The 72,089-nt window shown below is 33.9% G+C and overlaps 1 protein-coding gene across 2 annotated transcripts; it reads left to right on the top strand.

The window, feature by feature from the left end:
- The first annotated feature begins 31,184 nt into the window (after window positions 1-31,184).
- On the top strand, window positions 31,185-63,431 carry LOC139877097 (nucleotide pyrophosphatase/phosphodiesterase-like). 2 transcript variants are annotated; one of them, XM_071864510.1, is made up of 12 exons: window positions 31,185-31,541; window positions 31,816-31,903; window positions 60,419-60,688; window positions 60,828-60,933; window positions 61,151-61,265; window positions 61,417-61,549; window positions 61,652-61,839; window positions 61,989-62,175; window positions 62,257-62,324; window positions 62,820-62,901; window positions 63,019-63,207; window positions 63,276-63,431. In XM_071864510.1, exons 1-12 carry the CDS (start codon window positions 31,234-31,236, stop codon window positions 63,378-63,380), a joined length of 1,839 nt encoding a protein of 612 aa, XP_071720611.1. In that variant the 5' UTR covers window positions 31,185-31,233; the 3' UTR covers window positions 63,381-63,431. The 2 variants fall into 2 exon arrangements, with proteins under 2 accessions (XP_071720611.1, XP_071720612.1); XM_071864511.1 differs by lacking the exon at window positions 60,419-60,688 and having other exon boundaries at window positions 63,276-63,430.
- The last annotated feature ends 8,658 nt before the right edge of the window (window positions 63,432-72,089 follow it).

Raw genomic sequence — 72,089 nt, 5'->3', positions numbered from 1 at the left:
TTATTTTTATCTCTATGTATGGGATGTGTATTGAAATATGAAATCTTGTGGTCTATTATTATGATTTGATAATATATAGGTTAAACCTATAACTCACCAACATTTTTGTTGATGTTTTAAGCATGTTTATTCTCAGGTGATTATTAAGAGCTTTCGCTGTCGCATACTTAAATAAGTACGAGATTTGGAGTCCATGCTTGTATGATATTGTGTAAAAACTGCATTCAAGAAACTTATTTCGTTGTAACATATTTGTATTGTAAACCATTATGTAATGGTCGCGTGTAAACAGGATATTTTAGATTATCATTATTTGATAATCTACGTAAAGCTTTTTAAACCTTTATTGATGAAATAAAGGTTATGGTTTGTTTTAAAATGAATGCAGTCTTTGAAAAACGTCTCATATAGAGGTCAAAACCTCGCAACGAAATCGATTAATATGGAACGTTTTTAATCAATAAGAACGGGACATTTCAGTTGGTATCCGAGCGTTGGTCTTAGAGAACCAGAATTTTGCATTAGTGTGTCTTATCGAGTTTGTTAGGATGCATTAGTGAGTCTGGACTTCGACCGCGTTTACTTGAAAAATGATTGCTTAACAAATTTTGTTGGAAACTATATATTTTTAACATGTGAATATTATGTGATATATTAATCTCTTAACGTGTTTGATATTATATGATAGATGTCTACCTCTAGAACAAGTCCCATTGACTCACCTAATAATAATGAAGAGTCAAATGTAAATTGGAATGATTCGTGGACTGATTCACAAGTTCCTGAAGAGGAACCGGAAGAAGAGTCCGAACCGGAAGAAGAATCGGAACCGGAAGAAGAAATAGAACCATTGGGGGAAATAATAAAACGGTTAAGTAGAAGAAAATCCTCAACCAACCGACCAAAGTTAATTATGGTCAATGGTGTTTCCACCAAGGAAGCAAAGTAATGGGAGGATTACCAATTCTCTGATGAATCAGATCCCGACAAGGATTCCGATGATGTTATAGAAATTACCCCAACACAATTTAATAAGGCAAAAGAGAACAATAAGAGAAAGAGCATAAAAATAGAGAAATTTGATTCCAAACCCGATGAACTTTATATGTATCGTCAACACCTGTATTTCTTAAGTTGTGACAATAACCCGGGAACCTCTAAACCACCAGGTTTTTCTAAACCAATGTGGAAAACGACGGCTCGTATTAGGGGAACATCATATATCCCTAGAAACTTGGCAAAACGAACTAAAACCGAAGAAGAAGAAACGAGCGAGTCGGAATAAGATAGTTGTATTCGTGTGGTGTAATATATGTAACATAGTGTGCTTATGCTTTATGATATATGTAAAAATTGCTTGTATTAATAAGTATTTTTTTTTTATGAATCTAACTCTTGTCTATTTTACAGTATAAAAACACAAAATGGATAGACTACCCAATATTTTAAGAGACCTACCCAGAGACATGATTGATGAAATCTTGTCTAGAGTCGGTCAGAATTCCTCGGCACAACTATTTAAGGCGAGATCAGTTTGTAAGACATTCGAAGAACGTTCCAAGAAGGCCTTGGTTTATAAAAGGTTTTCGTTCGAAAGATGGGGGATATCACATTGGGAAATCCATAAGTTACGATGTGTTTACTTTGACTCATATATTGCGGGGAACCCAAATGCTATTTTACGCAACGGGTTAAGAAATTATTTTGACTCAATATATCCAAATATAGGACTTCGTGATTTAGAAAAAGCGGCTAACATGCAACATAAAGAAGCATGTTATGCTTACGGGTTAGTAATGTTCGCTTCTCACCAAAGTGAGAACAAGAACATCAGGCTACAACTATTAAAAAAACGTTCCCACAAGTGACGGAGTCGGTAATTAGGGTAAGAAATGAGGTTTTTAGATTGTTACAGGACTATTGGACATTACGTAACCCTCGTCCCTTTGACGACGTTACAACACACTGTTTTATCAACGGCCATAACGGTTATGTTCCACAAGACCAAGGATGGGAAGTAGTCCTAGTAAAACCAGAATGCATGACTTGTTTCTAGATGTATGAATAACGTGTCTTTATTGCCTTTGCTGAACGACTTGTGTACTAGCTAGAATTATTTTCACAACCATCTTGTATCAAATTTATTGTGTGCTATATTTCATGATATATGTAAAATAAGCGGTATTGTAAGTTTGTAAAATATTGTGTAAAAGTTTGAACGCGAAATATTATTATAATCAGTTTTTCATATAGAATTGTAGTAGTTGAATTGTATATTAGCTACTAAGTATGAACTTAACGGGTAGGTACTACCCGAATTTAAACTTATAAAATGCTAATATGAAGAAAAAGCTTTTATAAATGAGTTCATATTATGCTACGAGATACTATTGACTACTCTTAATATTCTGTATGATTAACTTGTTTCATTTGACTATATTGAAGGAAATGGCACCAACTACTCGACACACCTTGAATATGAGCGAAGAGGAATTTTGTGCCTTTCTTGCTTCAAACATAGCCGCAGTACAGGCTGCGCTACATACCAACAATAACCTTGGATCTAGCAGTACAGGAAATCGTGTAGGATGCACCTACAAAGAATTCACTGCCTGCAAACCTTTGGAATTTGATGAAACTGAAGGATCGATAGGATTGAAACAGTGGACCGAGAAGGTCGAATCGGTGTTTGCCATAAGTAAGTGTACTGAAGAGGACAAAGTGAAGTACGCTACGCATACCTTCACAGGTACTGCGTTAACATGGTGGAATACCTATCTAGCGCAAGTGGGACAAGATGATGCTTACGCACTACCGTGGTCAGCATTCAAGCACTTGATGAATGAGAAGTACCGTCCCAGAACCGAGGTCAATAAGCTCAAGACAGAACTTAGAGGGTTACGAACCCAAGGATTTGATATTACCACATATGAAAGACGATTCACAGAATTGTGCCTATTGTGTCCGGGAGCGTTCGAAGATGAGGAAGGGAAGATCGACGCGTTTGTGAAAGGATTACCGGAAAGAATCCAAGAAGGTATAAGTTCACACGAGCCCGCCTCCATACAACAGGCATGTAGAATGGCTCACAAACTAGTGAACCAGATTGAGGAAAGAATTAAAGAACAGGCGGCTGAAGAGGCCAATGTGAAGCAAGTCAAAAGAAAGTGGGAGGAAAACGGTGATAAGAATCACCAATACAACAACAACAGCAATTACAACAATAATCGCAACAACTATCCCAACAATCGCAACATCAATCGCAACTACAATAAAAGGCCCAACAACAACAACAACAACAACAACAACAACAACAACAACAACAACAACAACAACAACAACAACAACAACAACAACAACAACAACAACAACAACAACAACAACAACAACAACAACAACTACAACAATCATCCCAACAACAATAACAACCGCAACAACAACAATAATTAGAAGCAGCTATGCCAAAGGTGTGAAAAGTATCACTCGGGGTTCTGCACCAAATTTTGCAACAAGTGTAAAAGAAATGGTCATAGCGCGGCCAAGTGTGAGGTCTACGGACCAGGGGTTAACAGAACGAAAGGAACAAATGGTGTCGGAACGAGTAATGGTGGAGCAAGCAGTGTCGGAGCAAGTTATGCCAATGTAGTTTGTTATAAATGTGGAAAACCAGGCCACATTATTAGAAATTGCCCGAACCAGGAGAACACGAATGGACAAGGCCGCGAAAGAGTTTTCAATATTAATGCGGCAGAGGCACAGGAAGACCCGGAGCTTGTTACGGGTACATTTCTTATTGACAATAAATCTGCTTACGTTTTATTTGATTCGGGTGCGGATAGAAGCTATATGAGTAGAGATTTTGTGCTAAATTAAGTTGTTCATTGACGCCGTTGGATAGTAAATTTTTACTCGAATTAGCAAACGGTAAATTAATTTCAGCAGATTATATATGCCGGAATCGAGAAATTAAACTGGGTAGCGAAATCTTTAAGATTGATTTGATACCAGTAGAGTTAGGGAGTTTTGATGTAATAGTTGGCATGGAGTGGCTGAAGAAGGTGAAAGCAGAGATCGTATGTTATAAAAATGCAATTCGCATTGTACGAGAAGAAGGAGAACCCTTAATGGTGTACGGAGAAAAGGGCAACACGAAGCTACATCTTATTAGTAATTTGAAGGCACAAAAACTAATAAGAAAAGGTTGCTATGCTGTTCTAGCACATGTCGAGAAAGTACAAACTGAAGAAAAGAGCATCAATGATGTTTTTATCGCAAAAGAATTTCCCGATGTATTTCCGAAAGAATTACCGGGACTACCTCCACATCGATCTGTTGAATTTCAAATAGATCTTGTACCAGGAGCAGCACCAATAGCTCATGCTCCTTACAGACTCGCACCCAGCGAGATGAAAGAACTGCAAAGCCAACTGCAAGAACTATTAGAACGTGGTTTCATTCGACCAAGCACATCACCATAGGGAGCTCCTGTTTTGTTTGTCAAGAAGAAAGATGGTACATTTAGGTTGTGTATTGACTACAGAGAGTTGAACAAACTTACCATCAAAAACCATTATCCACTGCCAAGAATTGACGACTTATTTGATCAACTACAAGGCTCGTCGGTTTATTCGAAGATCGATTTACGTTCTGGATATCATCAAATGCGAGTAAAGGAGGATGATATTCCAAAAACTTGTTTTAGGACGCGTTATGGTCATTACGAGTTTATGGTTATGCCGTTTGGATTGACTAACGCACCAGCTGTGTTCATGGACCTTATGAACCGAGTGTGTGGGCCATATCTTGACAAGTTTGTCATTGTTTTCATCGATGACATACATATTTACTCAAAGAATGATCAAGAGCACGAAGAACATTTGAGAAAAGTGCTAGAAGTATTGAGGAAAGAAAAACTGTACGCTAAGTTTTCAAAGTGTGCATTTTGGTTAGAAGAAGTTCAATTCCTCGGTCACATAGTGAACAAAGAAGGTATCCAGGTGGACCCGGCAAAGATCGAAACCGTTGAAAAGTGGGAAACCCCAAAAACTCCGAAGCATATACGTCAATTTTTAGGATTGGCTGGTTACTACAGAAGATTCATCCAAGACTTTTCCAGAATAGCAAAACCCTTGACTGCATTAACGCATAAAGGGAAAAAATTTGAATGGAAGGATGAACAAGAGAAAGCGTTTCAGTTATTGAAGAAAAAGCTAACTACGGCACCTATATTGTCATTGCCTGAAGGGAACGATGATTTTGTGATTTATTGTGACGCATCAAAGCAAGGTCTCGGTTGTGTATTAATGCAACGAACGAAGGTGATTGCTTATGCGTATAGACAATTGAAGATTCACGAACAAAATTATACGACGCATGATTTGGAATTAGGTGCGGTTGTTTTTGCATTAAAGACTTGGAGGCACTACTTATATGGGGTCAAAAGTATTATATATACCGACCACAAAAGTCTTCAACACATATTTAATCAGAAACAACTGAACATGAGGCAGCGTAGGTGGATTGAATTATTGAATGATTACGACTTTGAGATTCGTTACCACCCGGGGAAGGCAAATGTGGTAGCCGACGCCTTGAGTAGAAAGGACAGAGAACCCATTCGAGTAAAATCTATGAATATAATGATTCACAATAACCTTACTACTCAAATAAAAGAGGCGCAACAAGGAGTTTTAAAAGAGGGAAATTTAAAGAATGAAATACCCAAAGGATCGGAGAAGCATCTTAATATTTGGGAAGAAGGAACCCGGTATAGGGCTGAAAGGATTTGGGTACCAAAATTTGGAGATATGAGAGAAATGGTACTTAGAGAAGCTCATAAAACCAGATACTCAATACATCCTGGAACGGGGAAGATGTACAAGGATCTCAAGAAACATTTTTGGTGGCCAGGTATGAAAGCCGATGTTGCTAAATACGTAGGGGAATGTTTGACGTGTTCTAAGGTCAAAGCGGAGCATCAGAAACCATCAGGTCTACTTCAACAACCCGAAATCCCGGAATGGAAATGGGAAAACATTACCATGGATTTCATCACTAAATTGCCAAGGACTGCAAGTGGTTTTGATACTATTTGGGTAATAGTTGATCGTCTTACCAAATCTACACACTTGCTGCCAATAAGAGAAGATGACAAGATGGAGAAGTTAGCACGACTGTATTTGAAGGAAGTCGTCTCCAGACATGGAATACCAATCTCTATTATCTCTTATAGGGATGGCAGATTTATTTCAAGATTCTGGCAGACATTACAGCAAGCATTAGGAACTCGTCTAGACATGAGTACTTCCTATCATCCACAAACTGATGGGCAGAGTGAAAGGACGATACAAATGCTTGAAGACATGCTACAAGCATGTGCTATTGATTTCGGAAACAGTTGGGATCGACATCTACCGTTAGCAGAATTTTCCTACAACAATAGCTACCATTCAAGCATTAAGATGGCTCCGTTTGAAGCACTTTATGGTAGAAAGTACAGGTCTCCGATTTGTTGGAGTGAAGTGGGGGATAGACAGATTACGGGTCCGGAGATAATACAAGAAACTACTGAGAAGATCATCCAAAAGAGCTACGCCGACATTAAAAGAAAAGATATATAATTTGGAATTGGAGAGATGGTCATGCTTAAGGTTACACCTTGGAAAGGTGTTGTTCGATTTGGTAAACGAGGGAAATTAAATCCAAGGTATATTGGACCATTCAAGATTATTGATCGTGTCGGACCAGTAGCTTACCGACTTGAGTTACCTCAACAACTCGCAGCTGTACATAACACTTTCCACGTCTCGAATTTGAAGAAATATTTTGCTAAAGAAGATCTCACTATTCCATTGGACGAAATCCAAATCAATGAAAAACTTCAATTCATTGAAGAACCCGGTGAAATAATGGATCGTGAGGCTAAGAGACTTAAACAAAACAAGATACCGATTGTTAAGGTTCGATGGAATGCTCGTAGAGGACCTGAGTTCACCTGGGAACGAGAAGATCAGATGAAGAAGAAGTACCCGCACTTATTTCCAGAAGATGAGCCAACACCTCCAATCGCTTAAAATTTCGGGACGAAATTTATTTAACGGGTAGGTACTGTAGTGACCCGAACTTTTCTGAACCTTTCTATGATTATATGTTTAATGCAAACTATATTTACATGATTAAATGTTTCCAACATATTAAGCAATCAAACTTGTTAAGACTTGATTAATTGAAACGGAAATTTTGTAAACGTCTGATTACCCAGTTTGACCAATGATTCACGAACGCTATAAGTTATATATGACATGATGATACATAAATGAATAAATATATATGTTTAACATGATATAATGATAATCAAGTATCTCATTAAAAATAGTAACAATAAGTTATATACTTAAAAAGGAGACTATTGACGTATGAAACTCGAAACGATACATATAACGATTATCGTTATAACCACGTCTTACTAAATATATATGAAGCATATTAATACATTGTTATATTATATATAACATGATAATATGATAATTAAATATATCATTAAGTGTATTAACAATGAACTACATAAGTAAAAACAAGACTACTAACTTAAGGATTTCAAAACGAGACATATATGTAACGATTATCGTTGTAACGACATTTAAATGTATATATCATATTAAGATATATTAATATATCATAATATCATGATAATATAATAATTTAAAATCTCATTTGATATTATAAACTTTGGGTTAACAACATTTAACAAGATCGTTAACCTAAAGGTCTCAAAACAACACTTACATGTAACGACTAACGATGACTTAACGACTCAGTTAAAATGTATATACATGTAGTGTTTTAATATGTATTCATACACTTTTGAAAGACTTCAAGACACTTATCAAAATACTTCTACTTAACAAAAATGCTTACAATTACATCGTTCAGTTTCATCAACAATTCTACTCGTATGCACCCGTATTCGTACTCGTACAATACATAGCTTTTAGATGTATGTACTATTGGTATATACACTCCAATGATCAGCTCTTAGCAGTCCATGTGAGTCACCTAACACATGTGGGAACCATCATTTGGCAACTAGCATGAAATATCTCATAAAATTACAAAAATATGAGTAATCATTCATGACTTATTTACATGAAAACAAAATTACATATCCTTTATATCTAATCCATACACCAATGACCAAAAACACCTACAAACACTTTCATTCTTCAATTTTCTTCATCTAATTGATCTCTCTCAAGTTCTAACTTCAAGTTCTAAGTGTTCTTCATAAATTCTACAAGTTCTAGTTACATAAAATCAAGAATACTTTCAAGTTTGCTAGCTCACTTCCAATCTTGTAAGGTGATCATCCAAACTCAAGAAATCTTTGTTTCTTACAGTATGTTATCATTCTAATACAAGGTAATAATCATATTCAAACTTTGGTTCAATTTCTATAACTATAACAATCTTATTTCAAGTGATGATCTTACTTAAACTTGTTTTCGTGTCATGATTCTTCTTCAAGAACTTCGAGCCATCCAAGGATCCGTTGAAGCTAGATCCATTTTTTTTCTTTTCCAGTAGGTTTATCCAAGGAAATTAAGGTAGTAATGATGTTCATAACATCATTCGATTCATACATAAAAAGCTATCATATTCGAAGTGGTAAACTAGTAATCACTAGAACATAGTTTAGTTAATTCTAAACTTGTTCGAAAATAAAGTTAATCCTTCTAACTACACTTTTAAAATCAACTATACACATGATCTATATCTATATGATATGCTAATTTAATGATTTAAAACCCAGAAACACGATAAACACCATAAAACCGGATTTACGCCATCGTAGTTACAACCGGGGGCTGTTTTGGTTTGGATAATTAAAAACTATGAAAAACTTTGATTTAAAAGCTATACTTCTGGGAAAATGATTTTTCTTATGAACATGAAACCATATCCAAAAATCATGGTTAAACTCAAAGTGAAAGTATGTTTTTCAAAACAGTCATCAAGATGTCGTTCTTTCGACGGAAATGACTACCTCTTTCAAAAACGAATTGTAACTTGTATTTCTGACTATAAACCTATACCTTTTCTGTTTATTTTCATAAATTCAAGTTCAATATGAAACCGTGGCTGCTTAAATCACTCAAAACGGATTAGAAACGAAGAAATGGCGAGCAAAACAAAATTGGTAAAAACTACTCATTTTAGCTACGTGAAAATTGGTAACAAATCTATTCCAACCGTAACTTAATCAACTTGTATTGTATATTATGTAATCTTGAGATACCATACACACGTATACAATGTTTCGACCTATCATGTCGACACATCTATATATATTTCGGAACAACCATAGACACTCTATATGTGAATGTTGGAGTTAGCTATACAGGGTTGAGGTTGATTCCAAAATATATATAGTTTGAGTTGTGATCAATACTGAGATATGTATACACTGGGTTGTGGATTGATTCAAGATAATATATATCGATTTATTTCTGTACATCTAACTGTGGACAACTAGTTGTAGGTTACTAACGAGGACAGCTGACTTAATAAACTTAAAACATCAAAATGTATTAAAAGTGTTGTAAATATATTTTGAACATACTTTGATATATATGTACATATTTGTTATAGGTTCGTGAATCGACCAGTGGCCAAGTCTTACTTCCCGACGAAGTAAAAAAATCTGTGAAAGTGAGTTATAGTCCCACTTTTAAAATCTAATATTATTGGGATGAGAATACATGCAGGTTTTATAAATGATTTACAAAATAGACACAAGTACGTGAAACTACATTCTATGGTTGAATTATCGAAATCGAATATGCCCCTTTTTATTAAGTCTGGTAATCTAAGAATTAGGGAACAGACACCCTAATTGATGCGAATCCTAAAGATAGATCTATTGGGCCTAACAAACCCCATCCAAAGTACCGGATGCTTTAGTACTTCGAAATTTATATCATGTCCGAAGGAGGATCCCGGAATGATGGGGATATTCTTAAATATGCATCTTGTTAATGTCAGTTTCCAGGTGTTCACCATATGAATGATTTTTATCTCTATGTATGGGATGTGTATTGAAATATGAAATCTTGTGGTCTATTATTATGATTTGATAATATATAGGTTAAACCTATAACTCACCAACATTTTTGTTGACGTTTTAAGCATGTTTATTCTCAGGTGATTATTAAGAGCTTCCGCTGTCGCATACTTAAATAAGGACGAGATTTGGAGTCCATGCTTGTATGATATTGTGTAAAAACTGCATTCAAGAAACTTATTTCGTTGTAACATATTTGTATTGTAAACCATTATGTAATGGTCGCGTGTAAACAGGATATTTTAGATTATCATTATTTGATAATCTACGTAAAGCTTTTTAAACCTTTATTAATGAAATAAAGGTTATGGTTTGTTTTAAAATGAATGCAGTCTTTGAAAAACGTCTCATATAGAGGTCAAAACCTCGCAACGAAATCAATTAATATGGAACGTTTTTAATCAATAAGAACGGGACATTTCACATATCAGTATACACATAAATGTTCGTGAATCGTCGAGCATAGTCAAAGGGTAATTGATTACATTAATATAGATTTTCAAAACTTTCGAGACTCAACATTACAGATTTTGCTTATTGTGTCAGGAACATATAAAGATTAAAGTTTAAATTTGATCGGAAATTTCTGGGTCATCACAATAACCACCTCCATCAACAACACCATCCTATCATCACCACCACAATTATCATCTTTATTTCCTCCCTTTCTTTTCTTCCTGAACGAGAAGCACCACCACCATAATCAGGTATATCATGTTTTTCCAGCAGTTAGACCATTACTTTGTGTTAATATCTCCTGTTTCATAGTGAACCCACAAACCCTACACCAACCCAACACCACCTATTACCACCATTTAATCACCACCACCCTATGCCACCTTAACACCACCATCTCACCATGAAAATCACCATCAACAAACTACCATCTCTCTCTTCTATTTTGCTCACCATAAACCGCCACCAATTCTTGTTTCTATCTTAATACGAACACCAATAAGTTGCAATTATGGCTGCTACTCGTTATTACTGCTACGCTGTTATCCTTCTGTTACTATACAGCTCGATCACCCCACCAACCCATCCTTGTTTCACTGCTATTGCTAACAGCAATATTTTCGTTTCTGTTTACTCAGGTTCAGTCGACACAAACACAAGAATATAATGTTGTTACTGCAGCTGCTAATTTTTCCTTTCGGTTTATTCAAACCCATTAGAACGTCAATAAATACCGACTGTTTTGTTTTCTGTCGAACCTGCTGGATTGTTTGTCTGTTTCTCTTTTTATTCCATTATCAAACCCCATTATTTAATTTGTCTGCTACTGTTGCCCTTTTCCTTTGTTTTTTGCTCAAACAAACGTCCAATATAGACTTTAGATCGAGCTATTCTTGGACCATTGATTGATACTTGGGCTTACGAAGTAGATTGTGCCACTGGTTGCGAATCGCCTTTTTCTGTTTCTAAATTCTTGTTCGATGACAACACAACACACACACACACACATTATTTAAGGAATAACGAAAATGATGTTTTTACATTGGTGACGATTAGGTCATGATGATTATGATCGTAATTGGTGATGAGGTTGTATGATTTCGATGATGATTCACGATTATGATTATGGTGATGTTAAGATGATGATGGATTCGATGACATGATGATAATATTATGATTTTATGTTAAATTATCGATTAATGATGATAATGATCAAGATGAAGCTGTGATCGAATTCATATAGGAAGATAAACAATTTAAGAGGATAGTGACATGGTTAGTGAAATGTCCCGTTCTTATTGATTAAAAACGTTCCATATTAATTGATTTCGTTGCGAGGTTTTGACCTCTATATGAGACGTTTTTCAAAGACTGCATTCATTTTAAAACAAACCATAACCTTTATTTCATCAATAAAGGTTTAAAAAGCTTTACGTAGATTATCAAATAATGATAATCTAAAATATCCTGTTTACATACGACCATTACATAATGGTTTACAATACAAATATGTTACAACAAAATAAGTTTCTTGAATGCAGTTTTTACACAATATCATACAAGCATGGACTCCAAATCTCGTCCTTATTTAAGTATGCGACAGCGGAAGCTCTTAATAATCACCTGAGAATAAACATGCTTAAAACGTCAACAAAAATGTTGGTGAGTTATAGGTTTAACCTATATATATCAAATCATAATAATAGACCACAAGATTTCATATTTCAATACACATCCCATACATAGAGATAAAAATCATTCATATGGTGAACACCTGGTAACCGACATTAACAAGATGCATATATAAGAATATCCCCATCATTCCGAGACACCCTTCGGATATGATATAAATTTCGAAGTACTAAAGCATCCGGTACTTTGGATAGGGCTTGTTGGGCCCGATAGATCTATCTTTAGGATTCGCGTCAATTAGGGTGTCTGTTCCCTAATTCTTAGATTACCAGACTTAATAAAAAGGGGCATATTCGATTTCGATAATTCAACCATAGAATGTAGTTTCACGTACTTGTGTCTATTTTGTAAATCATTTATAAAACCTGCATGTATTCTCATCCCAAAAATATTAGATTTTGAAAGTGGGACTATAACTCACTTTTACAGATTTTTACTTCGTCGGGAAGTAAGACTTGGCCACTGGTTGATTCATGAACCTATAACAATATATACATATATATCAAAGTATGTTCAAAATATATTTACAACACTTTTAATATATTTTGATGTTTTAAGTTTATTAAGTCAGCTGTCCTCGTTAGTAACCTACAACTAGTTGTCCACAGTTAGATGTACAGAAATAAATCGATAAATATTATCTTGAATCAATCCACGACCCAGTGTATACGTATCTCAGTATTGATCACAACTCAAACTATATATATTTTGGAATCAACCTCAACCCTGTATAGCTAACTCCAACATTCACATATAGAGTGTCTATGGTTGTTCCGAAATATATATAGATGTGTCGACATGATAGGTCGAAATATTGTATACGTGTCTATGGTATCTCAAGATTACATAATATACAATACAAGTTGATTAAGTTATGGTTGGAATAGATTTGTTACCAATTTTCACGTAGCTAAAATGAGAAAAATTATCCAATCTTGTTTTACCCATAACTTCTTCATTTTAAATCCGTTTTGAGTGAATCAAATTGCTATGGTTTCATATTGAACTCTATTTTATGAATCTAAACAGAAAAAGTATAGGTTTATAGTCAGAAAAATAAGTTACAAGTCGTTTTTGTAAAGGTAGTCATTTCAGTCGAAAGAACGACGTCTAGATGACCATTTTAGAAAACATACTTCCACTTTGAGTTTAACCATAATTTTTGGATATAGTTTCATGTTCATAATAAAAATCATTTTTTCAGAATAACAACTTTTAAATCAAAGTTTATCATAGTTTTTAATTAACTAACCCAAAACAGCCCGCGGTGTTACTACGACGGCGTAAATCCGGTTTTACGGTGTTTTTCGTGTTTTCAGGTTTTAAATCATTAAGTTAGCATATCATACAGATATAGAACATGTGTTTAGTTGATTTTAAAAGTCAAGTTAGAAGGATTAACTTTTGTTTGCGAACAAGTTTAGAATTAACTAAACTATGTTCTAGTGATTACAAGTTTAAACCTTCGAATAAGATAGCTTTATATGTATGAATCGAATGATGTTATGAACATCATTACTACCTTAAGTTCCTTGGATAAACCTACTGGAAAATAGAAAAATGGATCTAGCTTCAATGGATCCTTGGATGGCTCGAAGTTCTTGAAGCAGAATCATGACACGAAAACAAGTTCAAGTAAGATCATCACTTGAAATAAGATTGTTATAGTTATAGAAATTGAACCAAAGTTTGAATATGATTATTACCTTGTATTAGAATGATAACCTACTGTAAGAAACAAAGATTTCTTGAGGTTGGATGATCACCTTACAAGATTGGAAGTGAGCTAGCAAACTTGAAAGTATTCTTGATTTTATGAAACTAGAACTTTTGGAATTTATGAAGAACACTTAGAACTTGAAGATAGAACTTGAGAGAGATCAATTAGATGAAGATAATTGAAGAATGAAAGTTTTTGTAGGTGTTTTTGGTCATTGGTGTATGGATTAGATATAAAGGATATGTAATTTTGTTTTCATGTAAATAAGTCATAAATGATTACTCATATTTTTGTAATTTTATGAGATATTTCATGCTAGTTGCCAAATGATGGTTCCCACATGTGTTAGGTGACTCACATGGGCTACTAAGAGCTGATCATTGGAGTGTATATTCTAATAGTACATACATCTAAAGTCTGTGTATTGTACGAGTACGAATACGGGTGCATACGAGTAGAATTGTTGATGAAACTGAACGAGGATGTAATTGTAAGCATTTTTGTTAAGTAGAAGTATTTTGATAAGTGTCTTGAAGTCTTTCAAAAGTGTATGAATACATATTAAAACACTACATGTATATACATTTTAACTGAGTCGTTAAGTCATCGTTAGTCGTTACATGTAAATGTTGTTTTGAAACCTTTAGGTTAACGATCTTGTTAAATGTTGTTAACCCAATGTTTATAATATCAAAAGAGATTTTAAATTATTATATTATCATGATATTATGATGTACGAATATCTCTTAATATGATATATATACATTAAATGTCGTTACAACGATAATCGTTACATATATGTCTCGTTTCAAAATCATTAAGTTAGTAGTCTTGTTTTTACATATGTAGTTCATTGTTAATATGCTTAACGATATGTTTACTTATCATAATATCATGTTAACTATATATATAACCATATATATGTCATCATATAGTTTTTACAAGTTTTAACATTCGTGAATCACCGGTCAACTTGGGTAGTCAATTGTCTATATGAAACCTATTTCAATTAATCAAGTCTTAACAAGTTTGATTGCTTAACATGTTGGAAACATTTAATCATGTAAATATCAATCTCAATTAATATATATAAACATGGAAAAGTTCGGGTCACTACAGTACCTACCCGTTAAATAAATTTCGTCCCGAAATTTTAAGCTGTTGAAGGTGTTGACGAATCTTCTGGAAATAGATGCGGGTATTTCTTCTTCATCTGATCTTCATGCTCCCAGGTGAACTCGGGCCCTCTACGAGCATTCCATCGAACCTTAACAATTGGTATCTTGTTTTGCTTAAGTCTTTTAACCTCACGATCCATTATTTCAACGGGTTCTTCGATGAATTGAAGTTTTTCGTTGATTTGGATTTCATCTAACGGAATAGTGAGATCTTCTTTAGCAAAACATTTCTTCAAATTCGAGACGTGGAAAGTGTTATGTACAGCCGCGAGTTGTTGAGGTAACTCAAGTCGGTAAGCTACTGGTCCGACACGATCAATAATCTTGAATGGTCCAATATACCTTGGATTTAATTTCCCTCGTTTACCAAATCAAACAACGCCTTTCCAAGGTGAAACTTTAAGCATGACCATCTCTCCAATTTCAAATTCTATATCTTTTCTTTTAATGTCAGCGTAGCTCTTTTGTCGACTTTGGGCGGTTTTCAACCGTTGTTGAATTTGGATGATCTTCTCGGTAGTTTCTTGTATAATCTCCGGACCCGTAATCTGTCTATCCCCCACTTCACTCCAAAAAATCGGAGACCTTCACTTTCTACCATAAAGTGCTTCAAACGGCGCCATCTCAATGCTTGAATGGTAGCTGTTGTTGTAAGAAAATTCTGCTAACGGTAGATGTCGATCCCAACTGTTTCCGAAATCAATAACACATGCTTGTAGCATGTCTTCAAGCGTTTGTATCGTCCTTTCGCTCTGCCCATCAGTTTGTGGATGATAGGCAGTACTCATGTCTAGACGAGTTCCTAATGCTTGCTGTAATGTCTGCCAGAATCTTGAAATAAATCTGCCATCCCTATCAGAGATAATAGAGATTGGTATTCCATGTCTGGAGATGACTTCCTTCAAATACAGTCGTGCTAACTTCTCCATCTTGTCATCTTCTCTTATTGGCAGGAAGTGTGCTGATTTGGTGAGACGATCAACTATTACCCAAATAGTATCAAAACCACTTGCAGTCCTTGGCAATTTAGTGATGAAATCCATGGTAATGTTTTCCCATTTCCATTCCGGGATTTCGGGTTGTTGAAGTAGACCTGATGGTTTCTGATGCTCAGCTTTGACCTTAGAACACGTCAAACATTCTCCTACGTATTTAGCAACATCGGCTTTCATACCCGGCCACCAAAAATGTTTCTTGAGATCCTTGTACATCTTCCCCGTTCCAGGATGTATTGAGTATCTGGTTTTATGAGCTTCTCTAAGTACCATTTCTCTCATATCTCCAAATTTTGGTACCCAAATCCTTTCAGCCCTATACCGGGTTCCGTCTTCCCGAATATTAAGATGCTTCTCCGATCCTTTGGGTATTTCATCCTTTAAATTTCCCTCTTTTAAAACTCCTTGTTGCGCCTCCTTTATTTGAGTAGTAAGGTTATTATGAATCATTATATTCATAGATTTTACTCGAATGGGTTCTCTGTCCTTCCTGCTCAAGGCATCGGCTACCACATTTGCCTTCCCCGGGTGGTAACGAATCTCAAAGTCGTAATCATTCAATAATTCAATCCACCTACGCTGCCTCATATTCAGTTGTTTCTGATTAAATATGTGTTGAATACTTTTGTGGTCGGTATATATAATACTTTTGACCCCATATAAGTAGTGCCTCCAAGTCTTTAATGCAAAAACAACCGCGCCTAATTCCAAATCATGCGTCGTATAATTTTGTTCGTGAATCTTCAATTGTCTAGACCCATAAGCAATCACCTTCGTTCGTTGCATTAATACACAACCGAGACCTTGCTTTGATGCGTCACAATAAATCACAAAATCATCATTCCCTTCAGGCAATGACAATATAGGTGCCGTAGTTAGATTTTTCTTCAATAACTGAAACGCTTTCTCTTGTTCATCATTCCATTCAAATTTCTTCCCTTTTTGCGTTAATGCAGTCAAGGGTTTTGCTATTCTGGAAAAGTCTTGGATGAACCTTCTGTAGTAACCAGCTAGTCCTAAAAACTGGCGTATGTGTTTCGGAGTTTTCGGGGTTTCCCACTTTTCAACAGTTTCTATCTTTGCCGGATCCACCTTAATACCTTCTTTGTTCACTATGTGACCGAGGAATTGAACTTCTTCCAACCAAAATGCACACTTTGAAAACTTAGCGTACAATTCTTCCTTCCTCAATACTTCTAACACCTTTCTCAAATGTTCACCGTGTTCTTGGTCATTCTTTGAGTAAATAAGTATGTCATCAATGAAAACAATGACAAACTTGTCAAGGTATGGTCCACACACTCGGTTCATAAGGTCCATGAACACAGCTGGTGCATTAGTTAAACCAAACGGCATGACCATAAACTCGTAATGACCGTAACGTGTTCTGAAAGCAGTCTTTGGAATATCATCTTCTTTCACCCACATTTGATGATACCCGGAACGTAAGTCAATCTTTGAATAAACAGACGAGCCTTGTAGTTGATCAAATAAGTCTTCGATTCTCGGTAGTGGGTAGCGGTTCTTGATGGTAAGTTTGTTCAACTCTCGGTAGTCGATACACAACCTAAATGTACCATCTTTCTTCTTGACAAACAAAACAGGAGCTCCCCACGGTGATGTACTTGGTCGAATGAAACTACGCTCTAAAAGTTCTTGTAATTAGCTTTGCAGTTCTTTCATCTCGCTGGGTACGAGTCTGTAAGGAGCACGAGCTATTGGTGCAGCTCCTGGTACAAGATCTATTTGAAATTCAACGGATCGATGTGGGGGTAATCCCGGTAATTCTTTCAGAAATACATCGGGAAATTCTTTTGCGACGGGAACATCATTGATGCTCTTTTCTTCAGTTTGTACTTTCTCGACGTGTGCTAGAACAGCATAGCAACCTTTTCTTATTAGTTTTTGTGCCTTCAAATTACTAATAAGATGTAGCTTCGTGTTTCCCTTTTCTCCGTACACCATTAAGGGTTTTCCTTTTTCTCGTATAATGCGAATTGCATTTTTGTAACAGACGATCTCTGCTTTCACTTCTTTCAACCAGTCCATACCGATTATCACATCAAAACTCCCTAACTCTACTGGTATCAAATCAATCTTAAATGTTTCGCTAACCAGTTTAATTTCTCGATTCCGACATATATTATCTGCTGAAATTAATTTACCATTTGCTAATTCGAGTAAAAATTTACTATCCAAAGGCATCAATGGACAACTTAATTTAGCACAAAAATCTCTACTCATATAGCTTCTATCCGCACCCGAATCAAATAAAACGTAAGCAGATTTATTGTCAATAAGAAACGTACCCGTAACAAGCTCCGGGTCTTCCTGTGCCTCTGCCGCATTAATATTGAAAACTCTTCCGCGGCCTTGTCCATTCGTGTTCTCCTGGTTTGGGCAATTTCTAATAATGTGGCCCGGTTTTCCACATTTATAACAAACTACATTGGCATAACTTGCTCCGACACTACTTGCTCCGCCATTACTCGTTCCGACACCATTTGTTCCTTTCGTTCTATTAACCCCTGGTCCGTAGACCTCACACTTCGCCGCGCTATGACCATTTCTTTTACACTTGTTGCAAAATTTGGTGCAGAACCCCGATTGATACTTTTCACACCTTTGGCATAGCTGCTTCTGATTGTTGTTGTTGTTGCGGTTATTATTGTTGTTGGGATGATTGTTGTAGTTGCTGTTGTTGTTGTTGTTGTTGTTGTTGTTGTTGTTGTTGTTGTTGTTGTTGTTGTTGTTGTTGTTGTTGGGCCGTTTGTTGTAGTTGCGATTGATGTTGCGATTGTTGGGATAATTGTTGCGATTATTGTTGTAATTGCTGTTGTTGTTGTATTGGTGATTCTTATCACCGTTTTCCTCCCACTTTCTTTTGACTTGCTTCACATTGGCCTCTTCAGCAGTCTGTTCTTTAATTCTTTCTTCAATCTGGTTCACTAGTTTGTGAGCCATTCTACATGCCTGTTGTATAGAGGCGGGCTCGTGTGAACTTATATCTTCTTGGATTCTTTCCAGTAATCCTTTCACAAACGCGTCAATCTTCTCTTCCTCATCTTCGAATGCTCCCGGACACAATAGGCACAATTCTGTGAATCGTCTTTCGTACGTGGTAATATCAAATCCTTGGGTTCGTAACCCTCTAAGTTCTGTCTTGAGCTTATTGACCTCGGTTCTGGGATGGTACTTCTCGTTCATCAAGTGCTTGAATGCTGACCACGGTAGTGCGTACACATCGTCTTGTCCCACTTGCTCTAGATAGGTATTCCACCATGTTAACGCAGAACCTGTGAAGGTATGCGTAGCGTACTTCACTTTGTCCTCTTCAGTACACTTACTTATGGCAAACACCGATTCGATCTTCTCGGTCCACCGTTTCAATCCGATCGGTCCTTCGGTTCCATCAAATTCCAAAGGTTTGCAGGCAGTGAATTCTATGTAGGTGCATCCTACACGATTTCCTGTACTGCTAGATCCAAGGTTATTGTTGGTATGTAGCGCAGCCTGTACTGCGGCTATGTTTGAAGCTAGAAAAGTACGGAATTCCTCTTCATTCATATTCACGGTGTGTCGAGTAGTCGGTGACATTTCCTTCAAAATAGTCAAATGGAACAAGTTAATCATACAGAATATTAAGAGTAGTTAATAGTATTTCGTAGCATAATATGAACTCATTTATAAAAGCTTTTTCTTCATATTAACGTTTTATAAGTTTAAATTCGGGTTGTACCTACCCGTTAAGTTCATACTTAGTAGCTAATATACAATTCAACTACTACAATTCTATATGAAAAACTGATTATAATAATATTTCGCGTTCAAACTTTTATACAATATTTTACAAACTTACAATACCGCTTATTTTACATAAAGCATGAAATATAGCACACAATAACTTTGATACAAGATAGTTGTGAAGATAATTCTAGCTAGTACACAAGTCGTTCAGCAAAGGCAATAAAGACACGTAATTCATACGTCCAGAAACAAGTCATGCATTCTGGTTTTACTAGGACTACTTCCCATCCTTGGTCTTGTGGAACATAACCGTTATGGCCGTTGATAAGACAGCGTGTTGTAACGTCGTCAAAGGGACGAGGGTTACGTAATGTCTAACAGTCCCGTAACAATCTAAAAACCTCATTTCTTACCCCAATTACCGACTCCGTCACTTATGGAAACGTTTTGTTTAATAGTTGTAGCCCGATGTTCTTGTTCTCACTTTGGTGAGAAGCGAACATTACTAATCCGTAAGCATAACATGCTTCTTTATGTTGCATGTTAGCCGCTTTTTCTAAATCACGAAGTCCAATATTCGGATATATTGAGTCAAAATAATTTCTTAACCCGTTGCGTAAAATAGCATTTGGGTTCCCCGCAATATATGCGTCAAAGTAAACACATCGTAACTTATGGGTTTCCCAATGTGATATCCCCCATCTTTCAAACGAAAGTCTCTTATAAACCAAGACATTCTTGGAACGTTCTTCGAATGTCTTACAAACTGATCTCGCCTTAAATAGTTGTGCCGAGGAATTCTGACCGACTCTAGACAAGATTTCATCAATCATGTCTCCGGGTAGGTCTCTTAAAATATTGGGTTGTCTATCCATTTTGTGTTTTTATACTGTAAAATAGACAATAGTTAGATTCATAAAAAAAATACTTATTAATACAAGCAATTTTTACATATATCATAAAGCATAAGCAGACTATATTACATATATTACACCACACGAATACAACTATCTTATTCCGACTCGCTCGTTTCTTCTTGTTCGGTTTTGGTTCGTTTTGCCAAGTTTCTAGGGATATATGATGTTCCCCTAATACAAGCCGTCGTTGTCCACATTGGTTTAGAAAAACCTGGTGGTTTAGAGGTTCCCGGGTCATTGTTACAACTTAAGGACTTCGGGGGTTGACGATACATATAAAGTTCATCGGGGTTGAAATTAGATTTCTCTATTTTTATGCCCTTTCCCTTATTATTTTCTTCTGCCTTTTTAAATTCAGTTGGGGTAATTTCTATAACATCATCGGAATTCTCGTCGGAATCCGATTCATCGGAGAATTGGTAATCCTCCCAATATTTTGCTTCCTTGGCGGAAACACCATTGACCATAATTAACCTTGGTCGGTTGGTTGAGGATTCTCTTTTACTTAACCGTTTTATTATTTCCCCCACCGGTTCTATTTCTTCTTCCGGTTCCGATTCTTCTTCCGGTTCCGACTCCTCTTCCGGTTCCTCTTCGGGAACTTGTGAATCAGTCCACGAATCATTCCAATTTACATTTGACTCTTCATTATTATTAGGTGAGTCAATGGGACTTGTTCTAGAGGTAGACATCTATCACATAATATCAAACACGTTAAGAGATTAATATATCACATAATATTCATATGTTAAAAATATATAGTTTCCAACAAAAATGTTAAGCAATCATTTTTAAAGAAAACACGGTCGAAGTCCAGACTCACTAATGCATCCTAACAAACTCGATAAGACACACTAATGCAAATTTTCTGGTTCACTAAGACCAACGCTCGGAGACCAACTGAAATGTCCCGTTCTTATTGATTAAAAACGTTCCATATTAATTGATTTCGTTGCGAGGTTTTGACCTCTATATGAGACGTTTTTCAAAGACTGCATTCATTTTAAAACAAACCATAACCTTTATTTCATCAATAAAGGTTTAAAAAGCTTTACGTAGATTATCAAATAATGATAATCTAAAATATCCTGTTTACACACGACCATTACATAATGGTTTACAATACAAATATGTTACAGCAAAATAAGTTTCTTGAATGCAGTTTTTACACAATATCATACAAGCATGGACTCCAAATCTCGTCCTTATTTAAGTATGCAACAGCGGAAGCTCTTAATAATCACCTGAGAATAAACATGCTTAAAACGTCAACAAAAATGTTGGTGAGTTATAGGTTTAACCTATATATATTGTGACGATCGCTCCAAATCCATATGGACGAACACGTCATTCATTGATTTCATTGCGAGGTATTTGACCTCTATGTGATACGTTTTGTAACATTGCATTCGTTTGAAAAGGTATTTCATAAATGAATATATAAATTCCAGGTTTTTAACATCTGATGATTCCTAGGTATAGACAATCACCATTTAAATGGTTTACAATAATACATCTGTTGACAATACAGTCAAAATAAGATACATGGTAATGGTTTGGTGAATGCAAGTTTCTTGTATATAGCATGTATGACTCCAAGCACATAACTTGTATCACGTATGAGCAAACAGCGGAAGACTTCTAGAAACCTGAGAATAAACATGCTTCAAGTGTCAACACAAAGGTTGGTGAGTTCATAGTTTTAATATTACACATAATCCGTATATCAATGTGGATTACAAAAGTTCAGTTGTTTCATTCAAAATGTTTATCATTATGTTTTAAATAAAAGGTGGACCACAAGATTTCAGTTGTTTCATTCGAAACGTTTATCAATCGGTTCTACAAAATTGAGCACCCTGGTAACTAAACTTTAACGTTTATATAATTTGTACCCTCTGTATAATCATCTTAATAATACACGCAAACCAACGTGTACGCTTCTCAAATAGCATACGTCCGTTAAAAGGCTAGCGCTCTAGCTCGAACGGGGATGTCAAGCCCTATGGATCCATATACTACTACTCGCGCCCACCAGTTCTTATAACTGGCAGTTAACAGTTACCAAAGCTAAGGGATTTTTGGTTCAAACTCAGTGTAGAATTTAGTATGTACTTGTATCCATTGCGTTTAAAATAAATTGCATGTATTCTCAGCCCAAAAATATATATTGCAAAAGCAATTAAAAAGGGATCAATGAAACTCACTGTTTAATATTGATATACAATATTGCAGGAAAGCACGTAGACGCATCGGAGATGATAAACACGAGGTTTGATTCACAAAAATACTCCCGAACATTACCCATAACCTCCTTGGCAATAACCCATAATTTCCTTAGCTCTAGCTTGCTCGAAAACTCATTTTGAAAATTACTTGGACAGCACTCCGTCGTAATATTTGATGTACATTATTATTTTTGTATCGCAAAAATAATAACACTAATAATAAAAAATAATAAAATTAATAATAATCTTATTAATAATAATAATAATAATAATAATAATAATAATAATAATAATAATATAAATAATAAATAAAATAAATACGGAGTAATATGTATGTGTGTGATTATCTCGAGCCAAAAACTGCAATTTATAGCAATCATACCTGAAAAAGCACTCCATGCGATCGCATGGGATTTGTACTTCAAGGCCATGCGATCGCATGGCACCCTGGGACAGCTCACAAATTTTTAACATTTTGCTTGTCGACATATTAAATAAATATAAATATAATATATATAATTTATATAATTAATTATATATTATATTAAATTCACGTGCATAGTTGACTTGTAATTTTTGTTCCGATAAGTCGTACGTCATCACTCGACTTATGTCCCGGTTCCGATTTCTCGAACGCATTTTCGTACGCTTAGAAAACTTGCATTTTACATTTCGTGACACGTACCTTTGTCAAAATATAGCCTTAAATTATCCCTTAATTATATCACTCAAAGTGTATCTTAAACTTTCGAGTGTTTTGGTCATTTACTTCTATAAATCATCGTCTCGCTATTTGTTAAAATACATTTTTATAATAGTGTTTTACTGTAGCAAAGTTACTGTAGCAATTCACTGTAGCAAAGTCAATTTCACTGTAGCAAATAGTGATTTTCGAAAACACTGTAGCATTTTGAGTAATGTGGCAATTTGAAAACACTGTAACAAATTAGTGTTTAACTGGTTCATCTTAAACGCTTTAGTTAACTTATCTAAATATCAATTGAATCAATAAACGAATGTTACTATCGTTTATTATATATATGTATATATCTTTTTAATATACATAAATCAGTTTTTAAATACACATTGGAAGTTATTTATAAATAAATTTTAATAATAAATATTTCAACTTATCATATACATTCAAATAGATATTTAAACCAATAAGTTTAATGTACGGTATCAAACAATTAATACATTGTTACATTTTCATGTTATAGTATATATGTATCTATTTACATATAATTGTTCGCGAATCGTCGAAAACAACCGAAGGGTATTTAAATATATAAAAGTAATTCAAAAATTTTGAGATTCAGTTTTACAGACTTTGCTTATCGTGTCGGAAATGTTAATCATACAAAGATTAAGTTTAAATTTAGTCGAAATTTCTGGGTCATCACACAAATCATAATAATAGACCACAAGATTTCATATTTCAATACACATCCCATACATAGAGATAAAAATCATTCATATGGTGAACACCTGGTAACCGACATTAACAAGATGCATATATAAGAATATCCCCATCATTCCGGGACACCCTTCGGATATGATATAAATTTCGAAGTACTAAAGCATCCGGTACTTTGGATGGGGCTTGTTGGGCCCGATAGATCTATCTTTAGGATTCGCGTCAATTAGGGTGTCTGTTCCCTAATTCTTAGATTACCAGACTTAATAAAAAGGGGCATATTCGATTTCGATAATTCAACCATAGAATGTAGTTTCACGTACTTGTGTCTATTTTGTAAATCATTTATAAAACCTGCATGTATTCTCATCCCAAAAATATTAGATTTTAAAAGTGGGACTATAACTCACTTTCACAGATTTTTACTTCGTCGGGAAGTAAGACTTGGCCACTGGTTGATTCACGAACCTATAACAATATATACATATATATCAAAGTATGTTCAAAATATATTTACAACACTTTTAATATATTTTGATGTTTTAAGTTTATTAAGTCAGCTGTCCTCGTTAGTAACCTACAACTAGTTGTCCACAGTTAGATGTACAGAAATAAATCGATAAATATTATCTTGAATCAATCCACGACCCAGTGTATACGTATCTCAGTATTGATCACAACTCAAACTATATATATTTTGGAATCAACCTCAACCCTGTATAGCTAACTCCAACATTCACATATAGAGTGTCTATAGTTGTTCCGAAATATATATAGATGTGTCGACATGATAGGTCAAAATATTGTATACGTGTCTATGGTATCTCAAGATTACATAATATACAATACAAGTTGATTAAGTTATGGTTGGAATAGATTTGTTACCAATTTTCACGTAGCTAAAATGAGAAAAATTATCCAATCTTGTTTTACCCATAACTTCTTCATTTTAAATCCGTTTTGAGTGAATCAAATTGCTATGGTTTCATATTGAACTCTATTTTATGAATCTAAACAGAAAAAGTATAGGTTTATAGTCGGAAAAATAAGTTACAAGTCGTTTTTGTAAAGGTAGTCATTTCAGTCGAAAGAACGACGTCTAGATGACCATTTTAGAAAACATACTTCCACTTTGAGTTTAACCATAATTTTTGGATATAGTTTCATGTTCATAATAAAAATCATTTTCTCAGAATAACAACTTTTAAATCAAAGTTTATCATAGTTTTTAATTAACTAACCCAAAACAGCCCGCGGTGTTACTACGACGGCGTAAATCCGGTTTTACGGTGTTTTCCGTGTTTCCAGGTTTTAAATCATTAAGTTAGCATATCATACAGATATAGAACATGTGTTTAGTTGATTTTAAAAGTCAAGTTAGAAGGATTAACTTTTGTTTGCGAACAAGTTTAGAATTAACTAAACTATGTTCTAGTGATTACAAGTTTAAACCTTCGAATAAGATAGCTTTATATGTATGAATCGAATGATGTTATGAACATCATTACTACCTTAAGTTCCTTGGATAAACCTACTGGAAAAGAGAAAAATGGATCTATCTTCAATGGATCCTTGGATGGCTCGAAGTTCTTGAAGCAGAATCATGACACGAAAACAAGTTCAAGTAAGATCATCACTTGAAATAAGATTGTTATAGTTATAGAAATTGAACCAAAGTTTGAATATGATTATTATCTTGTATTAGAATGATAACCTACTGTAAGAAACAAAGATTTCTTGAGGTTGGATGATCACCTTACAAGATTGGAAGTGAGCTAGCAAACTTGAAAGTATTCTTGATTTTATGAAACTAGAACTTTTGGAATTTATGAAGAACACTTAGAACTTGAAGATAGAACTTGAGAGAGATCAATTAGATGAAGATAATTGAAGAATGAAAGTGTTTGTAGGTGTTTTTGGTCGTTGGTGTATGGATTAGATATAAAGGATATGTAATTTTGTTTTCATGTAAATAAGTCATGAATGATTACTCATATTTTTGTAATTTTATGAGATATTTCATGCTAGTTGCCAAAAGATGGTTCCCACATGTGTTAGGTGACTCACATGGGCTGCTAAGAGCTGATCATTGGAGTGTATATACCAATAGTACATACATCTAAAGTCTGTGTATTGTACGAGTACGAATACGGGTGCATACGAGTAGAATTGTTGATGAAACTGAACGAGGATGTAATTGTAAGCATTTTTGTTAAGTAGAAGTATTTTGATAAGTGTCTTGAAGTCTTTCAAAAGTATATGAATACATATTAAAACACTACATGTATATACATTTTAACTTAGTCGTTAAGTCATCGTTAGTCGTTACATGTAAATGTTGTTTTGAAACCTTTAGGTTAACGATCTTGTTAAATATTGTTAACCCAATGTTTATAATATCAAAAGAGATTTTAAATTATTATATTATCATGATATTATGATGTACGAATAATTCTTAATATGATATATATACATTAAATGTCGTTACAACGATAATCGTTACATATATGTCTCGTTTCAAAATCATTAAGTTAGTAGTCTTGTTTTTACATATGTAGTTCATTGTTAATATACTTAATGATATGTTTACTTATCATAATATCATGTTAACTATATATATAACCATATATATGTCATCATATAGTTTTTACAAGTTTTAACGTTCGTGAATCACCGGTCAACTTGGGTAGTCAATTGTCTATATGAAACCTATTTCAATTAATCAAGTCTTAACAAGTTTGATTGCTTAACATGTGGAAACATTTAATCATGTAAATATCAATCTCAATTAATATATATAAACATGGAAAAGTTCGGGTCACTAGAGTTAGGATTAAATTAAAGATGATTAGCTTAGAGAAGATGATTAAACAGACGTATATGTTACTGTATATAGTTATTAACGCGAGTTAATACAGAAAAACATTATGGTTCAATGGTTGGAAGTGTGGTTGTTGAGCGAGAGGTCTCGGGTTCGAGCCCGGCCGGTGACATATTTGTTATCTTTTTAAGGTAGTATTCCTATTATTAATTATTATTATTATTATTATTATTATTATTATTATTATTATTATTATTATAATTATTATTATTATTATTATTAATTATTAATATAAGTATTATTAATATTATTATTATCAAAATAAGTATCCTTATTAGAATTATTATTATTATTATTATTATCATTTTTATTATTAGTATTATCAAAAGTATCATTAAAATTATTATTATTATTAAACATTTACATTATTATTATAGTTATTATTATTAAAAATTTTATTATTATTATTATTATTTAACATTAATATTATTATTTTTAACATTATTATTATTATTATTATTATTATCATTTTTACTACTAGTATCATCATCATCATCATCATCATCATCATCATCATCATTATTATTATTATTATTATTATTATTATTATTATTATTATTATTATTATTATTATTATTATTATTATTATTATAATTATCAATATTACTATTAATATTATTATTGTTATTGCAATAAAAATTACTTATATAAAAATATATTTAACAAAAACTATATTAATATTCTTATAATAAATATTAATTATTTATTTAAAAGCATATAAAATAAATATATTAATTAAGTTATTAACAAAACATATAATTTATTAAGATAACATTAATATCACTAATAATATATAAATTTGTTCGATTACAATTATATGTGTTAATATATACATATAAATGATATAGGTTCGTGAATTCGAGGCCAACCATGCACTTGCTCAGTGTCGTCGTATGCATATTTTTACTACAAAATATCGTATCGTGAGTTTGTTTGCTCCCTTTTTACTAAATGCTATTGCAATAAATATTTTGGGACTGAGAATACATGCGCTTTTATAAATGTTTTACAAAATAGACACAAGTACTCAAAACTACTTTCTATGGTTGGATTATTAGACCGAATATCGCCCCTTTAGTCTGGTAACCTAAGAATTAGGGAACAGACCCCCTAATTGACGCGAATCCTAAAGATAGATCTATGGGCATTGACACGCCCCAGTCAGAGAATTTGAATTGCTTTAATACTTCGATTTAAATGGTGATTACGATTGCCTATAAATATATACTGATTGCGATTGCTGGTATATAGTATCCTGATTGCGAAGTGCCGGTATGCGGGGGATATTCTATATGCATTATGTTAATGTCGGTTTCCAAGTGTTCATCATATGAATGGATTTTATAGCATTGACCAAACCTGCACTTTGAAACGAAAATGAAATCTTGTGGTCTATTGAAATTATTGAAATATTGTTTATGATAAACCTATGAACTCACCAACCTTTTGGTTGATATTTTTAAGCATGTTTATTCTCATGTATGAATGAAATCTTTCGCTGTGCATTTGCTCATTTTAAAGATATTACTTGGAATCACTCATGGCATATTTCAAAAGACGTTGCATTCGAGTCGTTGAGTTCAAAAATACTATTATTAAGTAAATGACAGATTAAGTCATTTATAGTTTGGATATATTATGAAATGATATGCATACCTGTCAACTTTCGTTGTAATGAAAGTTTGTCTTTTAAAAACGAATGCAATGTTTGTAAAATGTATCATATAGAGGTCAGTACCTCGCAATGGGACCAAATGTTGAGGACTTCGTCCAGGTGGATTTGGACGGGCCTTGACATTTGGCATCTCATTTATAGGTTGTTGATTCTCCATCATTTGCTCTAGCCTTTGTAATTTTCACTTGTGACTTTGCCCAAAGAGTTTTTACATTGTGTTAAGGTGAATTATACTAATCAATAATCAAGACCGGGTCGGGGTGATTGATCACTTAATTTTTAAAGTGAAAGACGATCATTAGGGCCCAAAACAATCATCAACATCCCCGTCCACCCCTTTAATCTCATTGCACTCAATCCTAAATTAAGTAATATTAATATAGGATTGATCATGGACGATCTCTGAATTTACCAAATTCCTATACTACTATACGATTAGGTACACTTGCCTAGTTGTATATTAGTCTTTTAACCGATATTTTTCATTAAGAAATTATACACTCGATTTTTACACATCAATCACCAAAATCAAGTTTATTAACAAATATTATAGCATGATCACCATAATCACTCGATTTTCAAAGCACAACAAAATATGACAAAAGTTAAACATACAAAGCACTGAAAACCAAATACACAACCCTGCAATATAAAAAGTAAAGAAGAGGAAGATTATACCAAACTCCAGCAAAGCAATACAAGCGCTGCAAGGTTAGAATAAGAAATAAAATTTTTTATAAGAATCGCAGAACAGATTTATAGTATCTAAAAGGAATCCCTTCCGAACAAACTCTAATGGCTACAAGAAACAAGTCTTCAAAGCACTTAGAGCCATGTTTTCACACCAACGGAGTTGACAGATCAAAGATTAACGTGCTTCACTTGAATCGCACGCGTTGACTCATAGAGAAGAAAAAAATGAACGAAAGAAGAGTTACGAGGGAGATATCTAAACAATAATCTCAAAAACAGCAAAGTAGAACCACAGAAGAACGAACCAAAACGAAACCCTAACTTTTTAGAACAATTAAAGTTTGTAATCTAAAGGATGAATCACCACAAATCCACCAACAAAAAAAAATAATTAAAGAACCCTTTAGAACAACAAAACACCGTTCAAGAACCCAAAAAGATGATGAAACCCTAAATCACGAAAACTCTAGAACAAATTTCGAACCACGATATCCACAAAGAGCGAACTATAGCTCTGATACCATGTTGAAATGGAGTAATATATATATATATATATATATATATATATATATATATGAATTATTTTATGGTTCTTTATAAATGTAGACCCTTACAAATTTTAGACCATGTCAAGTTGCACCTTTAATATATGCTAGGAGACGCTCATGTTGTATATGTATACATAATGTTTTTTTATGTTTTTTATGTTGTATATGCATACATAATGTGTTCAAGTAAAAAAAAACTATATATAAATAATCTCTAGTTAGTGAACTCCAAGGGTAGCCTAGTAGTAGGGATGGCAGAGACTCAAGTCAAATCCTCACATACTACAATTATTTTGAGGTCTTGCCTTTCAAAAAATAAAAATAAAAATCTCTATTTTTCGTAATACTTCCTTTATCGCATTTGAAATACCCCTTAAAAAATTTTATTTGATTTAAGATAGGTTTTAAAAATGTCAATTTTGTGTTTATATTTAATGTAAGTTTAACTGAACTTATTTAAAAAATGAATAACTGAGAGTACTAGATGAAGATAAAATGGAGAATATAATGATATTTAATAGTTATTTTTTTTGTAAGTAAGTAATTATTTTAATATATATATATATATATAAAATAAATAATGAGGTGAACATTTATTTATTTGATTATCAGTGAAAATAACTATGTCTTTAAAATGTACGCCTACGGCCTATAAATGTGGATCACCCGAGGACCAAACATTAAGATTATCGGACAGGTTAAATTACGTTTCCATCATTGAATAAGTACAATTAACCAAGTTATTAACTAATCTTTACATATTAACTTATTAATTGCATTTTACTTTAATTCTAAGTTGGGTTTTTCGTGAAGCACCCAAACACACAAGTAGACTTGTAGACGCATCTAATAAACAGTTTGCCATTATATAACTTCTTGCAGCCATACCTTTATGATCACATACATATTGCAGTACCCATAACTATTTCCCTTTTTACCAACCACCCACAATAATAATAACCAACAATGTGGTTCATAATTTTCTTATCTTTTTTTGTTTCTTTTTTGCATCATACATCAACTTCTCCAGTTTCTCCAAATTTATTGCCCATCAATCTGTTGGATGGGTTTCAAAACTATACTGCAATATCCGAATTTCGACTACTAAATAGAAGAAAACTCGGAGCTTGTTTAGACCCAAACCCGTACGTTAAGATACACGTAAACGCAAATTCTAAGCTTGGAAATGACCAGATGATCAAGGTTACGGTTAGTGGTGTATTGTTTCCTTCTGAGAATGATTGGGTCGGTATCATTTCACCTTCACATGCCAAGTGAGTATACGTATTTATAGTATATATGTAAAAAAAAATTTACATATCATCCCAAAAGATCTGAAACCTCACTAGAATCATATCATAAGGTGACCAAGGAAAAAGGGTCGGAAATAGTCACAAGCTACCCGGATAGACTGCGTACATCTGAGTACAAAATACTGCTCTTCCCTAGACAGTCTGAGCAAGAAAAACTTTATATCTTTACCGGTTTTATATAATATGTATGTATAGTTGCAACACAATTGGGTTACTAAAATTGGAATAATTGCAGTGTTGATGCTTGCCCTCAAAATTTCATCTTGTATGAGCAGACTGGTGATTTTAGTGAACTACCACTCCTCTGCCATTATCCTGTTAAGGTAAGTCTTGACAACTTATATCTATAATCTTTATAAAATTTCACACACATGGTTAATGATCCATATAGCTTGGTGTACGCAAGATGTGTATTGTTACACATTAGATCACACTCGGTTTTTGATCTCACGATTGTAGTTTTAAAATCTGTGTGGTCAAATATCTAAAACTCATCTTGCTATTAATAGAAGTGACCAAATCCCTTCAATTCGGTTATTAGCACTTCGCCGTTTTGATATAATAAAATACGGAATAAGAACCCATTAAATTAAATTAAATCGTATATTATTATATAAGATTTAGAATTTAGATAGGAATTCAGATTATAAAATGTTCATTAACAGTATTTTATTGTTAAAGTAATAATCTAAGTGGATGGATTACTATAATTTGGGGTTAATTGCCTACTGTTAACAATTATTTTGTTTTGACTTTTGAATCAGTCCATGAAAATTGAATTAAGCAAGGAGATTTTTTAGCCATTAATTTATTTGTATCTTTTCAAGAATATGCTTAGGCCCGCTTTGTTTTTTTTTTTTTTTCTTAAGAAGCTCTGTTGTATTGAATTTAAATAAGAAGTATGTGAGGATTAAGTGACAAATAAGTAATTATTGTTTGTTTTATGTGTTAAATAACCGTTTAAATAATTGAATTTATCAAATTAACCATGTATATAGGTAGTTCTAGAGTAGTTATTAAAAGTCGAAATCTAAATAGAAATTCACACTTTTTGAATTTTTTATCATTTAAATGCGACTTATCTAGTAGGTCAAAAACAAACTGTTGTCAAAGACTTCCCATATTAAGTTTTATATTATTATTAAGTCATAATCAAACATGGTCTTAGTTTGTTGAGCTTTAATCAAGTATGTCCTACAATATTGGATATTGGATATGTATTATTGAACGGTTCAAATTCATACAACCTAGAGGCTCAAAACTTTGAGTTCCAAACTTTAGTCTTGCACTTAAATAAATAATCAAATCAAAACTAAGTAAAAATGGAGGTTGAAACAAGAAAAGTCGAAGAAAAAACCAGACCTCTTTGTGTCTTATGGATTTAGCAGTTTTCGAAAAAAAAAATCTGCTAAAAAGCATATCACAAAATGTTTATTCACTTACCACTTTAAAAAACGTGCTTTTTATCTATTTCATAAACAATCAATAACTTTAACTTGTTTTATGAATAAATGTGTGAGCAAATATTATCCACGTATTGGTGATGTGTATACTTTTTACTTTATCAATTCATCCACAATAGTGCTTACGACAATGCAAGTATAATATCGTTATTTCATATACACTTGTAAAATCCTATATAATGTTTGCGGATGAGTACATGTGCAACGCACGAGCTCATAAATCTAGTAAGATATATATCCTGGATGTATGCATACTTATGTGTATGATCATTTGCTTTTTAGAACTCGAAAAACTTATTTCTAGAAGAAAAAAATTTTGCTAAATATTTTAGAGAACTTTGAAATAACTATTTGTTAGTTGTGTCAAATTCCAAAAATTCAATTAGCGCAATTGAAGAAGCAACTAATTCAACAAACAAAAGTACAACTTTAATTACCACCATAAGAACCATCAGAATTATAGTCCAACACCAACTTGTTGGGATTAAATGAAACGAATAATATGCTTAAAACTTAATATGAGGAATATTTATATAAATCCAACTTTTAAATTTAGATCCAAGGGATCAATCAGAGTGTGACATGTGGCGCGACAATCACATGTGATTTAAAAAAAAATTCTAAAAAGTTTTTTTTCAAAAAAAAAAAATTTTAAATTTTTTTTTTCAATCATATGTGATTGGATTTAACATGCAATAAATCACATGTGATTGTACATGCCAATTACATGTGATTGAAAAAAAAATTAAAAATTTTTTCTTTTTGAAAAACAAGAAAAAAATTATATTTTTTTTTCAATCACATGTGATTAGATTTGACATGCAGAATCACATTTGATTGGGTTTTACAATCGCATGTGATTGGATTTAACATGCTAAATAAAAAAAAATTGAAAAAAAATTAAAACAATTTTTGAAAACAAAATATTAAAAAAGAAAAATTTGAAAACAAAAATATGAATAATTTTTTTTTTTCAATCAATCACATGTGATTGTCACGCCACATATCGAACTCTGATTAATCCGTTGAATTTCAAGCAAATACGCAAGGTCGCAAGGTACCTTGCGCCTTACGAGGGCATTTTGTCAGTTTTTTTTTTTTTTTTTTTTTGGCTCAGGTGCAAGCGGACCAAAATATTTGGACATTTTGGTGATAATCCCGATTACAATTCAACTTAATATGAACAAACTAAATGAGAAAAAGATTGAATGTTGTTTTCTTTCTTTTAGTTAATTAATACAAACTAATGTAAGCATCTTTTATACACAAATACTGAGTAATAGCTTCCTATTGACCCCTTAATATAATTTCATTTTATGTGATTTTGAACTAAAAAAAGTTACATTTTGAAATATGTGAATCCTCCTAATCAATGATGGCCAACTAAAGATTGACATCCTCTAGTTGATCATAACAAACAGAACATGAGATAGAGGTTGCCATCTTTATATCATTACTAGAGATTTTATGCTCAATTATCATTATCATCACATTATATAGTGGCCTGATAAAGAGTTCAAAACAGCCATGTGATACTCTTGTTAGTCTGCGTACATTAAAATAAAAATACTTGGTTTTCTACCGCCCTTCGTCGTAAAGTAGTCCCCGCGAAGTAGGCAGTGGCGGTACAAGGATTTTTTTCACCGAGGGCAAAAAAAAATTTCAAACGGTAGCAAATTTTTTGGAAAAATATGGGAGTTTTGGGGGAAAAAATGGAGGTTTTTAGCTAAATTATGGAGGTTTGGGTCAAAAATATGTAGGTTCTGGGCAAAAAGAAATCCACCGAAGGCAAAATCGAATAATCCAAAACTTTTACACTGAAAATTGCAAATCCACTGGAGCGGCCGCCCCCACTTGTCCCTTCATAAAATCGCCCCTGGAAGTAGGTAAGATGAATAGGAAAAATCTCCCCCGTTTATCCTATAGTTGATGAAGTTGATCAACGAGATCACATTTGTAACGACCTGTCAAAATCGCTATTGACGCGGCACGTTAATCATTGATTCCACGGTGAGGTTTTGACCTCTATATGATACGTTTTGATAAAATATTGCATTCATTAAAATAAGTGACTTTCTAAACATAGAAAGTTATAAACATGTGGGTGAGTGCTTAGGTATAAGCAAATTCCCAAAATACATAAGTTTTTATCATACAGTTTGACATCACAGTCAAATTATTTATTACACAACGCAGTTTTATTTCGAATGCAATAAACTTTATACAAAGCATGAGAGACTCCATGCAGGCAACAAGCACATCACAGCGGAAACAGTCTAAGGACCTGAGAATAAAACATGCTAAAAAGTCAACACGAATGTTGGTGAGTTATAGGTTTAATTGCTTGAGTCATAAATATATAAAGATAGACCACAAGATTTCATCAAAAGTTTATCAATAGATTCTACGTAACAGAGCACTCTGATAACTAAACTTTAACGTTATAATGATAATTACCCCATTCGTTTTAATACACGCAAACCAACGTGTCATAAACTCAAATAACATACATCCGTTAAAAGGCTAGCGCTCTAGCTCGGACGGGGATGTCAAGCCCTATGGATCCATATACAATTATTCGCGCCCACTAGTCCATATCCTATGTACTGGCAGCTACTAGTTACCAAAGCTAAGGGATTTTCGGTTTAACTCAGTGTAGAATTTAGTATGTACTTGTGTCTTATTGCGTTTAAAATAAATTGCATGTATTCTCAGCCAAAAAATATTTAAAGTATTTAAAAAGGGAGATTATAAACTCACGGTTCAATATTGAGATTCAATATTGTAGGCAAATTGCGTAGACGTAATGATGGTAGACGACTGTATGGTTGGCCTTGGATTCAAGAACAATACCCCGAACAATACCCAATATTTCCTTAGTTTAAAACGGTTTGAAACCCGAATTAAAAACACCCTCGTATATACCTTATTATTATTAAACTTAAATTTAAAATTATAATTATAATATAAATATAAATATAAATATTGAGAGAAAGAACGATATTTGTGTGATTTTTTGTGTCGAGCAAACTGGCGTATTTATAGTACTTTTCCTGATTTTGAGGCCCATGCGATCGCATGGGTTTTCAGTGCTTTTGCCATGTGATCGCATGGCTAGGCTGAACAGCTCATTTCTGCTTTGTTTTCTAGTTCGTCGACATCAAATAGTGTTACTGTAGCAATAGTGCTACTGTAGCAATAGGGTTACTGTAGCAAATAGTGTTTTACTGTAGCAAAGTCGTTTTCACTGTAGCACTGTAGCAAAGTCGTTTTCACTGTAGCAAATAGTGTTTTACTGTAGCAAAGTCGGTTTCACTGTAGTAAATAGTATTTTACTGTAGCAAAGTCGTTTTTACTGTAGGAAAGTCGTTTTTACTTGTACATCTTATAATATATACATATATATATATATATACATACATACATATATACATATAATTGTTCATGAATCGTCGAGAGTAGTCAAAGGTAATTGAATATATGAAACAGTTCTAAAATTTTGAGACTCAATCTTACAAACTTTGTTTAACATGTCAAACTAATAAATCGTATAGAGAATTGGTTTAAATAAGTCGAAATTTTTTGGGTTATTACAGTACCTCCCCGTTAAAGAAAATTTCGTCCCGAAATTTTGAGTAGTACCTGTTTTATGAGCGATATCAGTGAACAAATATGGATATTTTTGCCTCATTTGATCCTCACGTTCTCATGTAAACTCGGGTCCTCGTCTAGCGTTCCAACGAACCCTAACTATCGGTATTTTGCTTTGTTTTAATTGTTTGACCTCACGGTCCATGATTTCAACAAGTTCTTCGATAAAATGGAGTTTATCATTGATTCGTATTTCGTCAAGAGGAATTACGACATCCTCTTCAGTTAAACATTTCTTTAAATTTGACACGTGAAATGTGTCATGAACACTACTAACTTCTTGCGGTAGCTTTAATCGATAAGCAATTGCTCCAATTCTTTCGGTGATTTCAAAGGGTCCTACGTACCTAGGACTTAGCTTTCCTCGTTTATCGAATCGTACAACGCATTTCCAGGGTGACACTTTCAACATGACTTTGTCGCCCACTTGAAATTCTAGCGGTTTTCTTCTTACATCAGCATAACTCTTTTGGCGACTCATGACCGTTTTCAATCGCTGTTATATTTGAAGGATCTTTTCGGTGGTTTCATGAATAATTTCTGGTCCAGTAAGTTGTCTTTCTCCTACTTCACTCCAACAGATAGGAGATCTACACTTTCTACCGTAAAGTGCTTCAAATGGTGCTGCGTTGATGCTCGTATGATAGCTGTTATTGTATGACAATTCTGCCAACGGTAAGTGTCGATCACAACTGGTTCCAAAGTTAATCACGCATGCCCGTAACATGTCTTCCAATGTTTGTATTGTTCTTTCACTTTGACCATCTGTCTGTGGGTGATAAGCGGTGCTCATATCTAATCGAGTTCTCAATGCTTTTTGTAATGACTGCCAAAAACGTGATGTGAATCGGGTGTCGCGATCAGATATGATGGAGATGGGTACACCATGCCTGGAAACTACTTCCTTCAAATATAGGCGTGCTAATTTCTCCATACTGTCTGTCTCCTTTATTGGTAGAAAGTGAGCTGATTTAGTTAGACGATCAACTATCACCCAAATAGTATCATGACTACTTGCAGTCCTTGGCAATTTCGTAATGAAATCCATGGTTATTCTTTCCCATTTCCACTGCGTGGTTGTTGCAGTAATCCTGACGGCTTTTGGTGCTCAGCTTTGACCTTTGCACACGTCAAACATTTGCTTACATAAGTAGCAATTTCTGTCTTCATATTAGGCCACCAATAGAACTTCTTGAGATCGTGGTACATTTTCCCATTTCCTGGGTGAATTGAGTACCTCATTTTGTGTGCTTCATCCAGTACTAGTTGTCTTAGATTACCATGTTTTGGTACCCATATCCTATCAGCAAAATACAGGGTTCCATCGGCTTTTACTTCAAGCTGTTTTTCTAATCCTTTGCTCATTTCGCCTTTTTCATTTTCTTCTTTTAAAGCTTCTAACTGTGCTGCTTGAATTTGCTTTGTGAGATCGGTACGAATTGTAATGTTCAAAGCTCGGACCCTAAGAGGTTTTACTCTTTCTTTCCGACTTAGGGCATCAGCTACAACATTAGCCTTTCCGGGGTGGTAACGGATTTCACAATCGTAATCATTTAACAACTCTACCGAGCGACGTTGTCTCATATTGAGTTGTTTTTGATCAAAAATATGCTGACGGCTCTTATGGTCGGTGTACACTGTACACTTGGTGCCATATAGATAGTGTATCCATATTTTGAGTGCAAAAACTACTGCTCCAAGTTCCAAATTGTGCGTCGTATAGTTCTTTTCATGAATTTTTAGTTGTCATGAGGCATATGCGATAACTTTTGTGCGTTGCATTAATACACATCCTAAACCTTGGTGCGAAGCGTCACAATAGATCACGAAATCATCATTTCCTTCTGGTAATGAAAAAATGGGTGCATACGTTAACTTCTTCTTTAATAACTGGAATGAGGATTCCTGTTCCGTGGACCAATCATACTTCTTTCCCTTTTGAGTCAATGCAGTTAAGGGTTTGGAGATTCTAGAGAAATCTTGAATGAATCTTCGGTAGTAACCAGCAAGACCTAAGAATTGGCGGATTTGTGTTGGAGTCTTCGGTGTTTCCCATTTACTAATGGCTTCGATCTTAGCAGGGTCAACTTTAATTCTATGTTTACTGACAACATGGCCCAAAAATTGTACTTCTTGTAACCAGAAATCACACTTCGAAAATTTTGCGTACAGTTCTTCTTTCTTGAGTACCTCCAGTACCAGTCTTAAGTGTTGCTCATGTTCTTCCTTGTTCTTCGAGTAAATCAATATATCGTCGATAAAAACAATGACAAATTTGTCTAAATGCGGTCTACAGATGCGATTCATTAGATCCATGAATACTGCTGGAGCATTAGTCAATCCAAAAGGCATGACTAAAAATTCATAGTGACCGTAACGGGTTCTGAACGCGGTTTTAGGAACATCTTCTTCCTTCACTCTCAGCTGATGATATCCGGAGCGTAGATCAATCTTAGAATAAACACTTGATCCTTGCAATTGATCAAACAAATCATCAATCCTCGATAATGGGTACCGATTCTTGATCGTTAATTTGTTTAATTCTTGGTAATCTATGCACATTCTCATAGATCCATCCTTCTTCTTGACGAACAGAATAGGAGCACCCCAAGGTTAAAAGCTGGGACGAATAAATCCACGGTCCGATAATTCTTGCAACTGATTTTGTAATTCTTGCATTTCTGAAGGTGCAAGTCTATATGGGGATTGGGCTACAGGTGCGGCTCCTGGTACGAGATCAATCTGGAATTCTACACATCTGTGTGGAGGTAGGCCCGGTAATTCTTCTGGAAATACTTCGGGATATTCTCTTACAACCGGCATGTCATCAATGCTTCTTTCTTTAGTATCGATCTTCTTTACGTGTGCCAGAATAGCATAACAACCTTTTCTTATAAGTTTCTGGGCCTTCATACAGCTGATAAGGTTCAGCTTCGAGTTGCTCTTCTCCCCATAAATCATTAATGACGTTTCATTCTTACGAGGGATGCGGATTGCTTTCTCAGCGCAAACAACTTCCGCTCTTGTTTTGGACATCCAGTCCATGCCAACGATTACGTCAAAACTTCCTAATTCTACGGTTATCAAATCGATTTTGAAGGTTTCACCAGCGAGATTTATTTCGCAACCATAGCAAATTTTATCGGCTTTTATCAGTTTACCATTAGCTAATTCAATAGTATATTTATCGTCTAGAGGCAATGATGCACATTTTAGTTTTGAACTAAAGTCTTTACACATATAACTTCTATCAGCACCCGTATCAAACATAATAGAAACTAGTTGATTATTAGCGGTAAACGTACCCGTGACAAGATTAGAATCCTCACGTGCTTCACTGGCACTAACATTAAATGCCCTCCCACGTGCGGGTTCTTTGTTCTTCTCCTTATCAGGGCATTGATTTATAAAGTGACCAGACTTCCCGCATCCAAAACATTTCTTGACATCGGTCGGTTTTGTCTTTACTTCAGAAACGGTGGCATAACAATCTTTCGCCACATGTCCTTTCTTGTTGCACTTATCACAGACCACTTGGCAATAACCTGCATGATGTGTGTAACATCTTTTGCAGAACGGATTTGGTCCCTTATAGTTTGGACTTGCAGTTGCCCCATCTTATTTACCTTTAAAAGTTTCTTGTTTCTTCAGGTGAGTACTTCTGCCCTTATAGTCTTCCCATTTCCTCTTTTCTTCAGTTGTCTTGACTTCGGTAATTGGTGCCTTAATCGAACTCTCTGTGATCTGGTCCATGAGTTGGTGTGCCATTGTCATGGCTTCTTGCATCGTATTCGGTTTGGACGATGTAACATTTCCTTTGATATTGATCGATAAACCGTCAATATACATTTCTATCTTTCGTTTCTCGTTTGGCACCAATTCGGGACACAACAAGGCTAGTTCCATGAAACGCTTTTCATAGTTATTGAGATTCGTGCCGAAAACCTTCAGATTACGTAACTCAGATTCCATTTTTCTGATCTCGTTTCGAGGACAGTACTCCTCGATTAGCATCTTTTTCAGTTCTTCCTAAGAGATATCATATGCCGTATCTACTCCTTATGCTTTAGCATAATTGTTCCACCAAGTAAGTGCACCGTCTTGCAACGTGCACGAAGTATACTTTGACTTGTCTCCATTCGTACAATTACTGATTTTGAAAGCGGACTCCATCTTTTCAAACCATCGAGTTAGACCGACTGGTCCCTCGGTCCCACTAAACGTCTGTGGTTTGCATCCTTGAAAAGTTTTGTATGAGCATCCGTTTTGTGAATTTGTGTTCATGGTTGCTGCTTTGGCTGCTGCTTCAGTTGCTGCTTTTACTGCCTCGGCTGTAGAAATTCTTTCATTCACATGTTTCTCGACTAGTTCCTCGAACTCAGCATCCGACATTTGAGACATGTTTCTTCAATAAATACAACAGAGATAATTTAATCATATAGAATATTATAGGTAAAATGAGTTGTCAATAGTTAATCGTAGCATATTAATAATATGAACCAATTATTATTAAAGCCTTTTCTTCTTATTAGCATTTTATAATTATTTCTAGGGTATTACCTACCCATTAAGTTCATACATAATAGCTAGTACAAGGAATTAACTACTAAAATCCTAATAATATTCCACTATGAAAAATTATAGCGAGTTACTACGTTATTATGTAATAATAATAATAAGAAGTAGTAATAATACAAATAATCATTCCATGCATTTATTATTAATAAACCAAAATAATACAATACCATACAATACCGATATTTTACATATGCTTATTCTACATAACAAGATAGAGTAGCACACATAAGCAATAGAATAGCGCATGAAAGATTTATGGTTGCGAGGTCGTTTATTCAGAACTATCAGAAACTTCTTCCCATTTGGTTCTCTCTGCCAATTGTTTGTGTGTGCATGGTCCGACAGACATTCTAGCAGTGTATTTAATTTTTGGTTGGAGTTTTGAGTTACCCGTTGCCTCAGTGGGTTTAATACAATAAGGGTGGTTACGGATCGAATGGTCCTGTTCCTTTTTAATAATTAAGGACTTTTTATTTTTGTGGTTCTTTATAGCAAGTTTGACTTCCTTTCCTTTGTTAACTTCTTTTTCAGTAATATCCTTTACTTCATCCTCCTCCTCCTCACTGATCTCACCTAATGAACTGTCTGAGTCATGTGTAGGAGAATATGTACGGGTGGTCATGAACCGATATCTGCCAGGCGTAATAGGCACAACCCGCCAGTCGGCTGTGTATCTGGCCCAATGTCCATGTTCGTTTAGAAATGGACGATCCTCGTTTATTCCAGGGATCATGGGTCCATGCCAACGATACTGTGGCTCCAGAAAACTAGAGCTGGGTGGAGCTGGGACCTCCTCTGAGTTAACCTGGAGTTGAGATTCCCCAGCTAACACAATTTCTTCTTTAATAGGTATTGGAACGTCCTTTTTAGTTGTGGAGAGAATAGATTCAGTGTCCGATTCTGAGTCGTACAAAATAATAGGATTAGAAGAAGTCATCTATCACATAATTGAAATAACAATTACGTTAGCATATAAATATATCATATATAGTGTTTTGACAAGATGATAAGCAAAAATCGGTAAAAACAGATATGGTCATAGTCCAGACTAACTAATGCATCCTAACAATTACCAGTTAAACACATTAATGCAAATTCTGGTTCCCTATAACCTCAAGCTCGGATACCAACTGTAACGACCCGTCGAAATCGCTATTGACGCGGCACATTAATCATTGATTCCACAATGAGGTTTTGACCTCTATATGATACGTTTTGATAAAATATTGCATTCATTAAAATAAGTGACTTTCTAAACCTAGAAAGTTATAAACATGTGGGTGAGTGCTTAGGTATAAGCAAATTCCCAAAATACATAAGTTTTTATCATACAGTTTGACATCACAGTCAAATTATTTATTACACAGCGCAGTTTTATTTTGAATGCAATAAACTTTATACAAAGCATGAGAGACTCCATGCAGGCAACAAGCACATCACAGCGGAAGCAGTCTAAGGACCTGAGAATAAAAAATGCTAAAAAGTCAACACGAATGTTGGTGAGTTATAGGTTTAATTGCTTGAGTCATAAATATATATAAAGATAGACCACAAGATTTCATCAAAAATTTATCAATAGATTCTACGTAACAGGGCACTCTGGTAACTAAACTTTAATGTTATAATGATAATTACCCCATTCGTTTTAATACACGCAAACCAACTTGTCATAAACTCAAATAACATACGTCCGTTAAAAGGCTAGCGCTCTAGCTCGGACGGGGATGTCAAGCCCTATGGATCCATATACAATTATTCGCTCCCACTAGTCCATATCCTATGTACTGGCAGCTACTAGTTACCAAAGCTAAGTGATTTTCAATTTAACTCAGTGTAGAATTTAGTATGTACTTGTGTCTTATTGCGTTTAAAATAAATTGCATGTATTCTCAGCCCAAAAATATTTAAAGTCTTTAAAAAGGGAGACTATAAACTCACGGTTCAATATTGAGATTCAATATTGTAGGCAAATTGCGTAGACGTAATGATGGTAGACGACTGTATGGTTGGCCTTGGATTCAAGAACAATACCCCGAACAATACTCAATATTTCCTTAGTTTAAAACGGTTTGAAACCCGAATTAAAAACACCCTCGTATATACCTTATTATTATTAAACTTAAATTTAAAATTATAATTATAATATAAATATAAATATAAATATTGAGAGAAAGAACGATATTTGTGTGATTTTTTGTGTCGAGCAAACTGGCGTATTTATAGTACTTTTCCTGATTTTGAGGCCCATGCGATCGCATGGGTTTTCAGTGCTTTTGCCATGCGATCGCATGGCTAGGCTGGACAGCTCATTTCTACTTTGTTTTCTAGTTCGTCGACATCAAATAGGGGGTACTGTAGCAAATAGTGTTTACTGTAGCAAATAGTATTTACTGTAGCAAATAGTGTTTTACTGTAGCAATGTAGCAAAGTCGTTTTCACTGTAGCAAATAGTGTTTTACTGTAGCAAAGTCGGTTTCACTGTAGCAAATAGTATTTTACTGTAGCAAAGTCGGTTTTACTTATACATCTTATAATATATATATACATACATATAATTGTTCATGAATCGTCGAGAGTAGTCAAAGGTAATTGAATATATGAAACAGTTCTAAAATTTTGAGACTCAATCTTACAGACTGTGTTTAACGTGTCAAACTAATAAATCGTATAGAGAATTGGTTTAAATAAGTCAAAATTTTTTGGGTCATTACAACATTAAACAATGGCAAGCTACTAATTAGCTATAAATAAGAGACCCACACTGTTTTTTTATTCTTTTTGTTAGGAATTGTGAACCCAAACAAGACCGGTGATTTAAACCAATCACCAAACCCACGAACGATAAACGATAAAATAAAGCATAACGATAAATGTAAACGACACGAGATTTAACGTGGTTATATCCAAACTCCAAAACACGAAGAAGAGTTTACTCTACAGACGCAAACCCGAGATTCTTCACTATAATTTTTGTGCACACTGTACAGGTTACATAGGGATTATATTTATAGTGCAAAATAAATTAGACAATACGTATTTCTTGACTTGCTGGAGAAGTTGAACCTCACATTTGGTGAGGCCCAAGTCACCAAACGTGACATCTATTTCCAATCAGACTCCAAGCTTCGATAAACATTATCACATCTTGACTCATCACCTCACGTTTGAACCAACCTCACTTTTGGTGATAATATGTCACCATATGTGACCTTTATGTTGACAGCCTCTTTTTGTCTTGTTTAAATTTACTTCACACTTCAACAATCTCCCACTTGAAGGAGACTTTAAACAAACTCACTATCGTTAACCCGTTAACCATCTTTAAACAACCCACAATAACTATAGACTAGCTGATTACCAACTCATTTTGATACTGTCGGATAAAATACCCGAATCACGCCACATTTCACTCGTTAACCCACGAGCATATTGTAGTGACCCGAACTTTTTCATGTTTATATATATATATATATATATATATATATATATATATATATATATATATATATATATATATATATATATATATATATATATAAAATGAAATTGTTATTTACATGATTAAGTGTTTCCAACATGTTAAGCAATCAAACTTGTTAAGACTTGATTAATTGAAATAGGTTTCATATAGAAAATTGACCACCCAAGTTGACCGGTGATTCACGAACGTTAAAACTTGTAAAAACTATATGATGACATATATATGGATATATATATAGTTAACATGATATTATGATAAGTAAACATATCATTAAGTATATTAACAATGAACTACATATGTAAAAGTAAGACTACTAACTTAATGATTTTGAAACGAGACATATATGTAACGATTATCGTTGTAACGACATTTAATGTATATATATCTCATATTAAGAGATATTCATACATCATATTATCATGATAATATAATAATTTAATATCTCATTTGATATTATAAACATTGGGTTAACAACATTTAACAAGATCGTTAACCTAAAGGTTTCAAAACAACACTTACATGTAACGACTAACGCTGACTTAACGACTCAATTAAAATGTATATACATGTAGTGTTTTAATATGTATTCATATACTTTTGAAAGACTTCAAGACACTTATCAAAATACTTCTACTTAACAAAAATGTTTACAATTACATCCTCGTTCAGTTTCATCAACAATTCTACTCGTATGCACCCGTATTCGTACTCGTACAATACACAGCTTTTAGATGTATGTACTATTGATATATACACTCCAATGATCAGCTCTTAGCAGCCCATGTGAGTCACCTAACACATGTGGGAACCATCATTTGGCAACTAGCATGAAATATCTCATAAAATTACAAAAATATGAGTAATCATTCATGACTTATTTACATGAAAACAAAATTACATATCCTTTATATCTGATCCATACACCAACGACCAAAAACACCTACAAACACCTTCATTCTTCAATTTTCTTCATCTAATTAATCTCTCTCAAGTTCTATCTTCAAGTTCTAAGTGTTCTTCATAAATTCTACAAGTTCTAGTTTCATAAAATCAAGAATACTTCCAAGTTTGCTAGCTTACTTCCAATCTTGTAGAGTGATCATCCAGCCTCAAGAAATCTTTCTTATTTACAGTAAGATATCTTTCTAATACTAGGTAATACTCATATTCAAACTTTGATTCAATTTCTATAACTATAACAATCTTATTTCGAGTGGAAATCTTACTTGAACTTGTTTTTCGTGTCATGATTCTGCTTCAAGAACTTTCAAGCCATCCAAGGATCCTTTGAAGCTAGATCCATTTTTTTCATTTCCAGTAGCTTTATCCAGAAAACTTGAGGTAGTAATGATGTTCATGACATCATTCGATTCATACATATAAAGCTATCTTATTCGAAGGTTTAAACTTGTAATCACTAGAACATAGTTTAGTTAATTCTAAACTTATTCGCAAACAAAAGTTAATCCTTCTAACTTGACTTTTAAAATCAACTAAACACATGTTCTATATCTATATGATATGCTAACTTAATGATTTAAAACCTGGAAACACGAAGAACACTGTAAAACCGGAAATACGCTGTCGTAGTAACACCGCGGGCTGTTTTGGGTTAGTTAATTAAAAATTATGATAAACTTTGATTTAAAAGTTGTTCTTATGGGAAAATGATTTTTCTTATGAACATGAAACTATATCCAAAAATCATGGTTAAACTCAAAGTGGAAGTATGTTTTCTAAAATGGTCATCTAGACGTCGTTCTTTCGACTGAAATGACTACCTTTACAAAAACGACTTGTAACTTATATTTCTGACTATAAAACTATACTTTTTCTATTTAGATTCATAACATAGAGTTCAGTATGAAACCATAGCAATTTGATTCACTCAAAACGGATTTAAAATGAAGAAGTTATGGGTAAAACAAGATTGGATAATTTTTCTTGTTGTAGCAACGTGAAAATTGGTAACAAATCTATATTAATCATATCCTAGCTAACTTATATATTTTATTATACATGTATTCTAATATATTATGTAATCTTGGGATACCATAGACACGTATGCAATGTTTTGACATATCATATCGACCCATGTGTATATATTATTTGGAACAACCATAGACACTCTATATGCAGTAATGAGGGAGTTAGCTATACAGGGTTGAGGTTGATTCTAAAAATATATATACTTTGAGTTGTGATCTAGCCTGAGACGTGTATACACTGGGTCATGGATTGATTCAAGATAATATATATCAATTTTTTTTGTACATCTAACGTTGGACAACTAGTTGTAGGTTACTAACGAGGACAGCTGACTTAATAAACTTAAAACATCAAAATGTATTAAAAGTGTTGTAAATATATTTTGAATATACTTTGATATATATGTACATATTTGTTATAGGTTCGTGAATCGACCAGTGGCCAAGTCTTACTTCCTAACGAAGTAAAAAATCTGTGAAAGTGAGTTATAGTCCCACTTTTAAAATCTAATATTTTTGGGATGAGAATACATGCAGGTTTTATAAATGATTTACAAAATAGACACAAGTACGTGAAACTACATTCTATGGTTGAATTATCGAAATCGAATATGCCCCTTTTTATTAAGTCTGGTAATCTAAGAATTAGGGAATAGATACCCTAATTGACGCGAATCCTAAAGATAGATCTATTGGGCCTAACAAACCCCATCCAAAGTACCGGATGCTTTAGTACTTCGAAATTTATATCATATCTGAAGGGTGTCCCGGAATGATGGGGATATTCTTATATATGCATCTTGTTAATGTCGGTTACCAGGTGTTCACCATATGAATGATTGTTATCTCTATGTATGGGATGCGTATTGAAATATAAAATCTTGTGGTCTATTATTACGATTTGATATATATATATATATAGGTTAAACCTATAACTCACCAACATTTTTGTTGACGTTTAAAGCATGTTTATTCTCAGCTGAATACTAAGAGCTTCCGCTGTTGCATACTAAAATAAGGACAAGATTTGGAGTCCATGTTTGTATGATATTGTGTAAAAACTGCATTCAAGAAACATATGTCGATGTAATATATTTCTATTGTAAACCATTATGTAATGGTCGTGTGTAAACAGTATATTTTAGATTATCATTATTTGATAATCTACGTAATGCTTTTGAAACCTTTATTGATAAAATAAAGGTTATGATTGTTTTAAAAATGAATGCAGTCTTTGAAAAACGTCTCATATAGAGGTCAAAATCTCGCAACGAAATCAATTAATATGGAACGTTTATAATCAATATGAACGGGACATTTCAGTTGGTATCAGAGCGTTGGTCTTAGAGAACCAGAATTTTGAATTAGTGTGTCTTATCGAGTTTGTTAGGATGCATTAGTGAGTCTGGACTTCGACCGTGTTTACTCGAAAAATGATTGCTTAACAAATTTTGTTGGAAACTATATATTTGTAACATGTGAATATTATGTGATATATTAATCTCTTAACGTGTTTGATATTATGTGATAGATGTCTACCTATAGAACAAGTTCCATTAACTCACCTAATAATAATGAAGAGTCAAATGTAAATTGGAATGATTCGTGGACTGATTCACAAGTTCCCGAAGAGGAACCAGAAGAAGAGTCGGAACCGGAAGAAGAATCGAAACTGGAAGAAGAATCAGAACCGAAAGAAGAAATAGAACCAGTGGGGGAAATAATAAAACGATTAAGTAGAAGAAAATCCTCAACCAACCGACCAAAGTTAATTATGGTCAATGGTGTTTCCACCAAGGAAGCAAAGTATTGGGAGGATTACCAATTCTTCGATGAATCGGATCCCGACAAGGATTCCGATGATGTTATAGAAATTACCCCAACACAATTTAATAAGGCAAAAGAGAACAATAAAAGAAAGGGCATAAAAATAGAGAAATTTGATTCCAAACCCGATGAACTTTATATGTATCGTCAACACCCGTATTTCTTAAGTTGTGACAATAACCCGGGAACCTCTAAACCACCAGGTTTTTCTAAACTAATGTGGAAAATGACGGCTCGTATTAGGGGAACATCATATATACCTAGAAACTTGGCAAAACGAACCAAAACCGAAGAAGAAGAAATGAGCGAGTCGGAATAAGATAGTTGTATTCGTGTGGTGTAATATATGTAATATAGTGTGCTTATGCTTTATGATATATGTAAAAATTGCTTGTATTAATAAGTATTTTTTTTTATGAATCTAACGCTTGTCTATTTTACAGTATAAAAACACAAAATGGATAGACAACCCAATATTTTAAGAGACCTACCCGGAGACATGATTGATGAAATCTTGTCTAGAGTCGGTCAGAATTCCTCGGCACAACTATTTAAGGCGAGATCAGTTTGTAAGACATTCAAAGAATGTTCCAAGAATGCCTTGGTTTATAAAAGGCTTTCGTTCGAAAGATGGGGGATATCACATTGGGAAATCCATAAGTTACGATGTGTTTACTTTGACGCATATATTGCGGGGAACCCAAATGCTATTTTATGCAACGGGTTAAGAAATTATTTTGACTCAATATATCCGAATATAGGACTTCGTGATTTAGAAAAAGCGGCTAACATGCAACATAAAGAAGCATGTTATGCTTACGGGTTAGTAATGTTCGCTTCTCACCAAAGTGAGAACAAGAACATCGGGCTACAACTATTAAACAAAACGTTCCACAAGTGACGGACTCAGTAGTTGGGGTGAGAAACAAGGTTTTTAGATTGTTACGGGACTGTTGGACATTACGTAACCCTCGTCCCTTTGACGACGTTACAACACGCTGTCTTATCAACGGCCATAACGGTTATGTTCCACAAGACCAAGGATGGGAAGTAGTCCTAGTAAAACCAGAATGCATGACTTGTTTCTGGACGTATGAATTATGTGTTTTTATTGCCTTTGCTGAACGACTTGTGTACTAGCTAGAATTATCTTCACAACTATCTTGTATCAAAGTTATTGTGTGCTATATTTCATGTTATATGTAAAATAAGCGGTATTGTAAGTTTGTAAAATATTGTGAAAAAGTTTGAACGCGAAATATTATTATAATCAGTTTTTCATATAGAATTGTAGTAGTTAAATTGTATATTAGCTACTAAGTATGAACTTAACGTGTAGGTACTACCCGAATTTAAACTTATAAAACGCTAATATGAAGAAAAAGCTTTTATAAATGAGTTCATATTATGCTACGAGATACTATTGATTACTCTTAATATTCTGTATGATTAACTTGTTTCATTTGACTATTTGAAGGAAATGGCACCGACTACTCGACAAACCATGAATATGAGCGAAGAGGAATTTCGTACCTTTCTTGCTGCAAACACAGCCGCAGTACAGGCTGCGCTACATACCAACAATAACTCCGAATCTAGCAATGCAGCTAACGGCGCAAGAAATCGTGTAGGATGCACCTACAAAGAATCCACTGCCTGCAAACTTTTGGAATGAAGGAACAGAAGGACCGATCGGATTGAAACGGTGGACCGAGAAGGTCGAATCGGTGCTTGCCATAAGTAAGTGTACTGAAGAGGACAAAGTGAAGTACGCTACGCATACCTTCACAGGTACTGCGTTAACATGGTGGAATACCTATCTAGAGCAAGTGGGACAAGATGATGCTTACGCACTACCGTGGTCAGCATTCAAGCACTTGATGAACGAGAAGTACCATCCCAGAACCGAGGTCAATAAGCTCAAGATAGAACTTAGAGGGTTACGAACCCAAGGATTTGATATTACCACGTACGAAAGACGATTCACAGAATTGTGCCTATTGTGTCCGAGAGCGTTCGAAGATGAGGAAGAGAAGATTGACGCGTTTGTGAAAGGATTACCGGAAAGAATCCAAGAAGATATAAGTTCACACGTGCCAGCCTCCATACAACAGGCATGTAGAATGGCTCACAAACTAGTGAACCAGATTGAGGAAAGAATTAAAGAACAGGCGACTGAAGAGGCCAATGTGAAGCAAGTCAAAAGAAAGTGGGAGGAAAACGGTGATAAGAATCACCAATACAACAACAACAGCAATTACAACAATAATCGCAACAACTATCCCAACAATCGCAACATCAATCTCAACTACAACAAACGGCCCAACAACAACAACAACAACAACAACAACAACAACAACAACAACAACAACAACAACAACAACAACAACAACAACAACAATAACAACAGCAACTACAACAATCATCCCAACAACAATAACAACCGCAACAACAACAACAACAACAACAACAACAATCAGAAGCAGCTATGCCAAAGGTGTGAAAAGTATCACTCGGGGTTCTGCACCAAATTTTGCAACAAGTGTAAAAGAAATGGTCATAGCGCGGCGAAGTGTGAGGTCTACGGACCAGGGGTTAACAGAACGAAAGGAACAAATGGTGTCGGAACGAGTAATGGCGGAGCAAGTAGTGTCGGAGCAAGTTATGCCAATGTAGTTTGTTATAAATGTGGAAAACCGGGCCACATTATTAGAAATTGCCCGAACCAGGAGAACACAAATGGACAACGCCACGGAAGAGTTTTCAATATTAATGCAGCAGAGGCACAGGAAGACCCGGAGCTTGTTACGGGTACGTTTCTTATTGAAAATAAATCTGCTTACGTTTTATTTGATTCGGGTGCGGATAGAAGCTATATGAGTAGAGATTTTTGTGCTAAATTAAGTTGTCCATTGACGCCGTTGGATAGTAAATTTTTACTTAAATTAGCAAACGGTAAATTAATTTCAGCAGATTATATATGCCGGAATCGAGAAATTAAACTGGGTAGCGAAATATTTAAGATTGATTTGATACCAGTAGAGTTAGGGAGTTTTGATGTAATAGTTGGCATGGACTGGCTGAAGAAGGTGAAAGCAGAGATCGTATGTTATAAAAATGCAATTCGCATTTTACAAGAAGAAGGAGAACTCTTAATGGTGTACGGAGAAAAGGGCAACACGAAGCTACATCTTATTAGTAATTTGAAGGCACAAAAACTAATAAGAAAAGGTTGCTATGCTGTTCTAGCACACGTCGAGAAAGTACAAACTGAAGAAAAGAGCATCAATAATGTTCCCGTCGTAAAAGAATTTCCCGATGTATTTCCGAAAGAATTACCGGGACTACCTCCATATCGATCTGTTGAATTTCAAATAGATCTTGTACTAGGAGCTGCACCAATAGCTCGTGCTCCTTATAGACTCGCACCCAGTGAGATGAAAGAACTGCAAAGCCAACTGCAAGAACTATTAGAATGTGGTTTCATTCGACCAAGCACATCACCATGGGGAGCTCCTGTTTTGTTTGTCAAGAAGAAGGATGGTACATTTAGGTTGTGTATTGACTACAGAGAGTTGAACAAACTTGCCATCAAAAATTGTTATCCACTGCCGAGAATTGATGACTTATTTGATCAACTACAAGGCTCGTCGGTTTTTTTGAAGATCGATTTACGTTCTGGATATCATCAAATGCGAGTAAAGGAGGATGATATTCCAAAAACTGCTTTTAGGACTCGTTATGGTCATTACGAGTTTATGGTTATGCCGTTTGGATTGACTAACGCACCAGCTGTGTTCATGGACCTTATGAACCGAGTGTGTGGGCCATATCTTGACAAGTTTGTCATTGTTTTCATCGATGACATACTTATTTACTCAAAGAATGATCAAGAGAACGAAGAACATTTGAGAAAAGTGCTAGAAGTATTGAGGAAAGAAAAACTGTACGCTAAATTTTTAAAGTGTGCATTTTGGTTGGAAGAAGTTCAATTCCTCGGTCACATAGTGAACAAAGAAGGTATCCAGGTGGACCCGGCAAAGATCGAAACCGTTGAAAAGTGGGAAACCCCAAAAACTCCGAAGCATATACGTCAATTTTTAGGATTGGCTGGTTACTACAGAAGATTCATCCAAGATTTCTCCAAAATAGCAAAACCCTTGACTGCATTAATGCATAAAGGGAAGAAATTTGAATGGAAGGATGAACAAGAGAAGGCGTTTCAATTATTGAAGAAAAAGCTAACTACGGCACCTATATTGTCATTGCCTGAAGGGAATGATGATTTTGTGATTTATTGTGACGCATCAAAGTAAGGTCTCGGTTGTGTATTAATGCAACGAACGAAGGTGATTGCTTATGCGTCTAGACAATTGAAGATTCACGAGCAAAATTATACGACGCATGATTTGGAATTAGGCGCGGTTGTTTTTGCATTAAAGACTTGGAGGCACTACTTATATGGGGTCAAAAGTATTATATATACTGACCACAAAAGTCTTCAACATATATTTAATTCGAAACAACTGAATATGAGGCAGCGTAGGTGGATTGAATTGTTGAATGATTACGACTTTGAGATTCGTTACCACCCGGGGAAGGCAAATGTGGTAGCCGACGCCTTGAGCAGAAAGGACAGAGAACCCATTCGAGTAAAATCTATGAATATAATGATTCACACTAACCTTACTACTCAAATAAAGGAGGCGCAACAAGGAGTTTTAAAAGAGGGAAATTTAAAGGATGAAATAGCCAAAGGATCGAAGAAGCATCTTAATATTCGGAAAGACGGAACCCGGTATAGGGCTGAATGAATTTGGGTACCAAAATTTGGAGATATGAGAGAAATGGTACTTAGAGAAACTCATAAAACCAGATACTCAATACATCCTGGAACGGGGAAGATGTACAAGGATCTTAAGAAACATTTTTGGTGGCCAGGTATGAAAGCCGATATTGCTAAATATGTAGGAGAATGTTTGACGTGTTCTAAGGTCAAAGCTGAACATCAGAAACCATCAGGTCTACTACAACAACCTGAAATCCCGGAATAGAAATGGGAAAACATTACCATGGATTTCATTACTAAATTGCCAAGGACTGCAAGTGGTTATGATACTATTTGGGTAATAGTTGATCGTCTCACCAAGTTAGCACACTTCCTGCCAATAAGAGAAGATGACAAGATGGAGAAGTTAGCACGACTGTATTTGAAGGAAGTCGTCTCCAGACATGGAATACCAATCTCTATTATCTCTGATAGGGATGGCAGATTTATTTCAAGATTCTGGCAGACATTACAGCAAGCAATAGGAACTCGTCTAGACATGAGTACTACCTATCATCCACAAACTGATGGGCAGAGCGAAAGGACGATACAAACGCTTGAAGACATGCTACGAGCATGTGTTATTGATTTTGGAAACAGTTGAGATCGACATCTACCGTTAGCAGAATTTTCCTACAACAACAGCTATCATTCAAGCATTGAGATGGCGCCGTTTGAAGCACTTTATGGTAGAAAGTGCAGGTCTCCAATTTGTTGGAGTGAAGTGGGGGTTAGACAGATTACGAGTCCGGAGATAATACAAGAAACTACCGAGAAGATCATCCAAATTCACAAACGGTTGAAAACCACCCAAAGTCGACAAAAGAGCTACGCCGACATTAAAAGAAAAGACATAGAATTTGAAATTGGAGAGATGGTCATGCTTAAGGTTGCACCTTGGAAAGGTGTTGTTCGATTTGGTAAACGAGGGAAATTAAATCTAAGGTTATATTGGACCATTCAAGATTATTGATCGTGTCGGACCAGTAGCTTACCGACTTGAGTTACCTCAACAACTTGCGAATGTACATAACACTTTCCACATCTCGAATTTGAAGAAATGTTTTGCTAAAGAAGATCTCACTATTTTGTTGGACGAAATCCAAATCAATGAAAAACTTCAATTCATTGAAGAACCCGTCGAAATAATGGATCGTGAGGTTAAGAGACTTAAACAAAACAAGATACCGATTGTTAAGGTTCGATGGAATGCTCGTAGAGGACCCGAGTTCACCTGGGAGCATGAAGATCAGATGAAGAAGAAATACCCGCATTTATTTCCAGAAGATACGTCAACACCTCCAACTGCTTAAAATTTCGGGACGAAATTTATTTAACGGGTAGGTACTGTAGTGACCCGAACTTTTCTATGTTTATATATATATTAAATGAAATTGTTATTTACATGATTAAGTGTTTCCAACATGTTAAGCAATCAAACTTGTTAAGACTTGATTAATTGAAATAGGTTTCATATAGACAATTGACCACCCAAGTTGACCGGTGATTCACGAACGTTAAAACTTGTAAAAACTATATGATGACATATATATGGATATATATATAGTTAACATGATATTATAATAAGTAAACATATCATTTAGTATATTAACAATGAACTACATATGTAAAAGCAAGATTACTAACTTAATGATATTGAAACGAGACATATATGTAACGATTATCGTTGTAACGACATTTAATGTATATATATCATATTAAGAGATATTCATACATCATATTATCATGATAATATAATAATTTAAAATCTCATTTGATATTATAAACATTGGGTTAACAACATTTAACAAGATCGTTAACCTAAAGGTTTCAAAACAACACTTACATTTAACGACTAACGATGACTTAACGACTCAGTTAAAATGTATATACATGTAGTGTTTTAATATGTATTCATACACTTTTGAAAGACTTCAAGACACTTATCAAAATACTTCTACTTAACAAAAATGCTTACAATTACATCCTCGTTCAGTTTCATCAACAATTCTACTCGTATGCACCCGTATTCGTACTCGTACAATACACAGCTTTTAGATGTATGTACTATTGGTATATACACTCCAATTATCAGCTGTTAGTAGCCCATGTGAGTCACCTAACACATGTGGGAACCATCATTTAGCAACTAGCATGAAATATCTCATAAAATTACAAAAATATGAGTAATCATTCATGACTTATTTACATGAAAACAAAATTACATATCCTTTATATCTAATCCATACACCAATGACCAAAAATACCTACAAACACTTTCATTCTTCAATTTTCTTCATCTAATTAATCTCTCTCAAGTTCTATCTTCAAGTTCTAAGTGTTCTTCATAAATTCTACAAGTTCTAGTTTCATAAAATCAAGAATACTTCCAAGTTTGCTAGCTTACTTCCAATCTCGTAGAGTGATCATCCAACCTCAAGAAATCTTTCTTATTTACAGTAAGATATCTTTCTAATACAAGGTAATACTCATATTCAAACTTTGATTCAATTTCTATAACTATAACAATCTTATTTCGAGTGGAAATCTTACTTGAACTTGTTTTTCGTGTCATGATTCTGCTTCAAGAACTTTCAAGCCATCCAAGGATCCTTTGAAGCTAGATCCATTTTTCTCATTTCCAGTAGCTTTATCCAGAAAACTTGAGGTAGTAATGATGTTCATAACATCATTCGATTAATACATATAAAGCTATCTTATTCGAAGGTTTAAACTTGTAATCACTAGAACATAGTTTTGTTAATTCTAAACTTGTTCGCAAACAAAAGTTAATCCTTCTAACTTGACTTTTAAAATCAACTAAATACATGTTCTATATCTATATGATATGCTAACTTAATGATTTAAAATCTGGAAACACGAAGAACACTGTAAAACCGGACATACGCTGTCGTAGTAACACCGCGGGCTGTTTTGGGTTAGTTAATTAAAAACTATGATAAATTTTGATTTAAAAGTTGTTCTTATGGGAAAATGATTTTTCTTATGAACATGAAACTATATCCAAAAATCATGATTAAACTCAAAGTGGTAGTATGTTTTCTAAAATGGTCATCTAGACGTCGTTCTTTCGACTGAAATGACTACCTTTACAAAAACGACTTGTAACTTATATTTCTGACTGTAAAACTATACTTTTTCTGTTTAGATTCATAAAATAGAGTTCAGTATGAAACCATAGCAATTTGATTCACTCAAAACGGATTTAAAATGAAGAAGTTATGGGTAAAACAAGATTGGATAATTTTTCTTGTTGTAGCAACGTGAAAATTGGTAACAAATCTATATTAATCATATCATAGCTAACTTATATTGTATTATACATGTATTCTAATATATTATGTAATCTTGGGATACCATAGACACGTATGCAAATGTTTTGACATATCATATCGACCCATGTGTATATATTATTTGGAACAACCATAGACACTCTATATGCAGTAATGAGGGAGTTAGCTATACATGGTTGAGGTTGATTCCAAAAATATATATACTTTGAGTTATGATCTAGCCTGAGACGTGTATACACTGGGTCGTGGATTGATTCAAGATAATATATATCAATTTTTTTCTGTACATCTAACGTTGGACAACTAGTTGTAGGTTACTAACGAGGACAGCTGACTTAATAAACTTAAAACATCAAAATGTATTAAAAGTGTTGTAATATATTTTGAATATACTTTGATATATATGTACATATTTGTTATAGGTTCGTGAATCGACCAGTGGCCAAGTCTTACTTCCTGACGAAGTAAAAATCTGTGAAAGTGAGTTATAGTCCCACTTTTAAAATCTAATATTTTTGGGATGAGAATACATGCAGGTTTTATAAATGATTTACAAAATAGACACAAGTACGTGAAACTACATTCTATGGTTGAATTATCGAAATCGAATATGCCCCTTTTTATTAAGTCTGGTAATCTAAGAATTAGGGAACATACACCCTAATTGACGCGAATCCTAAAGATAGATCTATTGGGCCTAACAAACCCCATCCAAAGTACCGGATGCTTTAGTACTTCGAAATTTATATCATATCCGAAGGGTGTCCCGGAATGATGGGGATATTCTTATATATGCATCTTGTTAATGTCAGTTACCAGGTGTTCACCATATGAATGATTTTTATCTCTATGTATGGGATGCGTATTGAAATATGAAATCTTGTGGTCTATTGTTACGATTTGATATATATATATATATATATATATATATATATATATATATATATATATATATATATATATATATATATATATATATATATATATATATATATATATATATATAGGTTAAACCTATAACTCACCAACATTTTTGTTGACGTTTAAAGCATGTTTATTCTCAGGTGAATACTAAGAGCTTCCGCCGTTGCATACTAAAATAAGGACTAGATTTGGAGTCCATGTTTGTATGATATTGTGTAAAAACTGCATTCAAGAAACATATGTCGATGTAATATATTTCTATTGTAAACCATTATGTAATGGTCGTGTGTAAACAGTATATTTTAGATTATCATTATTTGATAATCTACGTAATGCTTTTGAAACCTTTATTGATAAAATAAAGGTTATGGTTGTTTTAAAAATGAATGCAGTCTTTGAAAAACGTCTCATATAGAGGTCAAAACCTCGCAACGAAATCAATTAATATGGAACGTTTATAATCAATATGAACGGGACATTTCACATATGAAGTCTTTCGGCACCAAAAATACCGCTGAGTGATAATTCAATCTCTTAGTTACTAGCTTGGGCCATCTCGGTTTCTATGCCACCACCTTCTAACACGAAGATCATCTTCTTACACTAGCAAACCAATTGAAGTATGCGACACTTCAATTATGGGATTCTTCATGAGACTACACCGCCTCACCGATCACTCTAGACATGTCCAATCCCGAACCCACATGTCAATGATCACCCTCGTACAGGATTTCACCGTATATCTATAATTTTCCTTTCCAGCAATCATAAAATCCAACAGACGCCCTCGTAGACTCTTCATCAAGGCTCTAGTGAGAACACAGTCACCACCTCGAAATCTACTAACTTTTCAACTTTCCGCTTTCTTGCTGGTACACTGACTTCCTCATAGCTATGAATTTCACAAACCCATCTTCTCATCCCAAGCACGCTCCCACTGTACGAGTAAGAAATAAAACTGCGGCTACTCGAGAAGAAACTTGGTTCGTACCACCAGTCAGTCTCAAATTTCTTTGCCATCGGAGAGTAAAACAAGTACTCGAAGCCCTAGTGTTACCCGGAATCATCACACTAATCTTGAGAACTTTGGAGAACAACGTCGCATAATTATCTCCACCACTCTACTAGTTGACCAATTCCCACTAGCTCGATAACTTCCTTCGATTACTAAACTCAACCGAGTTCCCGACACCCTCAAGTCCTCAACGATCCTGGAAAGCTCAAGTTCCATAATATCTCAATCATCTTGGAATATCCGACCATACGCTTGGTCACCCAGTTTCATAACACGCAAGCACAAACTTCCTTCGAAAACTCTCACTGTCAACTTCGATTAGATGCATCTTGTTCGTTATCCAACTGCTCTAACTCGAGATAAAAACAACCTCCTGAGCTCCCATAACAAACCTACATCCCCAAAAAATACAGGTCGTATCGCTCGAAGTTTCACGAGACAAAAAAACCGTCTCGCACTCGCGTCATCAAACCCGAAAAAGTTCAACCCTGAACTGCCCAAATTCGGAAAATCATATCTGAAAATCCAACACTTCGATCCAATTCGAACTTTTACCACAACTATATCTATGCGTGTAGAATCACCAGCCCAAAAATCAAGTCGATCCAACTGTAGACGCACCCACAATTAATTTTCTCGCACAGCTGCGCAAACAAACCCCAAAAGGGTTTTTCCTGGCGGCTGCAAAATTCGAAAAAATATAACTCCAAATTGAATGGTCCGATCACTACGAATTTTGGATATGTTTTATACCTTCATATCTACCACCTACAGAAAAAATTTCAAGATGATTCGACAGTTAACGAACCCTCTATGAATTTTCGACCACGGCTCTGCAATTAAACCCTAAACCGAGTTACGACAACTTCGGAAAATTTTATCTCCCAATCCAACCGTCTGATCACTTTCAAATTTGGTACACCACTACATCTACGAGTCTTCAAGCTACGGTTAAAATATCATGGAGATCCAACGCTTAACGTAACCGCTACGAATTTTCTACCACGGCTGCGCCAGAATTCCGAATTTTTGAAAAAACTCTTTCACAACAAAAAGCTATCGATCCGACCACCGACTCCATTATCACCGCGAATCACCACAATAATCTATTATAATCATAGACCAATTTTAATAGATTATCTCATGAGTACATAGACATACCCGTGAGTTCTTCGCGATTTCTTCAACTAAGCCCTTTGATCTCGATACATGTTGTACAAAACCCGTCGTTCGTTCACCATGCTTTCAAATCGCCATCGCTTCCACTCGAAACCATGAGCTCTTGATACCACTTGTTAGGAATTATGGACCCAAACAAGATCGGTGATTTAAACCAATCACCAAACCCACGAACGATAAACGATAAAATAAAGCATAACGATAAATGTAAACGACACGAGATCTAACGTGGTTACATAGGAATTATATTTATAGTGCAAAATAAATTAGACAATAGGTATTTCTTGACTTGCTGGAGAAGTTGAACCTCACATTTGGTGAGGCCCAAGTCACCAAACGTGGCATCTATTTCCAATCAGACTCCAAGCTTCGATCAACATTATCACATCTTGACTCATCACCTCACGTTTGAACCAACCTCACTTTCGGTGATAATATGTCACCATATGTGACCTTTATGTTGACAGCCTCTTTTTGTCTTGTTTAAATTTACTTCACACTTCAACACTTTTTGTAACTTTGAAATATAGAAATTTTTAGTAATTATGAACGTGACTACGTGAGGTTATCAAATTGGTGATGCAATGCAGGGACAATACGTAAGCAATGATGCAGGCTACCTCGGTTGCAATAAAACAGAATGTAAAATACGTGATCAGAAGGGCAAGTGTCAAGTGAAAACATGCAGTGCATCAATCATGTTTCATATGATCAACATTCGAACTGATATCCAGTTTGTTTTCTTTCGTGGCGGATTTCAGACCCCTTGTGTTTTAGCAAAATCTGAATTGCACAAATTTGCAAATCCAAAAAGTCCATTGTATGGGCATCTCTCAAGTGTTGATTCAACAGGAACATCAGTAAGCGCCTCTTGATAAATTTATTTCATGTAACATAATATTATATTTAAGAAGCCATATGCGAATTTCATTACATAAATTCTTTTTTTTTTTTTTTTTTTTTGGGACTGATCGACTAAACTCGTGGCTTCATGTACAGATGAGATTAACTTGGGTTAGCGGCGACAAAAAGCCTCAAAAAGTTCAATGGAACGGGAAATCACGTTCTTCCAATGTTACTACATTTTCCCAAAAAGACATGTGTAGTGAGTTTTCTTATGTTAACCTATATCAAGTTTTCTCTGTATGTCAATCATCATACAACATATTCTATTTGTTATACTGTTATCAAATAACAGACTAATCACAGTATAGCCATAACATCATGTTAACTACTTTTCGAACTAATCCATATATGTTATCATTTTAACTTATAATAAAAAAAATTAATGTGAAAATGTTTACTTGTTTTGAAAACTCAAGATTCTGTACTACCAAGCCCTGCAAAGGATTTTGGGTGGCATGATCCAGGATACATTCATTCTGCAGTGATGACAGGACTCAAGCCTTCTAAACATTTCTCATATATATATGGAAGGTAAACCAATAGTATGGTATAGTAATATTATTTAATTAATAAATTTAATAATCTGTAACACATAAATAAGAAATAATAACTGACGATGCGAAACAGTATACCAAGGTAAAGAACACAATCGTTTTGCATTTATAGTGTTTTAATTTTGTAGCAAAATGGTCGGTTGGAGTGCTAGGACTAAATTCAAAACTCCGCCAAGAGAAGGATCAAATGAACTCAAATTTCTAGCATTTGGTGATATGGGCAAGGCCCCTCGTGATGCTTCCGTTGAACACTACATTCAGGTAATATACCTTAAACTTGGACTATAATAACTTGTTTTTGTTAAAATTTTCTATTAGTCCTTCAAGTTATAAATGTTTCCTTTTAACTCATGTGAAATGTAGCCTGGATCAGTAGTGGTCACTCAAGCCATGGCTGATGAAATCTCATCGGGAAATGCAGATTCTATATTCCACATTGGTGATATAAGTTACGCTACGGGTTTCCTCGTTGAGTGGGATTTCTTCCTTCACCTAATTAGTCCCTTGGCTTCAAAAGTTTCTTACATGACAGCAATCGGAAATCATGAAAGGTACACTTCATAGAACAAATAAGTTTTAAATAAAAATCCTTCAACTTTGATAATTTGATCTTAACTAGACATACGTAGAGTATAATGAGGCTTAATTATGGTACATACAATTATCATGGTAAACTTAACAAATGTGCAAAGACTCATAGGGATTATGTGAATTCGGGATCAGTATACTTCACACCAGATTCAGGAGGAGAATGCGGTGTGCCTTATGAAAGTTATTTCCAAATGCCAACATCTGCAAAGGATAAGCCATGGTACTCCATTGAACAAGGAAGTGTGCATTTCGTAGTTATGTCAACTGAGCATGATTGGTCTAAAAATTCAGAACAGGTTTACCACATTCTCCTTATCAGTAGAAATATATAAATTTGATGCATATTGATGTATACGTATATATCTTGCGTGTGATAGTACAAATGGATGAGCAAGGACATGGCTTCAGTGGACCGATCAAGAACGCCATGGTTAATATTTACAGGGTAAATACAATTACATTATGTATAATTAAACAAACCATCCATGTATAGGTTAGTGGTCGGAGTCATAATATCTCCTTATAAGATGTCTCATATTGAAACTTCAATATCTGCATATCTTGAGATGACCATGGAAAAGGGTTTGAAACGGTCATTGTATAACTCGTTTAATTACATATATCTATAATTGAACATAGATAATAGGGCCAACTTTATATGTTTATAGTTCTCCATTATTCTATATGTATAATTAAACATAGAGAATTTGGAATCAAAGTATAAATTGTTACAAGGTTTTTACCTGGGTGAGTGTTTCGACATCATACTCTAATGTACCCGGCCCAGGTTTCTTACTCCGTCCATGGATGTTTCCAACCCATCCCTTACCAACACAAGATTCAAACATGAGACCTCTTGCAAGGATCACTAAGATGTCTTGTTCATTGACTAATAGTTCAACTAAATACTTAAATTTGTTATGGTCTTTATTTATTATAGGCACAGGCCAATGTATACTAGTTGTGGAGGTGTCGACCCAACATTTGTGCTAACAGTTGAACCCTTGCTAATTAAGAACAAGGTATCACTGCTTTAAATTGTCTTCTTCCATAAGACGATAATAGTTAGTTGTCCCTTACTAGAAGAAATATTAAATGCCAACTCCCAAAATTCATTTCTTGTTTGGTGAATAAATCAGGTGGATTTGGTTTTGTTTGGACATGTCCACAACTATGAAAGAACGTGTGCAGTATATGGAAACGAATGTAAAGCAATGCCTAAAAAACGTGGAAACGGAGTGGACACATATGACAACAACAATTATACAGCACCAGTTCATGCAATTATTGGGATGGCTGGATTTAGACTCGACACTTTTCCTCCTCAGGTGATTACAGATTGAGCTATATATGTTCAAAGAAAATCACTATACTTATTTGTATCGATTTCTTTCAGGCTGGTAGTTGGAGTACATCAAGAATAAGTAAGTTTGGATACGCGAGAGTCCATACAACAAAGACACAATTAAATTTTGAGGTATGTAGCCCAAACTTTAAGTAGAAAACAGGGGAAATGTCGTAAAAATGATATATGAGATCTAAAAGAAACTTCAAATAGTACTTGCAGTTTTCAGTATATCAAATTGGTTACCTTTAGTTTAACAAAATTGAACGCTACAGAGGACTGACTGTGCAATATGATCTTTGTTTCCCGACTTCGAACCGTTTTCGGATCTTATGTCACTTTGTTTGTATATGTATTGGTTTACTTTGATAAGTTTCTTTAATGATTCGTTGTATGCAGTTTGTAAATGCAAATACAAAGAAGATCGAAGACGCGTTTCGAATAATCAAAAGTTGAATTCCGTGAACACAATGCTCTTAATTGTGTGTATCTTACCGTAGAAGGCAAAGAAGAAAGGGAGATTTGATGTGAAGAATTCATCGAAAATAATTATGTATCATGTAACATGAACTATATTTTTTTGTTCGAATTAATTGACTTCATGTTGAAAGATATAATGATTTCATTTCTCTCACGTTACTAAATGTTTTTGTGAGTGTTGCCTGAAAACCTAGGAATTCCTCCGCAAGGTTCCTCTATGGAGGGTGACTTGGGGCCTAAGCTGAAAGGCAATTGCTCTCTTTAAAAAGTTAAAAGGGACTATACATCAGTTGACCTTCACATAGTCTAGCTAGCCTCACAACACCCAAAGAGGAGAAATGAGGTAAGGGTTGGCCTTAAAACAAGTTACATGAACATGTTGACTTGAAACGGAATGTATTTTCTCAACGTTAACAAAATGAATAGACATATAGTTTGGAAAGGCATAGGAAATGAATGGAAATAGCAAAGAAAGCTGATCATTAGACGGAAACACTAATAGTGAAAAAGTAACAAATTTTTTATTTACTAACAGATTTGTAGGGCACTAACCAAGAGCTTAAATTAATTTACTAACTTTGCAACTCAAAGTAACAGATTTTTTATATGATTCGTTCATTCTGATCTGCTCCCTAAAAAAATGGAGACTTGTTCCTTTCGAGTGCTTCTTACTGATGAAAGTGAGCGAGTGAGGGTAGGTTACTCTTATAATGTTGGGTCTTAGAGCCAATAGTAACTGTTCTTCGAAATCTTGGTCAAAAGTTAATATCTTTATATTCTATAAATAGATACACATGAAATATTTGAAGAAGAGAGATCTTAGGCGAAATATTAAAATGAATATGAAAATGATTTTGTAGGCAACTAAAATTCGTTTTTTCAGCGTATACGGTATACCAACTTCGTCAAAGTTATCAGAAAATTTGTATAATAACACAAACAACCATTAAATTCTGCATTAACCTCATTTACATTATCTTGTTTTTTTTAGGATTTTTCAATCTTTATTTTAAAAACATTAGGACATCCATTGGTTTCTTGTACTTTATAATAACTACTCCTTGATTTTTAATGATCAACTCATCTACAAGCTTGATGTAGTATAAGTTATGTATTAAAAATTATGGCTCTTAGGCTTTGGTTAGATGTGTCAGTGGTGGTCGTTCCTCACCGTTTCTGTGGTGGTTGTAGAGTGGATGGGTCGGTGGCCCATTTAGTTAAGTTTCCCTGTGGTTTTTCCTATTCTCTTTACTAGTCGGATCTAGATTTTTACCTCCGGATTTTACATGTTTACTTCTTTAGTCTGTTGTCAACCACCTCCTTGGTGATGGTAGGACGATGTCTTTATTTTCTTCTTGTTTTTTCCCTATCTTCTTGTCTATTTTTATGGCTGCCGAAATTAGTGGTCGGAATTCGTCACCGGAATTTGGTGGCGGGATTTTAGGGTCGGTTTTTCGTGGGCGGATCGTCCTCCCTTAGTGTTCGCAATAAATGGCTATAGTTGGATCATTCTTGTTTTTTACAACTTTTTAATTGTTATAATAATATATACATATATGTATATATATATATGTATATGTACAAAAAGTCATAAATGGATGACATTATAATAATATATACATGTACAAGAAGTCATAAATGAATGACATTATAATAATATATACATGTACAAGAAGTCATAAAATGGATGCCAATTTTGTAGTATAAATAACTCATGTATTAGCATTGTAAAATGCACCATTTTTCTATATACTTATATGAAGTGTTTATATTCTTTCTATCCTTTTAATCTATACACCCAATAATCAAGAAAGTTGTAGTTAAATTAGAATACTCAATGTTGTTATAAACAACTAATTTATAACACGTTGTCAGCACGAAGAGCTTAGTGTAATCAAAGGATATCTCAAACGATCACGAGTCACTAATCAATGTATGAAATTATTAATAATTTTCAGACTCGAACATATCAAATTTTGGACTACTAACATTTTGAACTACTAATTTTTATTAAGTTCTTAGTGCATTTGAATTGTTCTTATTATATGGTTGGCTCTGCCACCTAAATTATATATGGTCGACACTGTCGCCTAACTATCATTTATGTTTACTAACATTATATTTATGTAATCTAACTTTTATTAATTTCACTAACATTTATATTTATGTTATTTAAGTTATATATGGTCGGTTATACCGCCTGAATTATATTTCTGTAATTTAACTTTTATTAACTTCACTAACATTTATATTTATGTTATTTAAGTTATATATAGTCAGTTATACCGCCTGAATTATATTTCTGTAATCTAACTTTTATTAACTTCACTAACATTTATATTTATGTTATTTAAGTTATATATGGTCGGTTATACCGCCTGAATTATATTTATGTAATCTAACTTTTATTAACTTCACTAACATTTATATTTATGTTATTTAAGTTATATATGGTCAGTTATACCGCATGAATTATATTTCTGTAATCTAACTCTTATTAACTTCACTAACATTTATATTTATGTTATCTAACATTTATGATTACTTATGCAATTAATCATTATTTATTTCATGCATACTAATGTTTATTCTTAAAATTTATTATTTATGCATAATATGTTTATTCTCTTAATCTTCGTATTTATACTAAACGTATTTATACTAAATGTATTTATAGTAATCGTATTTGTACTAATAAAATTCTTTTATTAAAATTATTATTAATACAACGAGTACATAACTGTCGTTAACGTCAACTAACGACGTTACAACGGTCATATATACATAACGGTTGTTAACGTCGACTGACGACGTTACAACGACTATATTTTTCAAATATAAAATAAACATCTTCGTTTTCACATTTTCACAAATCAATCTTCATTTTCTCAGATTACCACTCTCAAAAAGTTATTTTGTAAAGATGATTCACACAAGGATGATTTTTCCTATTGTATTGGTCATACTAACTATCATCATTGTTGCTAATATACCACCGGGTGAACCTATATTCTATCCTGCTCTTGTGGTTTTATCATTTGTAATCATGCCATTATTCTGTTGTTTGCTACTTATGAATTTAAAATGATTCTAATTTCATTTTATTATTTGTCTATGAATAGAAGTTGATTATGATTATGATTTATGTTGTTCATCTTTTTGATAATAGAAATTGTCGAATTTGAAAAAGACTTAAATTTGCTCCTTTAGAATCAAGTGAGAACAACTACTTAACTTGGGTTATGAATGTAGAAAAACATCTCGAATCAATCAGTATTTTAGAAACCCTGAATGAAAATAACAATTGTTCCGAACAAGAGAAAGCAATAACAAGTATTTTCTTAGCAAACATATTGACGAGTCCTTAGAATCTACATATTATATGATCGAAGATCCAAATGTATTATGGAAAATACTCAAATATAGATACGATATTAATTATCAAGAAATAACGGTGATCCATGAAAGAATAAAATTGAAGATGTTAGTAGACGCTCTTATAAGAATCCCGGAGATTCTTATTAATGATCTGGTAACGTGGATCATCAGTCTAGTATTTCTTAAATACATGAACATCTTGTTTATCTCTACAAATAAGTCCCAAAATAAAAGAAAACGAGAGTGAATCTGTTGAAAAATCTTGATTAAATAAACCCTGATCTACCTTGAGACTTGAATAGTTTGAATTTTCTAAGATGCCTAGCTTGTTATGTATCACTCATAAATAAATGGTTTTAGACCATAACGCATATGTTTATTAAGTGTTATCTTTTATGTACTTCAGATTGTAACTTGTTTGCAGGTAATATAATTTGATTATCTTGTTGAAATATAACTCATTATTTGCTTATCTTATTTGAAGTTTTAGTATGAATTCTGCTGAAATACAACATCAATTAAGTGGTAAAGACCTATATATTGCAGATAGTGGTAACATACACACTATGATCAAATCTAAGAAATATTTCATTGATTTAAATCAAATAAAGGAATTATAAATACTATATCGGGTCTTGCAAACTTGATATAAGGAACGGAAAAGGCAAAAATTCATATTACCAAATGGTACGAATTTTCTGATAAACAATGCCTTGTTTTTCTCCCAAATCAAAGAGAAATTTGTTAAGTTTCTCTGATATATATCATAATGGATATGATTATCAGTAATGATAATAGAAAAAGAGAAATATCTATGCATCACCGACAAGAATCATGTGGTTGAAAAAACTACCAAGGCTTAGTCCTGGTTTACATTATACATATATAAATGTACCAGAAGCACATATGGTGACTAATGAAAAGCACATATGATGAAAAGCGCATATGATGAAAAGCGCAGCGTATATGATTAAAAGCGCATATGATTAAAAGCGCATATGATGAAAAGCGCATATGATTAAAAGCGCATATGATGAAAAGCGCAGTGCATATGATTAAAAGCGCATATGATAAAAAGCGCGGCGCATATGATGAAAAGCGAATATGATGAAAAGCACATATGGTGAAAAGCGCAGCGCATATGATTAAAAGAGCATATGGTGAAAAGGATATATGATGAAAAGCGCATATGGTGATTAATGAAAAAGTACATATGGTGATTAATGAAAAGCACATATGGTGATTAATAAAAAGTATATTGTGGAAAGGAATCACAAATGTTTCTTCAAAGAATTCAAGATGAGATTTGTGAATAAATTCATCCACCATGTGGACCATTTAGACATTTCATGTTCTGATAGACGCATTTGATAAATGGTCTCATATTTGTCTATTATTAAGCCGTAAAATGGCATTTGCATAGTTTCTTGCACAAATTATTAAGAGCACATTTTTCTGATTACACCATTACAAGAATGCAAATTGATAATGCTGATAAGTTAACATCTCAAGCATTTAATGATTATTATATTTCTATAGGGATTGTTATTGAACACCCTATTGCTTATGTGCATTCAAAAAATTGGTTTAGCTGAATCAATAGATAAACGCTTTCAGCTAATAACTAGACAATTGGAAATGAGTATAAAACTCTCAATATTTATATGGGGACATGTAAATTTACATGATGTGACATTAATTCGCATTAAACCAAGTGCAAGTCATAAATATTCTCCATTACCAACTTAATTGCTTTCAGCTAATAACTAGACAATTGGCAATGAGTATAAAACTCTCAATATTTATATGGGGACATGTAAATTTACATGATGTGATATTAATTCGCATTAAACCAAGTGCAAGTCATAAATATTCTCCATTACCAACTTAATTTTGATCGAGAGCCAAATATTTTCCATCTTAGAACATTTGGTTGTGCAGTGTATTTTTAATTGCACCACCACAACAAATGATTCCTCAAAGAAGGATGGAAATATATGTTGGATATGAAACATCTTCAATCATAAGATATATTGAATTCATGACAGGTGATGTTTTTACAGCACATTTTGCTGATTGTCATTATAATGAAAAATTATTTCCTATATTAGGGAGAGAAATGAAAAATAAAGAAAAAAGATGTTTCATGATGTGAACATAAATTAATGTATCTTGATCATCGCACAAAAGAATGCGAAAAGAAAGTTCAAAAATAATACATATGCAAGAACTTGCAAATAAATTACCTGATGTATTTACAGATACAAAAAGGAGTGACTATTTCATATATACTAGCAGTAAATGCTTCAGCTAGAATTGAAATTCTAAAAGCTGGCAATAATGTCACTCATGAGTCTTTGCCATGCCAGAAACGTGGAAGACCAATTGGTTCCAAAGATAAAAATCCTCGAAAATAAAATCAGCTGATAATGAGGTAAAAGAAAGTGTTCAAGAAGAACCACAAATCAATACTCCTTCTGCAGAGGAGATTGATGATGTTAATACAGAAATTGCCATCAATTATGCACATTCAAAAATATTATGGAACCGAAATAAAATGAAAAATCTTGATGAGAAATTTTCATTTAATGTTGCATATGACATCATGAATAATGATGATGATCCAGAACCAACATCTATGGTTGAATGTCAAAATAGACATGATTGGGATCATTGGAAAAGAGCAATACGAGCTGAATTTGAATCGCTTAATAAAAGAAAAGTTTTCGGATCTATCGTTCTCACACCTAAAGATGTGAAACCTGTGGGATATAGATGGATTTTTGTGTGAAAAAGAAATGAGAACAATGAATTTACAAGGTATAAAGCTAGGCTTGTAGCTCAAGGTTTTTCTCATAGACCGGGAATTGATTATGATGAAACTTATTCCCCTGTTATGGATGCAATTACTTTTAGATACTTAATCAGCCTGTCAATTTCTAAAAATTTAGAAATGCATCTCATGGATGTTGTGACTGCTTATCTATATGGATCACTTGATAGTGATATATATATATATATATATATATATATATATATATATATATATATATATATATATATATATATATATATATATATATATATATATATATATATATATATATATGAAGATACCTGAAAGATTTAAGGTATCAGAAGCATCCAAAGCAAAACCTAAAGACATATACTCAATCAAATTACAAAGGTCTTTATATGGGTTGAAACAATCGGGTCGTATGTGGTATAATCGATTAAATGATTACTTCATAAGCAAAGGGTATACAAATAACCTTACTTGCCCTTGTGTTTTCATTAAGAAAACAGCATCCGGATATGTGATCATAACTGTTTATGTTGATGATCTTAACATCATAGGTACAAATAAAGAGATCCATGAAGCCATTCAACTTCTAAAAAAAAAAAAAATAATGAAATGAAAGATCTCGGAAAAACCAAGTATTGCCTTGGTTTACAAATTGAGTATATGCCTAATGGTTTACTTGTGCATCAAACAACATATATTGAAAAGATTATAAAACATTTCAATATGGAAAAGGCAAAACCATTAAGTACTCCTATGGTTGTTAGATCACTTAATGTTGACACTGATCCATTTCATCAATGTGAAGATCATGAAGATATTTTGGGACCATAATTACCATATCTTAGTGCAATTGGAGCTCTTATGTATCTTACAAATTGTACAAGACCTGACATTTCTTTTGTAGTTAATTTGTTAGCAAGGTTAAGCTCAGCTCCTACCAAAAGACACTGGAATGGGATCAAACACATATTTTGATACCTTCGAGGAACCACTGATTTATGATTATTTTATTCTAACGAATCAAAACAAGATTTAGTTGGTTATGCAGATGCAGGTTATTTATCTGATTCACATAAAGCTAAATCTCAAACTGGATATGTATTCCTAAATGGAGGTACTGCAATATCATGGCATTCTCAAAAACAAACACTTGTTGCTACATCATCAAATCATGCCGAAGTGATTGCATTACATGAAGCTACTCGAGAATGTTTTTGGTTGAGATCAATGACACAACTCATTACTTATTCTTGTGGACTAGAACGCGATAAAAGTCCAACAACTATCTATGAAGATAATGCAGCTTGCATAGCACAAATGAAAGAAGGGTATATCAAAAGTGACCGAACAAAACACATACCTCCTAGATTCTTCTCATACACTCAAGACCTCATTAAGGACAACCAGATTGAAACGAGATATGTTCAATCCATCAAAAACTCTGCCGATCTTTTCACCAAATCACTTTCAGCTGCTATTTTCAGAACGCATGTTCACAATATTGGCATGAGGCAAGTTCAAAAGATGTAACAGCTCAGCAATGTCTACTTGAAGGGGGAGTCAACTATATGCTGCACTATTTTTTCCTTAGCTAAAGTTTTTATCCCACTGGGTTTTTCTTTGGCCAAGGTTTTTAACGAGGCAGTAACTTGTAGTTGATCTCCAATGAAACAAAAATTGACATCTAAGGGGGAGTGTTATAATAATATATACATATATGTATATATATGTATATGTACAAAAAGTCATAAATGGATGACATTATAATAATATATACATGTACAAGTAGTCATAAATGAATGACTTTATAATAATATATACATGTACAAGAAGTCATAAAATGGATGCCAATTTTGTAGTATAAATAACTCATGTATTAGCATTGTAAAATGCACCATTTTTCTATATACTTATATGAAGTGTTTATATTCTTTCTATCCTTTTAATCTATACACCCAATAATCAAGAAAGTTGTAGTTAAATTAGAATACTCAATGTTGTTATAAACAACAAATTTATAACATTAATGTGTTTTTGACATGATTTCATATATTTGAAACACCATACAAATTTAAATGAACTATAAAATCATTTCAAAATATGAGCCGTCTATAAAAAAGAAATATTTTGAGTGGTCTACTATAATTCCAAAAAGGTAAAAGGGCAAATGATCCGAAAAGGTGACATAAGTTACCCAATTC

This window comes from Rutidosis leptorrhynchoides, chromosome 11 (assembly GCF_046630445.1).
Source record: "Rutidosis leptorrhynchoides isolate AG116_Rl617_1_P2 chromosome 11, CSIRO_AGI_Rlap_v1, whole genome shotgun sequence".
Classification (NCBI taxonomy): domain Eukaryota; kingdom Viridiplantae; phylum Streptophyta; class Magnoliopsida; order Asterales; family Asteraceae; genus Rutidosis; species Rutidosis leptorrhynchoides.
The sequence above is the reverse complement of the archived record's forward strand: the minus strand, read 5'-3'. Positions and strand labels throughout refer to the sequence as shown.

What these genes read in the sequence shown, in the direction of transcription:
- LOC139877097 (XM_071864510.1), top strand. Translation starts at nt 31,234, where the DNA reads ATGTGGTTCATAATTTTCTTATCTTTTTTTGTTTCTTTTTTGCATCAT. An exon ending in GGTCTAAAAATTCAGAACAG is followed by an intron (nt 62,176 to 62,256) that starts GTTTACCACATT and finishes TGCGTGTGATAG; the next exon opens with TACAAATGGATGAGCAAGGA. An exon ending in TCGACACTTTTCCTCCTCAG is followed by an intron (nt 63,208 to 63,275) that starts GTGATTACAGAT and finishes GATTTCTTTCAG; the next exon opens with GCTGGTAGTTGGAGTACATC.